This window comes from Eutrigla gurnardus (genome assembly GCF_963514095.1).
Source record: "Eutrigla gurnardus genome assembly, chromosome: 15".
NCBI lineage: Eukaryota > Metazoa > Chordata > Actinopteri > Perciformes > Triglidae > Eutrigla > Eutrigla gurnardus.
The window spans coordinates 5,987,620-6,057,941 of record NC_139938.1 but is presented as its reverse complement, the minus strand read 5'-3'; the positions used below and the strand labels follow the sequence as shown (position 1 = coordinate 6,057,941).

At 41.4% G+C, this 70,322-nt stretch overlaps 6 protein-coding genes across 11 annotated transcripts in view; all 6 read right to left on the bottom strand.

Annotated features, from left to right (window-relative positions):
- Positions 1–1,696, bottom strand: part of banf1 (barrier to autointegration nuclear assembly factor 1) — a 4,744-nt gene extending 3,048 nt beyond the window's left edge. Inside the window, exon 1 of the mRNA XM_084029112.1 lies at positions 1,567–1,696. The gene's annotated coding sequence lies outside the window, so the exon portion shown is untranslated. The remainder of the gene's footprint in view (positions 1–1,566) is intronic.
- A 549-nt stretch (positions 1,697–2,245) lies between these two features.
- Positions 2,246–5,363, bottom strand: prdx5 (peroxiredoxin 5). Its single transcript, XM_084028397.1, has 6 exons — positions 5,107–5,363; positions 4,052–4,186; positions 3,825–3,956; positions 3,385–3,423; positions 3,240–3,304; positions 2,246–2,618 (listed from the first exon to the last, which is right to left on the bottom strand). The coding sequence occupies exons 1-6, from the start codon at positions 5,200–5,202 to the stop codon at positions 2,513–2,515; spliced, it is 573 nt and encodes a 190-aa protein (XP_083884523.1). The 5' UTR covers positions 5,203–5,363; the 3' UTR covers positions 2,246–2,512.
- Positions 5,364–6,502: 1,139 nt separating this feature from the next.
- esrra (estrogen-related receptor alpha) lies at positions 6,503–20,935 on the bottom strand. 2 transcript variants are annotated; one of them, XM_084029591.1, is made up of 8 exons: positions 20,694–20,935; positions 19,002–19,102; positions 14,007–14,390; positions 13,038–13,154; positions 12,825–12,938; positions 11,428–11,595; positions 10,823–11,092; positions 6,503–9,600 (listed from the first exon to the last, which is right to left on the bottom strand). In XM_084029591.1, the coding sequence occupies exons 3-8, from the start codon at positions 14,383–14,385 to the stop codon at positions 9,347–9,349; spliced, it is 1,302 nt and encodes a 433-aa protein (XP_083885717.1). In that variant the 5' UTR covers positions 14,386–14,390; positions 19,002–19,102; positions 20,694–20,935; the 3' UTR covers positions 6,503–9,346. The 2 variants fall into 2 exon arrangements, with proteins under 2 accessions (XP_083885717.1, XP_083885718.1); XM_084029592.1 differs by lacking the exons at positions 19,002–19,102; positions 20,694–20,935 and adding an exon at positions 17,999–18,129.
- A 3,925-nt stretch (positions 20,936–24,860) lies between these two features.
- On the bottom strand, positions 24,861–32,761 carry kcnk4b (potassium channel, subfamily K, member 4b). 3 transcript variants are annotated; one of them, XM_084028812.1, is made up of 8 exons: positions 32,706–32,761; positions 31,482–31,614; positions 30,967–31,243; positions 28,018–28,132; positions 27,748–27,908; positions 27,459–27,645; positions 26,268–26,410; positions 24,861–26,178 (listed from the first exon to the last, which is right to left on the bottom strand). In XM_084028812.1, the coding sequence occupies exons 3-8, from the start codon at positions 31,153–31,155 to the stop codon at positions 25,585–25,587; spliced, it is 1,389 nt and encodes a 462-aa protein (XP_083884938.1). In that variant the 5' UTR covers positions 31,156–31,243; positions 31,482–31,614; positions 32,706–32,761; the 3' UTR covers positions 24,861–25,584. The 3 variants fall into 3 exon arrangements, with proteins under 3 accessions (XP_083884938.1, XP_083884937.1, XP_083884939.1); XM_084028811.1 differs by lacking the exon at positions 32,706–32,761 and adding an exon at positions 32,492–32,680; XM_084028813.1 differs by lacking the exon at positions 32,706–32,761 and adding an exon at positions 31,913–31,961.
- A 5,472-nt stretch (positions 32,762–38,233) lies between these two features.
- On the bottom strand, positions 38,234–45,887 carry adssl (adenylosuccinate synthase, like). Its single transcript, XM_084029802.1, has 13 exons — positions 45,610–45,887; positions 44,899–45,001; positions 44,362–44,430; positions 44,185–44,235; positions 44,040–44,106; positions 43,786–43,893; positions 42,861–42,942; positions 42,453–42,579; positions 42,215–42,369; positions 41,069–41,193; positions 40,839–40,936; positions 39,228–39,377; positions 38,234–39,122 (listed from the first exon to the last, which is right to left on the bottom strand). Exons 1-13 carry the CDS (start codon positions 45,841–45,843, stop codon positions 39,070–39,072), a joined length of 1,422 nt encoding a protein of 473 aa, XP_083885928.1. The 5' UTR covers positions 45,844–45,887; the 3' UTR covers positions 38,234–39,069.
- An 8,910-nt stretch (positions 45,888–54,797) lies between these two features.
- kif4 (kinesin family member 4) lies at positions 54,798–68,415 on the bottom strand. 3 transcript variants are annotated; one of them, XM_084029272.1, is made up of 31 exons: positions 68,241–68,415; positions 67,009–67,140; positions 66,738–66,852; positions 66,289–66,479; positions 66,096–66,185; positions 65,251–65,417; positions 64,613–64,707; positions 64,332–64,451; positions 63,607–63,782; positions 63,416–63,477; positions 63,179–63,311; positions 62,905–62,963; positions 62,662–62,767; positions 62,067–62,168; positions 61,672–61,854; positions 61,314–61,417; positions 61,006–61,150; positions 60,605–60,715; positions 60,356–60,439; positions 60,022–60,123; positions 59,296–59,451; positions 59,106–59,203; positions 58,678–58,807; positions 58,391–58,561; positions 58,181–58,294; positions 57,991–58,068; positions 57,549–57,650; positions 57,061–57,234; positions 56,592–56,717; positions 55,994–56,110; positions 54,798–55,727 (listed from the first exon to the last, which is right to left on the bottom strand). In XM_084029272.1, exons 2-31 carry the CDS (start codon positions 67,129–67,131, stop codon positions 55,515–55,517), a joined length of 3,747 nt encoding a protein of 1,248 aa, XP_083885398.1. In that variant the 5' UTR covers positions 67,132–67,140; positions 68,241–68,415; the 3' UTR covers positions 54,798–55,514. The 3 variants fall into 3 exon arrangements, with proteins under 3 accessions (XP_083885398.1, XP_083885397.1, XP_083885399.1); XM_084029271.1 differs by having other exon boundaries at positions 67,009–67,149; positions 68,242–68,415; XM_084029273.1 differs by having other exon boundaries at positions 68,324–68,342.
- Positions 68,416–70,322: the final 1,907 nt, after the last annotated feature.

Genomic DNA, 70,322 nt, shown 5'->3' with positions numbered 1-70,322 from the left:
TTCTACAGGCATTTTCATTGACAACAACAGGAGCAGTGTGGTATTTAGAGCCACACAACCCACAGACATCAGCAGACACTTGATATCTTCCCCCGGGGATCGTCTAGAGGCCTGGACGACGAAGCAGGATTTGGTGTTAGCAGAGTAACTTGAGGTTTAACTCTAGTTTTCAGACCTATGTCCTATGGTGGTTCACTTCTTATCGGGGTAGATCACCGTGGTAACTGATGCTGCACAACCTGGAGCAGGTTGGGTAATAAAATAATATCACTGCTGCATCTAGAGCACCATATATGTGACTATATCCAGCTACATGTGTGTATTATATTAATTATATTTGTGTATGCGGTGGGTGGTAAGATATGGAAGGAAACATTCTTACCACTTTTAATTATGTTTTTATATTCATGCCATTTTTGCCAAGTATGTTTCATGGAGCTGGATTTGCAGCTGAAAGTATGTATCTAAAATTGTCCTACATGAAATATTTTCCCAAAATGGAACGATTAACGTATTTTCTATTCTATAAAAACATATCTAAGCACCACATACATAATACACAAATGTAATCACCAGCCTATTCATTTATAACACACAGACAGTGATTTATTACCAGCTGACATTTACTGCATTTGGTAGTTTAAACTGTGGTGCTTTGAGTCCGGATGATGTATGTATGAAATAACAGAAATAACAAATAACAAAGCACACTGGTGCTCACCCGATACGCGTTCTGGATTTGAATGCATTTCTGAGTGACTTCTGTGGAAAAGGGCGTGTTGAGTTTCGTTTAAAGTTTACTTTACTCTAACGGCCAGTTTCATTTGAACCCCAGCGTGCCAATAACACACAACGAAACATATGTCACGGTTCCTGCCTGGACTACACTGTAACGTTGCTGCAAACACCATGTGCACTGACTTGAGAAGCTAAACTGGAGTTTAATATTACATAACGAGTTATTAGACCACTGATAGGCAGAAAAAGTAGCATAGCCGCGTTGTTTAGACAAAAGAACCTAACGACCTAATCTGGAAACGGCTTCATACAACACATTAACATTTAAATAATGTAATTATAATAATGTTCGCATAGAATTCAAACAGTTCCACACATTTTACCACGCCGGATAAACATGTATGCTAATGCTCATTGATGTAGCAACAGTTCAGGGTAACGTTACTACCCCCAGTGTTGAATTGCGCGCGCAATACATTCCAGTGCTAACAGCTTTAGCACTAAGCTAACACCCAGTAGATCCGGACTGCGTCTCCGTTTATTTCCCTACGAGTCACCGCTGCTTGTAACCAGGGGGTGTCCGCTTTTTAAAAAAAGATATGATGTGATCCGTAAATAATCCCCGTCGTACCGTTGTCTGCGAAGTTAGCGCTAGAGGGCTCAGAATTTAGGCGCCTTCACGTTAACTTCACGCTAAAGTTGCTTCAGTAACCCGAGACATTGAGTAGACTTAACTCAACAGCTTGTCATCGTCCGTTACTTTTTTCTTCGCCGCATATTTTAGCTAATGACGGCCGCTCGTATCATCGCTCAGTGTTATTAACTCACCTTTTATAGACGTGTCCTGGCTGAATATTAGCGTAGTTCGCCAGAGAGCTGTATGCTTTCGGTTTCCACTAGGCACCGGCGACCACAATGCAATGCGCCCGCTTCTTGCGTCCTTACGTCACGGAGTGGCGTTGAGCGTCCCCCCCCCCCCCCCGTTACAGGACAAGGCAGCCTTGGGTTGAACAGTTACTTCTCAACAAGGCAGCAACTTCTGATTAAACTGATCATTACCATCGATCCTGCCTTATATCATGATGAATGATACCTGCAATACAGACAACACTTATACTGAGTGATTAGTGGCTATCAAACACCGACTAACTTTATCCATTTTAGGAGGTTCAATGTTTAAAACATGGTATCATTACATACTACAATTTTGCGAAAATTGAAAATTTAACACAAGTGCAAACATTCATATCCATTACCTATATCCAATATATATGTAGATCCGTCACATTCAGAAAAAAACAATAATCTAAATCAGGTTTAAACTTACAACATACATTATATCCTAGCCCTTGTTCTGTGGTGACAGTTACCTCTTTTTTTAAATCGATAATTATATCAACATGCTTCATCAACATAATCTCACCATCCATCATAAAATGATCACTGTTGTGGTATATTTTCATTAAAACTGAATAACTTGCTCAATAAACAATAAAGGGAAAAAAGGTGTTATTGCTTTCAGGGTGGACTTTATTTGCTCACAGGGATCAGTATACAGAGGATGATGCCAGTTCCATTGGATTGCCATTCACGTTATATTTGTGCGCGTTAATTACCTTCCAGCTCTGTTTTCGACATGAGGATCCATGTGACTTTTGCATCCATCTTTAGGAAAAGGAGGGAGCTTGAACAGAGTGCTAACTTGGCTTTACTAGTGCAACTTTTACAGTAACTCTGCATTTGGTGTTTTGCTTAATTAGCTCTAAAGTAAAGCCTACAGCTCAGACAGAATATTAGAAGCCAGGCTGCAGGTCAGTCCGGTACCATCTGGCTCCACATTGATCTTCTTCACAACCCCATCTTCCACCAACATGGCATATCTGAAACATAGGGCAAAGTACGTCATGATTTATAGCAATGGACTTCAAACACACCAGTAAAAACAGGACGCCGATGAACTACGATGAACCCACTTAAAGATTAAATGAAGGAAAGATGAGGTATTCTTAGTATTAATGTAGAAATATTGTTGTAATGTCTTTGGCCTCTGCACCAAGAATAGAGTCCAGTTCAAGAACTCTCTCATTTACATGAATCTGCCTCAAGCGCTTCCATGTCTGTGTATGAAATCACTCCCATATACACTCATTCACTCTTGCCTATAAACAGAAACTCAATAAGTAAATGCTAGAGTGAGCCGTGAATAAATATCTGTGGAGCACACATTTAAACGTCAAACAACTTTAATGTTTGCATCCATTTCAGACATTTTTGAGGGCTCTATATGTACATTTCCAAATTCAGTCAAATAAAATTGTGGATATTTAATACCATTATTATAGTAACATTATTATAGTAAATAGGGAGTGATCACTGACACATCCTGAGTTTAAACTGGCTTTCATTGATTAAAAAAAGAAAGAAAGAAAAGACAGAAGCACAAAGAAAAAAATGCGATCAATCTGTTATTTCAAAACTGATATCGGCAAAAGGATCATTACCTCTTGGATCGCTTGTTGCCAAGAGCTTGCACAATCTGATCACTGTCAAGTAGCAGGTCGACTGCCTGAGAGGCAAAAAGAAAAAGACACATGAGTGCACAGTCACGTGAAATAGAACTTAAATACACCAGACAATCAGTTTTACCTTCGTGAAAGCTCCAGTTGGATCAGCCAACATTCGAACCTGCAGAAGAAATATCAAAGAGGTTTATGATCGAAATGCTGAATGGTAACTGCTGTGACATCAACCTTTATTCATAAGCAAGGTGACTAAGAAGCTGCGGCTGTGTGTAGTTAGTTATGGTTTCTAAAACGGCGTATCGTGCACACAGCCCAGTGCACTTTGTATATTTTTAAGCAGATTACTGGGGTTGCCGACTGGTCAAATCCACCACATATTGGACTTCATGCGTTGCTTTACTCTTTAATAATTGCTGACAGGTATCCACGGCTCGTCAACATCTAAGTTATGTAAATATCATTATCCTCCGAGTGATTTCGACATGTGGTCAGCTTTAATCACACTTTGACTTGATGCCGGTGGTAACAGAATTTGCTCATCACACATAAATTGAGAGTCCATACCTTGCCATCAGTTCCATGCTCCTTTCCCCAGGCAGCCATGACAAACGCATCATTGACAGAGATGCAAGCGACCTCCTGCATACCTTTACTCCTCAAGTCCTCGGCCTGCTGCACAAAACCTGGGAGGTGAGTCTGAAAGCCAACAAAGACAAATACAACGTCAGATGTCGCAAAGATGATTGTGCACAACAAGACACGGCAAAACAAGAGCTGTTTGGGCTTTCAACCTTGGAACATCCAGGGGTAAACGCTCCAGGTACGGCAAAGAGGACCCCCTTCTTCCCCTTGAAGAGCTGATCCATAGACACCTTATTTCCTGGCTCCCCCTCCTGGACCTCCACTGCAGGGAGTTTTTCTCCAACCTGCCGAAAATTGAGAAGACAACAACACAAGAAAGTAGACCCAATGTTCTCAAATCCTCATCAAATGTCAAATAAACCAGTCTCCAGTTAAGCTATAAGTAATGCTTGCTTACATTAGAGCCTGGTGGTTTAGAAAAGAAGAAGAGAAGACAATCTAAAAAGGACAGACATTTTAATTTAAATAGGCGCACACTAGCGCATGTGGGCTTGTGGCCACTGGAGGGCGGCAGATCCCCACATACAGATATACGAGTTGTGTAAAATACCGAAGGCCTCGACCATATTTAAGACCTAACGTTGACGTAGTAATAAGCGACATTTTATCACACGGAGTGCGTTAAAGCTGTTGCAACATGTTCAAAATAATGTACATTACACTTTGAAAATGCCATTGTAGATATAAATATAGGTATATAAACAATATTCCAACGCGATTCGCAGCTGCGACGTTCAGGCACGCTGCGACAATATAGCCGTAAGTTAACTTATATATTTGCATTAACTGACGCTACATTAAACAAAGATATAAAACAGGGCGACCAGCGTTAATGTTAAACTGTTAAACCACGCTTTTATCGACCTCGTGTATAAAAAGACACTGGACGAGCCAGACGACAGCTGGACGTTAATCATTGACCGTTCGCATTATGCTACGTTCAAATCACCAGCAGGTGTTGAGGAAGCTGCTGATAAAAGTACCAGCCGTAATAAAAACAAACAAACAAATTATAGCACTGCTAGCTAATGATTGTCATGGCGACGGAGCTACAGGGGGACGTTAGCACGGTGGGCTACAGGGAGGAACCAGTAACCAGCCGTGTAGATCTGATAATTCTCGGTGAAATTTTTAAAAACGACACTTCCTCTGTCTATGCAGCTATACGTAGCGCTGACGTTAGCTAAACGTGCGCGAGTCTCACCTGAACGGGCATGTTGACTGCGGTAGAAGTTTGTAGTAGCCTCACGCGCTGGATGACACGGCTGCTTTTGGTGACGGCGCCTGTGATGGACAGCATTGCGGCCGGATATGTAACGAGGTCGCGGAGACGTCCCGTGGTAGGTTCGCAGCGGCGACTGTGGTGCGTCCCGTGCTGCGTCTCTGCTCTCCGACGCGCCTCGAAGTGTCTCTAAACGCACCACAACGTTACCTGCAGCAGTAGTGTCCCACTGTGAGTTTGCCTGTTGGGATTTAACCCAGCGTCCAGATTTGGGCCTGCTAAATCTTAATTTACTGCGCCATCTGCTAGCAGGAAGCCATGCACTATTCCTCAGACTTGACTGATAAGTGTGCAGTGGTGGAAGAAATACTTTGCTTAAATAAATAAAAAATAATTAATTCGAAGTAATTGTCCTGAGTAAGTTAAAGTACTATTACTGTCTCAGCAAAATACCAAAAGTATTCGTTATGTAGACTGGCTCCTTTCACAGTGTAATATTATGGTATGATAAGATTGTATTCTGGGTTTTTTTATCGCTAACATGCATAATACAATTTTAATGATGTAAGTTAATTTGAGATACTTTGTGTACAGCATCAAATGTAAGCATGGGCCTATAATGTTGATATAAAAAGTAACAATAAGTGTCTAATAAATGTAGTGGAGTACAGAATTACCCTTCTATTCTAATAGTCTTAATTGTAGTGGAGTAGAAGTATATAGTAACATACAATTCATGTAAAAAAAATGGAGCCTGAAGTTATATTACTATATATATATATATATATATATATATATATATATATATATATAGTATTACTATACTATATAGTATTACTATACTATCTTTTTAAATTACTTATTAATTTAAGAAATGTGAAGCAAAATATATATAGTCACAATAGCGTTTGTTAAACTAGTGCATGTTGCAAACCCTTGTTGAGTAATTCTGAGCCCATGCAATGCCTTTGCAATGCCTTTGCTCAAGCACACTGTATAGTGAAAGCATTCAGTGCTGTTTGTCAAGGCTGACACCTGCATTAAGAGGTGCAAAAATGAAAACACAAACACATGGAGGGAAATGATTTATAATGGCAGCTTGGTCAGGTATGCAATCGACTTCCACACCCATGGGCTGTTTTATTCTCTGATGCTCAGGAACTCTTATGTGGAGTCTGTCCAGCATGACAACATTTGAAGGACTGCCCCTCACCGTCAGTTAAGAGTGAGTCCAAATGTGATGTGTGCACGGCCTGGGCAAGAAATGGTTTAATCAGGAAGTTGACAGTTTCAACAGGAGTCATCATACTAGCCCTATTTAATACACACAAACACACACATACATAAATATACACAGGGAGAGATGAGACCAATGATATGTGGTGGTGGTGTGTCCATTTATTACACAACACAAAGCACCGACAATAGTCCACTCCCCGTTGCGTCAGACAGTGGAAGATCTCACTTTTTTCACAGTGAATTTTATGTGGACATGTTTAGACAAGGACATCAAACTGTTTTTATCTAAATGAAAAAAAAAAAAAAAATCTACACACAGAAATTCACAGCCAACATCACACGCAAAAATAAAGCAGTGTCAACAAACAACAGTAAATTGAGTAAAAAATAGAATTTAATCATTTAAATAGTCTTTCAAAATACAAACATTGATTTGAACTTCTAAATAATATAACATTTAGTAGCTATTCTTCATTATAACTGGCAATGTTAAATGTACACCGTGGCTATACAAGGAAATGTGTGAGGTTTGATAATTTATTGTATTGCTCATTTATATTAATGCGCACGTCTTTAATAAAATTACAAATGACTGTATAAGTTTAACAGTGACACTGCAAATGACCCTGCCTTCACCCGAACCCACCGTACCTAAATCATATATGAGTGAATGCTTATGAAAAACCATTGTGGAAATGTTAGTTAACATGAAGAGTCTTTAACAGCTCTAATTCCACCCTAAACATGTTTGTTAGATAACAGGAATATGTAAGCTGTAACTTATGAACACAAAACCAAAGCGGTGAATCAGTTCCTGTTACTATTATAACACCCGTTAGTGTTACGTTTTCAATTAACCGCCATAGAAGACCTCCAGTGTGTTGGAGCTGCACCGTGATTCCTGTGAAACCAGACCGACTGTTGGCTTTATATAAGAAATAAAGGATCTCGGTTGGGTTTTTTTTTTCACAACTGCAAAGACATTCAGTAAACCCAATGTTCAAATTTAGGTTGACAAATCAAAAGATCACAAGATCCACAGTTATTTGGCCATCTGGCTTTCTCTGCCTCCTGAGGTAGCCCTCTGTAGCCCCAACAAGCCGCGAAATCTAAAGAGCCGTGTAAATTGATCCCTAAAATGACAATCAGCTTCAGAAAACACACAACTGCTTACATATTAAAAAAAAAAAAAAAAGTCATGATATCTTAAATGGAAGGCTTCATTTCAATACCAAACCCACAACAGTGTCACAATGTAAATAAAATACCCCGAAATCCAAGAAAGGAAAAGGTATGAAAAAGCGAGTTTCAAGTCTTTACAAATTTCAGAACACTGTAAGCTGCACAAATATAATTGGTATGGGGAATTTGTATCACATTTGCTGGCTTTATCATCTTCCACTATAAATTGCATGTGTGTTTTATTTAAATGGAACTGTACATGGCTGAAAGACTAACGGCCTTTTGGCCACTAAGTATTTTCTCTGACTTTGACATCAGATACTGTAGCCTTGCATTGCATGTGAAGCTCACTATAACGACCGTTTCTAATGTTAAGTATACAAACCTGCTGAATAATGAGTGATGACTTTCAGGATGTTGTCAGACAAAAAGTTTCAACATCCAAAAAGAAGATGTTGCATAAGTTGCATTTCTCGTTGTCTGTAAAGTTCTACAAATGTACGAGATCTTTTTATGCAACTCTCTTCACGACTGTGGAAAATACAGCAAAAATCGCCCGTTAATCATATGGATTAGCGTTGTAGCCCGGCAAATCAAATAGGTTAAAGCGTTATTTTTGAACAGCGCAGCAGCTGAAGTGGATTGGAGCTAGTGGGGGGGAGAACAGTATAAAAAAGCAGATGAGGCATATGCATTTCTTTTCTGACCACTATTGTTGCCACGCTTTATTGTCAAAGACTTGCGTTCTTCCCTGATCTCATTGTAGCTCATTGGTTTGGACTGCACACGGACGCACACGCTTGCTTGAGTGGAAGCCAGTTTTTTTCCCCCGTGTGTGTGCCAATAGGAGTTACATACAACACCGACTATATTCCCTTCAAGTAGAGCCTCTTACGAGCACGCAGTCTTCGTTGTGCACTTCTCCTGGACTACAAATCGACCGCACAACCTTTTATAAAGAATCCTGCACCTACGTATGTACATCAGTGGTTCCCAACTCCAGTACATAACTCCAAAAGTGCTGCTGGTTTTCTCTCTTTACTATTAAATCTACTGGCCTGGCGTACCCGACCCAGAGCCATCTACTAGCTGCGAGAAACCAGCACTTGGGGTCCTGAGAGTGGAGAACTACGGATATACACTCACACACTCACACACACACACAACGAGATGTCTCACCCTTTTACCCACATTTAAAATGTGACAGACAACAATCGAGTCATTATATTGCTTTTTAACATATTGCAAGTAATTCCTATGAATTTGCCTACAACGGCACACTAAACTATAGTAAATACAAGCACCCCATGTGCATGTTAATCTGACCCTATACTGGACCCTCAAGTCTTTCGGCGGATATGTTACTATGGCTTTCATGAGCAGATGGTGCGTTATTTTCAAAAGTTCAAAAGCCGCGTGTTTCAGTCTGTTCTCGGGTACCTAAATGTTGTTCTTCGGTGGTTATGCAACTGCAGATCAATGCCGTGATGGAACACACCATGAGAATAGTTGAAACTGAGAAGTACTCAGGCATTCATGTTAAAAGTTTTCACTCTTGGATCTCGGAGCTTTTTACTGAAGTGTGGCGGTTACATCTTACGGTAAATAACCAATTCCCACGTAGGGCCATGAACACATGAACTTTTTTTATTTTCTCATATTCTTTTCCTTTCTTCATGTATAGTCCATGGAAAAAGGGGAAAAAAAGGTTCTCTAATAAAATCTTTCATTTCTCACAAACCCCTCATCCACTCTTGAAGACTAGATCTCTGCATCCTATTCACTGCTGCTGCTTCCGGCTCTAGGGAGAGTCCATCATGGCTTCCAGCATCTCCAGGAAGAGTTTGTGCATGGGTACGCCACCACGGGTCTTGATGCTGTAGAAGGTGGTAAGAGCACGACCAGCAGTCTGTCGGAGGAGGGGAAGTGTTAAAAGGAGGCGTCCTGCCCGCTGGGAGTCATCTGGGCGCCGCTGGCATTCCAGCTCCAGCAGGGCCTGGTGGAGGAGGTCCCGCAGCTTCTGCACAGCCTCCATGTCCTCGATGTAAACAGAGTCTGACGGAACAGCAGGGAGCACATGGTGAGGCAATGTTTAGGGCGTTTGCAGTTTCGCACCTTTTATCACAGAAAAGAAAGCACGTGTTGCCCAGTAACTTACCACAAATACAAACTAACGGCCATCTTTATTTACATAACAAACAGTGGATGTGTGGTGCAGGCAAGACATGCTCCATGGTCTGATGTTGACAGTAATCTTGACTGGCTCACTAAGGGAAGACGATATAAAGGTGACGGCTAATGACCTTGCAACAACTATTGCACTAATTTCTAGTTTCTGCAATAGCAGATCTGCCTGCTGGAGACTAAACGATCATCCTCCTTGCCTAAGACATAAAAAAAGTATTCACTGCACCGAACACTGGCGATGCAAGATCACGTTGTCATGGTTCTTTGGGTGCGGACATGCACATAATGTCATCAAGCTAAAAAGCTGGACAAAAGATATTGTCTTAGCCCCGTCCAGATAATCTAGCACTTCTGTTGCTACCAACACACACTTAGCATTTAAATGAGGACTCATCACATGGATAACACTAATAAAACAATTGTATTGCACCAGTCAAATAGTGGATTGTCGCCACTATGATTAAGACGGTACACCGAGCTAAACGAATGCTATCTAACCACTTTTTGTTTAAACTGTTTAGAGAGATGTTAATTGACCTTTTTGGTGGCCGTAGTTTGTGATACTACATTGTTGAGATTATATAAATGTTAATACTAAATATTAGAAACTTCTCACAGTAAAACACAATACAATTCAGTAGCAATTCAAATGGAACCCTCCAAAGTTATCAATAAACTTAATTAACACCTCACTGAAGCATTTTCAACAAAAATGAACATCATTACCTTCTGTAATTAGCTTTAGCTCTAAAGTGCCTAATAATGTACCTAATAAACTGAAAACTGAGTGTTGCATTTCAAATACGCTATGAATATTTCACTTAGTTATGTGCAAGCATTTCCTAGAAATGTGCTTTAAAATCCTAATATCAGATTTCATAAAAATGTAATCATTTCCTCTGACGCGAGTCACTCTCAATTTCGGGGAAGGTTACTCAACTATGAAAAGCGGCAGGAATCCCTGATAAGATCAACAATATCACTACAGAACACTATGACGCAGTTTCATCTTGGTCTCATCTTGAAACTAGTTCTTTGAAGTGCAAGCACATGTTGCTTTGAATGAAACCAACCGCACAAGTAGAAGTACCTGAGTTAGTGAGTGCGATGGCTTTTAGCATGACAAATTCCTCGCGGTCCACATTTAGTGCCCGAAAGCGGCGAGCGAGTTGACTGATTGCTGCATTCAGCTCCGTCAGTCCAGCAACACGTGACATCTCCTCATCAAGGACAAAATCCTCTGCGAACACCACCTCATCCTCGCAGCCGAGCGAGCGGTACGCTACGCCCAGCACCAGCACCTCCAGCCACACTGACTGCAGCACGGACATCTGGTCTGCTAGGGACAGCGACAGGAAGCCTGCAGAGGATTAGACAGACGGAGGGAGAGAGGGGGGGAATTTAAATGACTGTCTCTATAGCAGCCAAATAATGAGCTTCATATTGTAGGCGACTCTAGCTTCCAGTGCAGTTAAGCAGTCGATTCCGTTGAACCGTCAGCATTGATTTTTATGTACTTATCAATTAGTCTGTTCAGTCACCAGAATCAGGTTCACACAGGCTGTTTATAATGCAGTATATAATGTCCTGACCTGAGTGAAACATGAAGGATGTTTCATCCTGGGGAGACTTCATGTCTCCCACTATGCTATCACTGCCCCTACTCCCTTATGTTATGCTCCCTGCATGTCTTACCAGGAATGTGTTTGGCCCAGCCAATGATGACAACCAGCTCCCGGTCAGCAAGGTCACAGAGGGTGGTGAGCGTGCGCTGGGCCGTGTCGGGCTGCAGAGGGTCAGGCATGGCAAATAACTTCTCCGGCTCCGCCACTAGAAGGTGTGACACGATGATGTTGGAGGTACCTATGTCACAAATGTTAAACACAAAATGGTGGGTTAATATAATGCAATAACAATAAAACAACTGCAGTTGCTGCATGTTTCCATACCCCTATTTCATATTTAGGGTTTAGACCTGCCGACTGACTTCTTGTCAACAGACTTATTCCCATGAGTACAACTGACTTTTTGCTTTAAACTCCTCAACCAGATGTATGTGAATCAAGAGCTCCAAGTTAGATCACCTTTGTGCAACTTAGCACGGATAAAAGGAACTGAGCCATTTATTTTTTGGCAGTAGAGGGCACTGTTTTCTAATCAATACCAATGGGTTTGAAGTGTTTCATGTGTTACTCTTACGCTCTGGCCACCTCATGTTTCACCCACCGGGCATGTCTCACATTTTTCGGAGGAGCACTCTGAGCTCCTCAAGTTTAAAAGAAAACTAGAATGACTGTCTGGCGGTTGTATGCCTCCGCCAACCAGTATTTTAACCAGTAGGTTTCAATTTTCATCCATGTCCAAAATGTCATGAAATCATCATTTTCTCCTGTTGGACATTTGTTTAAAGACTGTCAAATAAGGAATATGAATTCTTGAGTTTTAAAAACATGCTTTGTGCCGTCAAAATCTAATCAGTTCATCCTTTAGTCTGAGTGGACGTTTGTGCTAAATTTGAAGAAATTCCCTCAAGAAATCCTGATATCACGCTCACACGAACGGTACAGATGGGAGGTCACAGTGACTTTGGCCTTTGTTCTGTGACCAGCAAAATCTAATCAGTTCATCCTTAAGTCTAAGTGGAAGTTTGTGCCAAATTTGCCCTCCAAGCGTTCCAGAGATATTGCATTCAGGGAGACGGGACAGCCAGACGGACAAACACTTAGAGCCTCTAGCCGCAGCTGTCCTAAAACCTAAAAAAGGTTCAACTCTTAACAGATAAACTTTTCTACTTCTGAATCAGAAGAGCACAGGAGGGGACATCCCCGCTGAAGTGTTGCAGACTTCCCCAAGCTTAAGTGATTACTGTTTTTAATTGCCTGGACATTGCTGCTGTTGGTGGTTACATGTAGTTTGCCAGCACACAGTCAATCGACAGTTGATAACTGCAGCTAGTACCTCTGATATGATAGTTAAACCAAAGAAATGCTGTATTATTGAACCGCTTTTCAATTAATTTGCACAAATGGATTATTGTAGTAGGAATTACACTATGTTGCTTGCTGCAGAACAAAAAGGAATATCACCAGCACCTTTTTCGCTCTCCTTTGTCAGTGGTAGAGGGGCACTCTGGTACGTTGCATTCTCCACTTCTGGGCGTCTTTTGTACTTCTGCCTTCCACCTCTGACCCTGTCAAGACGAACTCCTACATTGGGAAAACACAGAATAAATAGACACCATATTTAAAACATGTTTTAGACGTAACATTAGAGAGTGGCTATAGAGCTTGTGCACAAACACTCACCCTCTTTCAGCATGCCTACTTTGAGGCACTTGGTGAAGCGGCATGCTTGACAAGCCTTTCTGCGCCTCTTGGTGATCTCACACTCATTCGATGCCGGACAGCTGTATTCAATGTTACCTTCGTGGAAGAAACAGGAAATGATCAAAACCCAGAGGTGAAGATGAGTGAGAAGTAGAAATGCGAATGAGCATTTGATGTGAATGGAAACCACCTTGTTAAATCTTTCTGATCTCTTAGACACACAATCTTCCCACGGTGGAAAACACACATGCAGTACAATAACAGCCACGTGTTCATGGTTTTTGTTTAACAGAGCAGCATAAACCGAAGTGGGGGCTGTAGCGGAGACATGTTAAAGAATAACACCATTAATTTGTAATGTGGCTCCTTATTCTGCATTCCTCAGACTTTTTAACCACTATGCAGATCGCTTTGTTTATTTTAATGCCCTACACTCCTGCTAATAGGGTGTAATAAACACAATGTTTCTCTTCAATTAAATGCATTTAATGTATAGTCATTTTGTTTGTTTCTTTGCTGTTGTTTGCATGTTTATCTGTGTACTGTTATCTGTAGGGGAAAACTTGACAACACTGTGTCGAGATGTTAAAATAACAGTAAGGATAGGAATGTATCAATGATATGAATTGACACAATAACGGATTGTATGTAATGAGAGCAAAAGAGACCGGATATTTTGTACGTATGTGAGAAAATTCCAATTGACCGCTACAATGAATGGCTGTGGATGAGAGGAGGGGCCCTATAGAGAATATTATGCCAGGCCCCCGGGGCAGAGGTTAATAGCGGTCAGTTTCACACAAAACAAAATGATTTAAGTGCTCCACATATAAACCCTGTCAACTTGTAACATTACAGAAGGTGTCCGAGGAGAACATCAACTGTTTTAACAGCTTGTTCAACTGCGTGTTCTGCTATGCCACATTTAAACTTCACAACAACACACACCTTGGATGGTTCTCTTGAAGAATGCTTTGCAGGCCTCACATGACGCCACGCCGTAGTGGTAACCGGAGGCCACATCCCCACATACTAAACACAGCCTCTTCGGTAGCGTGCTCAGCGCGTACTTGCATCGCCCGGCTCCATTTCCAGTGGAGCCCTCCTCTGCTCCATCCCCTCCCTCGTCTTTGAAGTGGCAACGCAGGGCCGGCGTGTAGAGCGGCGGGGAGTAACGTTTAACTCCGTCTCCTCTGATTCCTCCTCCTCCACTCTGAGAGGAGTCTGAGGAGGCCCCTCCAGGACTGGTCCGACCTCCCCCGCCTCCCTCCGGACTGCTCGGTTCTGCCTTGATGTAGACGTCTGACCGACGATCCCTGGAAGACATGATGTCTAAAGGGGGGAAAAAATAAAGTAAATAAAAGCACACAACCTTTACCCTCATCATCTTTGTCCTTTAAATTAAATTCATGTCACCTGGTAAAAAAAATTGTTTTGCTAACACACAGGTCAGACTATGAACATTTAAACTGGCAAAAAGTACATATTTTCAAATTGCTTTTCTCTAAATTTAGATAAATCCCTTAGGAGTCAGATATCTTCTCATTAAAATAAATGTGTTTTTTTTATCTAAGCACAGATTGGAATTTTGATCATCACAACCCCCGCAAATCACTATAAATGTATTTTCTCTTTTGCCATCGTGGACTACAGGACTCGACCACAGCCTAAGATGTGATCTCTAAGTCTTTTTCCAACAACACCTTTATTTTATCCATATGGGATAGTTCGAGAGTGAACACAGGAATCGCAGGAAACAAGCAGCCAAAAAGCAAATTGTATACAAGCAGAAGTTTGAATTTGGACTGAAGATCTGTAGTGTAAAGGCTCCTTTAATCTAGTAGCAAAATAAATGCACCTGTGCATTTAGACGTACATGCAAGCTCAATTAAAGCCCAGCATATGCTAAACTGCCCCTAGTGACTATTAACCAAATAACCTGCGGTTATGTCACATTTAGATTATGGCTCATTTTCTTTATGGACTGTGAAAAAGCACCCAGATTTTTGCATCATCAGCATGTTAACATGACCAAAGGCCTGCTTGTTCCCTCTCTTGTTCTTCGGCAGCACTTCTTCTTTATTGTCAGTGACATCGTTTCCTCAGTTAGGATTTTTAAAACCTCAAAAACACTAGATTCACCAAACCAGAACCTTTCGCGTGTTCAATAAAAGTATAGTCCTCGACTCATCTCCGCAGTGTGAAGTCTTTGTCTGTGACATTTCTAGACATTAAAATAGCCAAGGTGACTGGATGAAGGTCGCTATGCTCATAAACAGTGACTGCTCTTCCCTATTCAGACACATAACTTATAAAGGCAGTTAAGAGTACTGCGGCAACCTGCTTGCCAGCCAAAGGCTGTCCACAGTTCTCACTGTAACTACACAATCAGGCACGGTAAAGACGCCTGGCTTGCAATTAAATAATACATTTTAGCAGATCCAATGAGTGCAAAATTATAGCTAAATATGTATTGAAAAAGATCTGAGGCATAATTTCACCACTGAAGGAGACAGACGAAGGTTTCAAACAGCCACTTTCCCATTACCAACATTTGTAATTAAACCTTTTACTAAACCATTGCAGTCTCAAGAGTGATGACAACAAACAGTATTGAAAATCATGAAAATCCTTTAACACACAAACACTCTCACACACTTCAGATTGCTCAGTTTCATCTGAGTGGCAACAGTCAAGACTGCAAATATGAAAATCAAATTCAAGCTTCATTATTGAATTGAATGGATTCAAACTGTTGCCCAAACGTATACTTTGGGAGAAGTAAGAATATTATGACGATTCAGCGAAGAGATTACATTTCTTAAGTGAGTGTACAGTTATGACCTTCTACAACCAAACGCAAAGCCCGAATGACCAGTCTGCACGGTTAGATAGCTTGCCAAGAGTCATTTTATTTAAAGCTTTTAAGCTGCAATTGAACTTCCAGTAAATTACTTCTAACGCCAAATGTCAGGGCTCTTAAAGTCAATCATACATTGCGTCTATTATAAATAAGATAATCAGCCTTAAAAAGTCTGACCTCTTTGACAGTATAATGTAGTGACATCAAATGGGCATCTGTGTCGGGTAGTTTTCTTGCATTTACGCAAATTAAATTTTAGAGTATTTGTGTGAGCAACGAGATCACCACTCTACCATGTCGAAATTATGGTAATTCACTCTTAATTCACACCTGCTATAAGAGGGACCCTGTCAGTTAATGTCTGCATCAACAGCATCAGGTATCAGAAACATGGGTGAAAGGGGAAAAGGAGACCGACAGTGGAGCATGAATTGCAGTGTGCCGCGTGTCTCTGGGCTTCAGCTCATCTCTGGACACATTAATGCAGAGCCTTACTCCAACGATTGTCCCCGTGTTCCAACTTAATAGATCACTGTGTGAGGACGATCTCTGCAGGCTAAATAGCTGTTAATCCTGTTGAGACCTGAAAGTGACTTGTGATGTTCTCATGTGTACACATTGGCAATACGCTACTATTACCAACCCATTTTTTGGTTGTTTATCAGGTCGGCTGATAATCCAGTTGCAGCCTGTATATTTGCAAAGTGTTGCAATATTTCAAATTCATTGCTTATCGGTTCAACGCCCAATCCCTCAACCTGCCTGCAATGACACATTACTATGTATGTTCTGTACACACTAGTGTGGGTTACTGACATGATTAAACATATGTAGATGTTTTGTAGAATTCATAAAAGGCTTTCGGTATTTACATTATGGTACATGAGGTAAAGACGACATAAGATTTGCTAAATGTACATGCAGTCTCTAACATGAATTATGAACCGGACTACAAACATATCAGTCAACAATCTGCATGTTTGTATGGCAAATAATCAATGAGCTTAGCCCTGACCTGTGTTTATCCATGCCAATCTGCAGGACCATGGATATATGTTATATATTACTGATTTACAGACATGTATAATGTACAGGCCCCTACTGACAGTCAGGTCCACTTTACTGGACATGATCTGTGTTTCATTACATAAACATACTATTAAGATAGTCTTTTAACATATACGTTGAATACGTTGCCTCTATCCTTCAGCATGTATGTGGAAGGCAAGGTTTTTCAATATCAGGCATATAAAATTGAGTTAAAGGCCCACAGAGGAGAGAAAAAAGATCAGGGAGGAGGCTCCCATTGGACTGATGCTATCATCCAGATCCTGGATGTCAACTTGCAACTTGTGTGTATGTGGATCACACACTAATAGTGTATATACAAGGAAGTCAGGCTGGAGATAAAGACATCCTGCGATGGAGACGCTGAGCCGGGAACGTATCACGTGCTCCTAATGTCACTTATTGCAAACCAAGTATGCGTTGATCATATTGCTCCCCCTGATAAGCCGGTCCTAGTAGCCGCCAGTAGACGCTGGAGTTTGCCCCCTCTGGACTGCGTTAGCGCTGTTTGGCAAGCGGTGAGGGGGTCACGGCGAGCCCGTTTAAAGTTTAGCTCGCTGACTGAGTTCACGGAGCTCAAAACTGGGACACGAGCCCCGATAACCGGGTATCGTTTCGCCCGAAGCAGAACAACTTGTACATCTGTACCATGTGCACAGCTGGTCAGTTGGGGATGTCTGTGTTAAAAGAGGAAACCTCGGTGTCAGTGCAGGGAAATGTTGAACAGCTACAGTTACTGGTCGATGTGTTGGAGCGGATTAAACAGTGATTTCCCCCCGTTTCACTCGCCACAGACGCGTGTCCTGTGTACTGTACACTAATGGACCAACGTGTTTTGGGAACAGCGTTAGCATTAGCTTCGACCACTTTGAACACGGCAGGTTAGCTAGCCCGAGCGTTAGCTAACCGAGCTAGCACCAGCTAGCGTTAATCCTGGCTGACCGGGCGCTCTCCTGCTGGGGCCGAGGTTTATTTCGGTCACTCTAACCCGGACTAGGCTGCGTCTTACCTGGTAGCGGCGACTAGTACAGGACTTAAGTCTCTCGGTGGTGTGATATCATGGCACGGGCTTGACAGAAAATCGGTTTGCCAGCGCCTGCTAGCTGGTGTTGTGGGTGTGTGTGCGTGTGCGTGTGCGTGTGAGTGTGTGTGTTGAGATGGGCCGGGCTACAATCTGCTTTCTCTAACAGCTGGTGGATGATAATGTTTGGATATACTGAGGCTAAGACACATTAGGTCAAGGAGCACTGTTATCCTACAAAGGCAGTTTCCATCATTGGTTGGCTTCCACGTTAACTACATGTTAGTAGACCTGTATTAAAAGAGGATAAGAGGTGTTTGGATAAATAGGCTCATCATAGTGTTAACTTTATATAGGCTGACTGGCAAGGTTGGGAATGTAATTACGGTGGCAATAAATCCAAAGGTTCAACTCACTTCACCTGACAGGAGAAAACAATGAGATTTCTAATAATAAATGGTTAATGTGGTGTTAAATTATTTTTGCAAATTCGGAAATTCCAGGCATTTGCCGTTATTTTGTGTTTTGTCCTCAATCGAAACTGCAGCAGGAAGCTTTTTTTTTATTTTCCACCCAAAAATTCCACAATAGTTTTGCTAAATTATGGAATCTCCTGGAGCTGATGCTGCGACTGCTCCTTTCTCCTCACACAGGATGTTGGATATTCTCACATCGATGCCTAGCTAGGAGCAATCCTCACCACCCACTATACACTACACACACCTTGTTTATCCTTTTTGTGTTTGTGAGGAAGTCACATTCAACATGACCTATGAATTGCTTGATTGCAACAGTTACGCACCATTTTGGATGCATCACCTTTAAAATAATTCTCTACATTTTTCGCTGCCGCCACTCGTTTCTTACGAGTGTCTTGTAAAGAAGGTGCTAATGTTGCCAGCTGAAAGACCACCACAGCCTCACTTTACAAATAAGACAAAATCCTAGTTGAAGCACAGCATAAATACTTGATAAAAGGTGAAAACATTACCTGTTTGCTGAGCTGGAGTTTGAAGCGTATATGTGTGACTCCCACTGGTACCTCAATGAAGTGCTGTTGTTTTGGGTTGAAGTCTGTACTTATCAGGACACCTGCAAAGTAAGCACAGAGTAAGCAAAGGTCTTTTTTTTAGTGCTGTCACAGAACTTCCCACCTGCCATTCGTCATTTTAATGGTCACAACGATACATACTGTCCAGCTAGTTGTACAGAGCAGATAATTAAAAGGATTTTAACATTTCAATCTTCAGACCCAGAGAAGACCTCTACGATGGCAAAAGTGTGATTTCCTCTATAATGAGTCATGTGTATGATCGTAACTCTGACTTTCCCTTCCTAAAATACATATTCCACTGTATCTATCCAGATTTCTACACGCTGCATTAGTACCCTCCCCCTTGCGCTGCGTGACACACTCCAAAGGTCACAGTCACAGGAATGCTTGAAGGACAGACAGAGTAAAGCCAACACCTTGTCTCTCACTCATACTAAGTCATACGCTGGAGTTTGGTGATAACTAGCTTGTAAATAATTAAAGAGACAAGTTTTAACTTTTTTTTAAAACATTGCATTAAACATGATTTTAGTTAGTCTTGCAAATGTCAACACTATTTAAAGATTAAACAACATTAAAAGCCACAGTTCTGTGAAGACTGACTTTCCCCCCCTTAAGATAATTTAAACTTGAGCAATTAGAATGAAATATGTGGAAACAAAAAGGATGCTTTTTTCGGATTCTGTTAAACTGATCAGAACTGATGGGTTTGTTTCTCAAAAGTGACACTTCAGAAAGTTATTAGCTTTTTACCTGCCATAAACTCACAGCACTGAATGTTATCTCTAAATAGCCTACACTTTCTATCCTCGTGAATGCAAAGTCAAACAGCGTATCAATCAGTCCTTCCTTCGTCCTTAGCGGTGTCAAAGCTTTCTTATCACGCTTTTGTTCGGGTGCATCGGTCTTTGTCACTGATAATGCATCACAGCGACAGTATAGCCTATAAAACTCAGTTTGAGGGTTTTAAATGCGGCGCGCTGTGGAGACTGCGAGAACAGCACCCAGGGGTGACCTTGTCTGCTGATCTCGGACCGGTGAAAGGTTAATTGCCATAGTGGATTATGCTTTAAGATCAGTGACCTCAATCCCGGTCCAGCAGGCTCGGTGTCTTGCATAGTTCAGTGTGTTAAACGAGAGGAGGGCAAAACTCAAGGGGGTTAAAATACAAACAATGAAAAAGCTCAAGTGTGCACAGTTGAATAAGTGTTCATGTTGCCAAGCAGGGCTCTCCCCCTTTTTAAGAGAGGGATCCGCGAGCCAAGACAATTATAAACTGCATCTCAATCAAGCATGACCCTGCATTCTTCCTTTACTCATAATACTGAGCGTGCATCACATTTATTGAGACGCCTTGTGGCGCTGATCATTACACCGTGTTATAGCGCGTGAATTACTTTATGAGGGGCATGCTCGTAGCCTACTGCACATATATTACACAACGTAGCCTACTAAATGTTTTCACTCGGCGGCTCCCCTACCCCCCACTAACGTGGCCACGCGAACTTCGCTCCGCCGGGCGGGTCGTGCGTGCACATCAGGCAACCGTTAAAAGAGCTGACGGAGATTAATAACAGCCACGACGTGCTGTCTCCGCAGCGCAGGGTAAGTAAAGGCTAGGCTACTTACTGGGAAACGTAAAAACATCGCGTTTTTTTCCTCTCCTAATCTGAAGTCAATCAAGTCTTTGCGGCTGGCGAGTCCACAGTCGGGTTGACCGGTTTGACGGCGGCGTCCAAGCCTCGCGTCGTTTCTCACATCGCATCACTACGTTACCGTGTAATAGGCGATAACAACAACCGGCGACAGTCTTATCCGCCTGTTCGGTTCCGTACACTGGTGCTGTTATAAATTCGCCGTCTTCGCCTGACACAGCTGAGCTGAGCTTGTATTTGGGCATCAAGACTTAAAGAAGGAACACAGAACATCCGGTTAAAAACAGAAAAGTTTCAGAATAAAACGACGTCGACTCGTATTACATTCTTAGTCTTCTCGAGCCAGACGGTTAACCGGGGGTAAAAACGAGATTTAATATGACCGAGTCGTCCTCTAGTACCCGAATGGGCAAAATTATCCCCAGAATAACCGACAGCGTTACTAAAATTGCTACAAATCACGGTTTAATTTGAACGAACTCAAGCCACGCGACTTCCGGTTTCTCCGTCTTCCTTGTAGCTTGACGCAGACCATGACGTAGCCTCCTATCCGCGTCGTTTTCTCCTCCCTCTGCCCAATTTGCGTCCTCTGTGTCTCCGTTACGTCCGTACGCACCTTCCACCAGCGTCATCAGCATTATAATAAGGGCCTGCAACTCGTGAAAAAAATATGACCCAGTCTACGTTAACCTTAATGTAATCCAGGTAGATTTGTCAAGAACCGCTATTTAAAGGGCGCTGATTTCAGATCAGCTGTCTGCAAATCAGTTGACCAGATCTGTTCTGGCAGCAGCGCACTTCCCCCCACGGAAAATTAATACATGACATTCCCACAGGGGATTAAATACAAATGTAAACCGTTAATAGCATTGTAAGCAACATCCTATTGACTGTATATTAACTACATTTTCTCCTCGTGTAGTAGCGTTGGATTTGTTTTCTCCCCTAAAATACAATACAATTAAGCTGACATACCATACATTTCAATATCTGAATGGACATTTCCATTTCAATTATACCACAGCCTCTGGGAGACTGTTGCAGCGGAAATAAAAAGAATGGGATACATGTCCCTTGCAGCACACCGCTATGGAAAATGTAGCCATGCTGTCGGTCTTGTGACACAGACCCGGCTCTCTCCACCACTATCTGGACAGGAGCCAGTGAAGAGGAGATCAGGAGATTACTGCAATGGGATGAGACGGGAAAATGATTAAGGGATAGTTGTTTGGGGGGAAATCAGTAGCCTGCAATACAGTTTGCCAGATGCATTATCCCAAAAAAAATGATAGGCTATAATCAAACATATCTCAGAGATCTCTTATGTATGATATTAAGGTTTAATGTAGCCGATAACAACGATTAGATGTTTTTTCTGTCTAACTTGGTGCCTGCTGCTTCTCGAAATAGGCTGCCTCGTGCGCTCTCCAGCATGCCTGGTAACAGCTGGCACGGAAGTTGTCACGGAAGAGACGACAACCTTGTCCACTAATTAGAAAGAGAACCAAGGCGCTGGGTAGAGAGGGAGATGTAGCAGCCCGCAGTGTAGCTATACTCCATGGAAGTAGTTCCCCCAAAAGAGCCGAGCATGATCTTGCCTAATTATAAACCAATAAACGTGAGACGAGTCTGTTGTAACCAATCAGCGCTGGAGTCACACTTGCATTTCCCCCGCCGTGTCAAGAGGTGCCGGACGGCGGTGTGTGTTGCGTTTTTGATGTGGTCACATGTAGGCTATGCAGCGGGCTCGAGGCTCGGGACAGGCTTTTCGTGGTGCGCGCACGAGAGGAAAAACTGACGGCAGTGTCACAGCGACCTTGAAGCAAGGTCATTGAGTCTCTGCTGCAGACACTGCACTTCTGCGGGGCTGCATCATACTGGTGCAGAGTCTGCATTATCATCCCGCTAAGAGGCGAAACAGATCATGCTTTATTTATTAGATTTTATATATATATATATATATATATATATATATATATATATATATATATATATATATATATATATATATATATATATATGGATTTTTCAGAATCAGTTTATGTTTTGAGAATCACTTTATTGTATCACTAGAGGTAGTGGTGCCTTGCTCGTGACGGCGAGTAGTCGATGAAGAGTGAAGAGTATAGGCTACAGTGAATGGCAGCTGGGGTCCCCAGGGTGCTCCTTACAGCAGGTCCTGACCCCAGACAGGTGTCAGCTGATAGGCTACATAAATACCAAGACGCCATTGTGCCTCATACACAAATAGCATTGGGCACTGCATCAGTGAGTCACGGATAACACGACCGATAGAGAGCCGTCTCCACCTAGTCCATGAACACATTGATCAGTGTAGCAGCCTAGTCTGAATACAGAGCGGGTTAAAGGCGTTTACTAGAAACAGATCTTGTTTCAGTTTGTCCCAGCAGAACAACCAGAAAGCTTCATGGCTGTGTTGTTACATTTACGTACATATATTCTTATTCACTGCTTTTATATTCAGATTTAAAGGGAAAACGTCCCAAAACGCAACGTCAATACTAATGTCAGTATCTACAATGATGAACAGATGTTTCACAAAATTGGAGAGCAGAGCATCATAGATTGATAAGCATCAGGTTACCCAGAATTTAAGGTCATTTAAATAGCTTATTCCACGAGTGCAACGGTGATATCTCATCCAATAAGTGACAATGTCCAGCCGAAGGAAATGCTCTCTGCAAACTCATGGGTGTGCAAAACTGTAGAAATAGCATGGATTCCAATGGAGGTTGGATTTTCCCTTTAAATCCAGGTCAGGAGTGTAGCCTACATCAGCACTACAAACACGACTCATAGTCCCCCCTCCCCCTAGCGGCAGCACAGTGCAACTGCAGCAGCGGTGCTGATGACGTTATAGCAGCTGAGCAGCGTGTGTCCTCCAGTAAAAGGTCACCCACAGCCACAGCACATCATCACCGCCTGCTGACTTCCTGATCACAATGCCAGAACGCTGCCTTTACCTTTACAAATCCTGCAGTAAAGCATCAGATTTCTAAAGGGCAAACAAACAGTTACTTGGTCCCTGCTCCTTTAAAACATTTTGCTTACTCACCATAACATTTTGCTTACTCACCAATGAAAGGCAAAGTACACTTCCTCTCATTTGAAATCATTCGGACAGCAGCAAACAACTGCAAGTCAACTTCAGTCAAAGACCTTGGATGTACTAAGTACGCTGTATTAATTAGTTGGACTGTCACAGGGAGGAGAATGTGTCAGTGTGCCATCTGCTGGTTGTGTTCAAAGAGAGAAAACTGCATTTGTTTGGGACGAGGATCAAATTAGAACTTGAAATTGTATGTGTCAGATGTCTCGTGTCACCAGCTTTTCTTTAAGAAATAAATCACAGACAACAACAAAAAACTGCAGACACAGTTTGCTGCAGCACCATGTTTGTCCTTGGTGCCATTTTACGATTGAAACGCCAAGGTAGAGTTTCCAGCAGAGTATCACTTACATGGATTAACTGAGGAGCGACAGCACATGCTAAAAGAGCCATATTGACAACTTGAAGGACATTTATATAGTACATCCATAATGCTGTACTGTATGTATGCTATTCAAATCCTGCAGCCCGCCTGACCTGTCTCCACCAACCTAAACCGGTCACATGAGTGTTTCTATCCTCCCAATCTGTGCACAAAATAAGGCCTGTATTCCAGTTTACTGACAAAACGCTGAGAACTTAATTTAGAAAACAATTGATATTGCCTGAAATCTGTTTAAAAGTTTGGTTGTTTGTGTCCAATCAATGGATTGCCATTAGGTTTATTATAGACCTTCATGATGGCGAGAGGATACATTTACATGTCTCTGATGTTCCTCTGACTTTTCATCAGGTCAAGCATGGCAGTTGACTCTTCCTCTTGTTACGCTTACATATGTGATTAGTTTTTGTCTGAACATATCAGCTATTAATACCTAAATTATTTTCCCAACAGCTCCCCAAATTAGAAAGTGATTCCTCTTCACCTTTTGCCAGTTGAGATGGTTTTTAAGACACTAAATATATAAAAAGGTTTTCATTGGCTGTGTGATTTGTGGTTGATCAGTTTACATCAACCATTGTGATTCCGCTCTCCCCGACCCCAGCTTTCTTTCAGGCGTGCTGACCTATTTTTTTCGTGTGTGATGCCACTCTTGGTGCACCAGGACACTTAACGCAACATGTGATGATAAAAATGATGTTTGCTCAACTGCTATTATCACGTTTCCCAGAGGAGCTAATGTGCCGGAGAGAATACACTTACTTGTAAGACACAGCGCTGATGTCATTTAAAAAAAATCTTTATTACATATATGCAGTACAGTAGGATGAATGCGTTTGACCATCAAAATGCATAATATTACGGTTGTACACAGTATTTAAAAAAATGTTCCATACCAAAAAATGTACAAGAGCATGTTTAGTACCTGTTAGCTTGTTGGCAGGATTCAAGAGTAACTGTCTCAGAACAACACGCCCTCTTTAACACGAGCACCACACTACTCTTTGGTTGCTCGGTCTTATTCCTTGCACGACTCTTTGGATTAGTAAAAGGTGGGAGCCCTTGTGTTGAGAGAGTGGTAGTGCATTTCTGACTTGGCCCACTAGAGAGCAGTAACTCCTCAGAGAGTAATTGGAATCACTTCATCATCTTGGAGTGAGGCATACATACTCGCATGCTAAGAGCATTAAATGCAGACCACAAGTGGCGAAGGCTTCGGCAACATGTTTTCATCTTAAGTGCCTGTAAATAAGCAGTACATATACACAGATAAATTGCTGCAACTCCTCTGTCAAACGCCTCTCAAGTCGATACTTGTGCTAGCAGTTAGGGTTTCTGTATTTAGCTTCAATTTTAAGGCTTTACTGGTAGACCTGGAACTGGTTTGGGGTTCCCATTGGGCTCCTTCTTGTTTCGGTTTGAGCAATTGATTTTGGGGCTTCTCAGTGGAACAGGTCTTCTTTGGCGTCTCCTCTTGTGTGGACGAGAGCGATTACAATTGGATTGTGATGTATTCAGTAGAGGATCCAAATGTAGCTTAGCACTCTGGGCATCTTCAGACTCGTCGATAAAGGCAAGGTTCTCCCCAAAGTAGTCCAGAGGCTGAGACAGGTGGGGATCTGGAGGGGTCTTCTTTTCAATCTCTGCAGGTTTTTCTTCAGGCACTCGCTCCGTCTGAGTGGCCTGAGAGTCTGTCTCTGATCCAGAACCTGATTCATTAGAGGAGTAGGAGGACGAGGAGTAAGACCCAGACCCTGTCTGACTCTCATGCTGCTCTTCTTTTCCCTCAGGGGCCCCATTAGCGGACACGCTGTGGCGAGGGCCGTGGCGGCGCTTTCGCCGGCGCCTCTTGAAGGGGTCATCCATTTTTCCTGCAATGCGAAAATCCACCGACATATTCTGGATGTTTTGAGTCCAGTCAGTGGCGTGGGCTCGAAGCTCCTCCATCTAAGAGAAGAGGATAAAACCAGAGATGATGGACAGGAAGTGGCAGAGACCAGACATGATGAAAACAGACATGAGAGGACGGGAAGCACCTCAGCTCTGGTCTTCTTAGACAGAACTCGAAGCCAGTTACCAATCATTGTCAGGATAGATGCAAAGTAGGCAAGACCCAGCAAGATCCAGAACCACACCAAAGGCTTGTACCAGTGGTCGCTCCCCGCATTCCCAGAATCCCCTTCGAGAAGATACAAAGCCACAGTGTACAGTAGCAGTGGGTCAAGTCAACACATTCATTCATCTTTAAATAAACATTTCAGAGAGGAGATACTACGTGGCATATTAGATGATCAATAATTCATCCCTTGCAAGAAAAGAATCCCAAATAATGTATGAGGTAAATGAAAATTCTCTGTGCTAAGTGAACTTAATGCATTACAACTGACAGTTATATTTATGGATGGCTAATTAAGTTATACTGATACTCATCTACGGATCAATACATTTAACAAAAAAGCAATAATACCCAAAAGATAGCACAGGTCAGATTAGAGATTAGACTGTAACAGAAGTTATGTTTTCACTTCAGCTGCACAAAAAGGGAAACGTCTTGAGTACATTTTTATTGATCTGTGCATATGTGTGTGTAGAGTATGTCCAGTGTTGACAAGATATCAGCAGTGTGAAAGGTGTTTTTTCTTTTCTTTTTAAAGGCTTTTTAATGTGAATGTACTGATTAGACGTTTGTCCTCTGAGGTACCCCCCCTGATTGGCTCAAGTTCTGCTCTTACATGAACTCCAGGCAAAAATACACCCTACTCTCTTCTCTGCATGCAGGACAAGGCCAGGATTTACAATGTCATACTTTCTATTCTATACATTTGCCAGCTTAAGTTGCTTACAGGTTATTCTAATTTTTACCATGATGTCATGTTCTAGATGGGTATGAGGGGATATGAAGGGAAACATTCCCTATGTGGATATTACGTATGCTAAATGCTACACACTGGCCCTTTAAATACTCTTTTCTCAACCTCTTTCTTTCCCTTTTCTTGAATGCAGATTTAATTTCTTGTATTTCCACAGAGACAGTGATAAAATGCAAGTTTTTGGATGGTGTATAAACATTGTGTTATGATGGCAACATAGCTTAAATGTTTTGTATGTAAACATGCTGACCTTTCCCAAGGTAGGTACTCTTCCTCCTTTTCCTTTAGAGAGTCTGTTGACATCACAACAAGCTAGGTAAAATAAAACTCTTGGTCGACAGATAAAGTGTCGTATACCTGCAACATAGTCTCCAAACCCCACTGTTGTCAGGGTGATAACTACAAAGTAGGCCGATTCCAGAAGAGTCCACCGCTCCACCTCTTGGAAAACCAGGATGGGCACTGCGACGAAGAGCAGGCAACCCAGCAGGATGGACAGGACGGCTGAGATCACCCTTACAATGGTTGGACTAACTCTCCATTTCTGTCAGCAGGGTGAAACGATATAGCAGGATGAGACAAATAAAGGCGAGTACCTGTGCAGTGCAAGCAAAAAAGATAGTGAAAGGTCTGTTGGGGGTCTGACCCGGAAGAGAGTCTCTATTTTGGCAACAGTTTTCCTCAGCCCGGTACCCAGATGGTCTCCAACTCCAGCGAGCAGGATACCAAACAGTGGGATTCCCACCAGAGCGTAGAAAATGCAGAACAGCTGCCCTCCTTCCGTCTTGGGGGAGATGTTTCCAAACCCTGAACGTGTGGGGTGAGAGGTGGAAGAGCAGCCGATTTAAAGGCGCCAAAATGCTCAGAAAGAGAACAGATTCCACTCACAGTTCAATCAATGTATGTTGGCACACACCGATGGTTGTGATGATAGTCCCTGAGAAAAAAAAGGCACTGGCCAGATCCCACTGGCTGACGAAGGTGATGTTGCTGCTTGGATCCACACCTGCACCGACGGCCTCCACTACTTCCTGCAATGGGATGCATCTCAGTGGTTAGTTCATGAAACAGTTCAGATGTCGATGTTAACATGTTACACATGATTCATATCTGACGTGTTGATAGTTTCAAAGGCACACACATGAGCGTGAATGTCTTTGTTATCCAACTAAGTAGTCCAGTAATGTTGGTTTTCTGTAGAAAATGCATTGTCATGGCATCAGCAGGCTGTCAGGGACAAAGAAGGGACCGGTGATTTACAACCGTGAAGGCTCCATTCTGTCCCGAACTCCACTGCCAGCACACACAATCTAATTCCTGATCTAATTATCTGTTTTGTGTCGATACAAACTTGAAGACACGCGTCTGAATTTAGAGCTGAGTACGATGAAGCTGTGATTGAATGATTGCGATTCATTAGTTTACACTCACAGCGGTAGGGTTGTGTCTCGGTGATGCCGTCTAATGGACTGACGCCGCTGCATATGTGTCCCAACTCTTTTCTATTCGTTTACGATTCCAGTTGAACATTCACTTGAATTACTGAAGCACTGAAGCTCTTAATTAGTGGAAGCCCGGCCAATAGTTTGCCAAACTTACAGCACATTTTGAGATGTAAAATTAGCCGTGCTTTACTAAGCCTGACCTCACATTACCCAAGATGTGAACAGATTGCAGTATAAGGATCTGTTGAAACATCGGCATTGGTTTAGTGAAACCTGACCCACAATGCTGCTTGTTGAGCTCGACAACATCTGAAGAATGACTTAAACAGCTGCCTGATTCACTCCTGAACGAGATGACTTCTGTTTGTTTTATTTCAGGCAGCAACGAAGAGTCGATCATATGTTTATTATATGTGTGTGTATTTCTATTACTATGATTGTGGAGAAAAATTGTAGAGGAAACCTTTTTTCTTCATCAAGAAAGCCACCAGATGCTTTGAATTTATTTATTTTTCTTAAAAGATGAATAAGAGAATTTTTTTAAATTAAATTTAATCATTCACTCTTTTATCCTTGGTTTGTTCAATATTAAATAAATAAGTCATTAAAATAAATGAATACATTGTGTAATTATAATAAGTCATTATAATTTAGGGCATTTAAAATAACAATGCTTATAATGTAATAAAAAGGAACTATAAGATTCAGTTATTATGAAACTAAAGATAACAATGATGTCTTCAGTTTCTTCACATATTGTTGTTTGTTTATTTGTTTTTTTAACAGTGTTTTTATTTGTTTAATATTGAACACTTTGAGGTTCCATATTAATCATCCATCTAATTTGAATATCATGAACCATGATACATGTCTCCATTATCCTTCCAGTTTTGATTTAATCAGTAAACAGGATGCATTAAAGATATTTTTTACTGTTCCTTTAAACAATCAAAAACAACATGTGACCACTTATGTCATGTTCTTCAGTCCCTGTAACCTCTTTGCAAATGTCACTGGCTAAAACCATAATTTACCACTTTCATTCTGGAGCAAGGACAAACAGCACGGTTGCCAAGCCGGCTTGTCACGCTCGGCTTTCATGCACTTACACACAAACATACTAGAGCTGTTATCTGGCACACACTCGCACTGTACTGTACCGCTCCAAAGGTCCCAGACAGCTTCACTGGCCGGCTGCAAACAATATACAGAGCTGAAGGGTCGCCCTGGGGACCCACAAAACGGATTCAGTATGATAAGTTGCATTGTCAGAGTAAGACATGAAGCAGTCGGGCCAAAATTTATATTTAGCGACAAGCGGTGTTCAGTTTTTAAATTTCAGACTCTGTTGTGGGTCAGACAGATTTAGATGACCAATAGCAAGGGGGAAATCACACTAAATGTTAACTCACTAAAATAATAAACAATAAAGAAAGTATTCCATTAAATGATCAGCTTCAATATATTTTCAAATAGTCATTTCATGGCATCTCAGCGGTTGTTACCACAAAGTTGCTTTTTATGTTGCAAAGTCATTTAGCAATCAAACTGCTGAAATATGCATGACTATAAAAGGAAGAAAATACTGCAGTAATAAAGTCTTTCACAAGTTATGTTTATAATATTTTTCAGTGGCTACCAACCTGGGGATCAAGACCCCCAAAGAGCTCCATGAACTGAGGGGAAGATAGATTGTATACAATATAAGAAGAGGACATAGTCATCGTCACCCATTGTTTTGTGGACGACAGATTTGAAGCCTCGAGTTTGGCATTTTGGCTGTTGCCATCTTGGAATTGGTGCTACCAGGGAAGGAAGTGACCATATTTGGACTGTGGAGGAGCACAAGAACAATTGGATCTGACTAACACAAGCAGCAGCAGTAACCATACTGGATCTGGCTTCTGGTGTGAAACTATTAAAAAAGTTAGCTTTACAATTCAAGGTAAAATTTACAGTTTACAGTTTAAGTAATCTTTGATAATAAGATAATTGCATCGGTAGCGAGGCTGTGGTACAACCTGTCAATCACATGGTAGCCACGCCCTAAAAGCTTCCCCTGCTTTATGGCCTGTTTGACTCTAAATGGACCATGATTTACTAAATGAACATCATGCTGTATTGTAGACTTGAAATTAGAGAATGAGACCATAACATCATGTTACATTGTACAATGTTTACTGAGACAATCAATCAAATGAGAAGTAGGGTCATTTTCTTATATAACTTCCATGCGATCGGATTTCTTTTGGCCAACCAGAAGAGTCGCCCCCTGATGGCCAGCAGAGAGAATGCAAGTTTAAGGCACTTCAGCGTTGGCTTCACTTTTCAGACTCGGAGGTTGCTCCCTGGTTAAACCCTTGGAAACACTCCCAAATTAACACTAAATAATGAGGCTCTTATGAGAAGACATGCTGTACCTCTATGAGGGTCTGTAGGTCGTCTGGACCCATGCAGGTAAAGTTCAACAAGAAGTCCCTGCGCGTGTCCTGCAGATGCATGTGCTTGCCCTCCTCTCGCGGAGTCTCCAACGAGCGGAACACCACAGCTCCCAGCACCAAGTAGAGAAGCACCCCGGTGAGGATGCCGAGCAGGGTGGAGCAGCGCATGGCCGCACCTCTACTCAGCTCGAACGCAGGCTGCTCTTTCCCTCTGCCAGCCTCGGCGCTGGTCTGGCTCGGATCCCAGCTGCTGCAGCTGAAACATCAGCGACCACATGAACACAAGGATACTGACCACAGCACCTGACAGCAACCATGAGCTGCAGCAGACAACCTATTAGCTGCACATGAGGCACTAAATGGACTGCTGACACACAAGAAGTGAAACATCCCCGATAAAACGCCATCCTTCTGACCTGCCCGACGCTTCTAACAGATGTCAGATGTCATGAATACACACATACAGTAGATGCACCCTTTATATTTAAGTTTACCTGTCAATCCGCCTTAGTTTGTCACGTCTTTGTCTCTTCCAGTCCCTCTTCGCATCCGGCTTGAGGATGGCGTCCCTGGATCCGTAGCTGCTGGGGAGTCCAGCACTCACCTCGCACTCTGAAGTAGGGGACACTGGACAGAAGCAGAGGCACATAGTGTATTTTCACATGCTGTTCAGCATTCTCCGCATTTACATCAATGATTAGAAATAAGAGAAGAAGAACAGTGAGTTGACTTTCTCGAATCCAGAGAAGCTGTCAGTAGTAATCCTCAATGACAGGCAACAGCAATGTGGACCTCAGGCGTGGCAGAGTCACACACATAGCTGATCATGATGCTGATAAACGTGAACCTGGTTCAGTGTGTTGAACCAAGAAGGCATGCTCATTTAAACCTGAAAATGAAGCTCTACACGCCGATACATCTTTACCTTGTTTAAGCAACGGAGCTGAGAAACTGATGAACGTGCCCGAAACTCCTTTTGTCCCAAAATTTCAGCAGTGATTTAAGAGGGAAAGCTTTTTATCAGTTGGACCAGTAGGCCTGCCATTTCCAATTCACTCTGCATCCCTGGACTGCACGCCAGAATTAAGAGAAGAAGAAAAAAAACAAGCTCCCATCTTCTTAAGTTTGTGACAGCAGCTCTTTAGTCAGCAGAACCGAAATTAAAGCAATAAACTGTCACGGTGACAGCGAAATATACACTTCTGTCCTCAGAGTTTTACAGCTGCTGGGAATACACAAAGACAATACTCACTTACCAAATTGAACACCTCATAGCTGGAAGTAAACAGTGGATGTAGAACTCATATTAGTAAGATTGATTTAAATGCCTGGCTCATATACAGGTCTATACAAGACTAATACAAAAGCACACAAGTGACAATTAACTAGAAGCTTTTAAATTCCTTAAAGAAGACAATGATCCACATTTTTGTTCAACACACACTGTTGAAGCATATTCTGGCTCAACTACACAGTTAAAAACAGCAGTTTATCAGATGCTTACCTACCTCAGACTGCAACACAAGCCAGACAGATTAGACACCGCTAGACAAAAGGAAATTATTTCATGGCTCGCATCAAGTGCCAGCAGTGCTGCTGCCGCTGCAACCGAGCCATAGCCGTAGTGATCCCGTCTTATTACCACTTAGGGTCCCTCGGGCTCCGTGAAATGTATGGCACTGATCAACGCGCCAGACAGTCCAGCCATGTGCGCTTACCTCAAAACCAAGGATCATAGCATCTGGAGTACCAGTCGTCTCATGCGGACTGTTTCATGAGTTGCCGCGTGCAGGGAGGAGTGTGAGTGTGAGTGTGTGTGTGTGTGTGTGGGTGGGGAAGGATGCTGCTGCTGCTGAGCACTCAAGAGAGAAAAATATACCTAAATCAAACTGACTTTACAGGGAGTGTGAGAGAGTGAATTCAAGAGAGAGCAGCACAGATGATGATGATGATGATCAAGAAGCTGGAGCCAAGTTTTTGGATCTATTCAGACTCCAGTTGGATCAGTTTCTTTTTTCGAGTGTGAATATATATATATACTGACATGAAGACATAATGCAGCGTCATTTGCTCCAGGCTGTAGAATTTTTCATACTCCATAGTTTTCTTCTGTGAATTCGAGTGTCCAATGCGGTGGTGGCTGTGGTCACATCAGTGCATCTAGGAGTTTTAGATTCCCTGAGATCTGATTGGTGTTTCACTGCCGACTCTGCAGCGTGAAGCCAAGGGAGACGCTCTGCTGTCAATATCCATCTTCAACACAAGCTGCTGGACAGAACAACTGGTTTTCTTTTCTTTCTCTTTCTCTGCAAAGGTTCCCCTCGTGTTCCTGGTTTCAAATGTTAATAGTATTAATGATGAATTACATCACTATATCATTACAGTGAATATCCACCTAACAACATCAGGAAAGGTCTGTCCATGACAACTAGCCTTCACCTAACTTGGGTACGTTTGTTTGAATGTTGATGTACATTGTCCCTTTTCTATTAAATGTAATAGTCAGCCAAATCAAAGTCGTATAGTTTTAACAATTAAATAAAATGTTTGAACTACGGCTGGTTCAGCCCACAATACTTTGCAATACTGTTATTTTACTGTAGCTTCACTGAACTGGAATCAAGAAACTAAAAGGCATTTTAAAAAAAGAGACAAATGTGAGCCACAGACAGAAAACTAAGATTATGAACACCTGAGATTTTGTTGTTGCTCAGTCAGGGCCGAGCATGACTGTGTGTGGAGATTGAATACAGGGCGAAACATCTTCATGGGAAAAACGAATGGGAACTTGAACTTGAGTAGCTCGCCACGTTGGCTTAATCAAACGTAAAAATAAGTCGTTCTGAACTTTAATGGCTGATTTTGCTTATGACGCGTTAGCCTCCTGACCGAATCAATGTTGTTGCTTCTAATTACAAAGGAAGCGAGGAGTCTTTTATTTATAGCAGCTGGGTGGGGAGTTGGGACGACAGTGATCAATCAATAATCAGCCAAACAATCCTAGACGACTCCACTCAATCAAATTCATCTAATCAGGAGCGGAAAGTAACTATATATAGTTATTACTCACAGACTGGCTGCTTGTTTGGACATGGTTACTGTCTGGAGGCCAGTTTATGTCCAAGTCCTTCTCTGAACAATAACTGTATCCATCTGATATATTATCACCACTGAAAGTAACCAAACAGAAATTATTATATTCTTATATAGTTGTGAGGGAGAGCTGAGGGAAGCAAACGTGCGTTAGCTGATCGACATTAACACGTCCTGGTGAGGAAAATTTTTTTTAAAAAGTGGTTTGGCTGCATTTTGTGCCGGTGGTCCGTATCGTAGGTGTCGTAGGTGTCGTAATCCCTGAAGGAAGAGGTGGTGTTTATGGGAGAACACCACCATCATGACAGAAGAGCGGATTGCTGGAATTGAAGTCTCGGTTACTCCTCCCTTTTTGCACTTATGAATAATAACAGAAGTGGACAAAGTAATGGGGATGTCACCCGTTGATTTGTAGACTACGGCTTCGAAGCCTGGAGTTCGGCATTTCGGCCGTCACCATATCGGAGTTTTCACAACCAGTGAACAGAAGTGATCATATTTGGACTGCGGAGGAGCGACGGGTGGATCTGACGACCACAAGCGGCAGAGCAGCAACCTTACTGGATCCGGATCCATCTGGCATGAAGCTGTTAAAGTTCGCCTCATAATTCAAGTGTAGCATGGTAGCGATAGTAGCAAGACCATGGGAGAGGCCTGTCAATCACAAGGTAGCCCCGCCCTAAAGCATCCCCTGCTTTCTGGTCTATTTGACTCTAAATGGACCATAAATATCAAGCTGGATTGAAGAAGACTTAAAACTAGAGATTGAGATCATAAACTCATGTTGACAATGTTTACTGAGATGATAAAGTAGACTTCATAGACTTCCATGTAATCTGACTTCTTTTTACAACCAGAGGAGTCGCCCCCTGGTGGCCAGCAGAGAGAATGCAAGTTTAAAGTACTTCAGCGTAGGCTACACTTTTCAGAACCGGAGGTTGCCGCCTGATTAAAACCAAAAATCTTCTGGAAATAACGGCCAGTTGCACACCATCGCATTATGTTGCTCTATTGATCAGCTGATCAGCACATCTGCAGGTCCATCACATCTGATTGACGTTTGACACACCCTCTTGAGCAAGATGCATTGTTGATGCTTCTTTTACTCTTTACAGAGACCAACATGGATTAGATTTCATATGATGTAAAACATATGGATCAATGCAGCTTTTTCCTATTATAAAAATAGGATTTAAAAAAAATATTGAGTAAAGTAAATATGGATATACTGCACAATCTACTATTTGTATTTCTACTTCCAGCATTTGAAATACAGAATTAACAATATTTGACATATTTTTAGTGCACACTGATGCGTTTACTAGATTAGCGTCACATGGTAACAAGGTTAGGGCTAAAAATAATGAACAGATTATCACTAATTAGTAAATGAGCAAGCACATTATTAAGTTAAGATATGATGTAATAAGTAGCAAATGCCAAGCAGACATGTATATATCATAGTATTACAGCAACACATTAGATAAGCACATTATGTCACAATGATGCATCTGTCAAATGATTATGTAATTCATAACAAGGTCAAATTTGACAGATCTTTCCTGCACATACGTTGCACTTGGTCTCCTGCTGAGTATTAGAATTGGATTTATTTTTATGCACTCAGCGAATAAACTGTTAAACACATTTAGCTCCTTCAATTGAATCTGTGTGAGAGCTGCTGTTCTGTCGAAACAGGTGTCTTATTGCTGTGGCTGCATACATCATGACACCATGCAGTCTGAGGAACAAATAAAGGAAGGATTATTTATTAATGCAGTGATCAATGTTAATCAGAAACCTCGGTGGAATATGCTGGGTGAAAATACGGCAGGCAAAGCAAAATCTTGGTAGTTTTTGCAGAGCTCGCACAAAATATTTCCCTTCTGCTGCATAAATCATAGTCAGGAATCTACCGACTCTTCATCATCATAAGTACTTCAAATATTTAAAAAACATGTATAAAAATGTACATAACTGCATCTCTGCAATACGGTCAGAGGAAGTTTCTTCTGATTACATCACAACATATGAAAGAAATCCATCAAGTCACATATTCAAAGAAATGAGAGAAAAAAGTTATAAATCCTTACTTCTCGTAGGTCAATGGCTTCTATTCCAGGTCTCCCTTTAGTTTTATGTATGGTTTAGAGAAACAAGCTAACATCCAGCCAGTGGGAGTAAAAACCGGACTGATAATGGAAAGAGATCTGAAGAGGGATGATGATCTGAGATGTAGCTACACTTGAGTAAAAAGCTCAAATTGATTGCCCTGATGATAAATGTGCTCACAATTATAAGTAAAGGAAGGTGGTGATAAACTAAAGGAAAGGAGGAGGGGACCAACAGAAAGGGGGAGGAGGACTACACCGCTATTATGAGCACTTTATTTTCAATTAAGCCTTCTCGCATCTACTGTAAGCTCACTTTCTGCCATTTTTGATGATGGAGGAACTTCTTAGACTGGAAATTGATTGGTTAGCAAACGTCTGCAACTTTGCTCATTTAATGGAAGATGCACTTCCAATGTACAGTTGAAGAAATAAAAAAAACATCAGAAAAATATATTTTCTATTCTAAGGCAGCAACACAAAAACAAGTCTTCCTATTAATTCAATTAAATTTGCCAAATTATTTGCAGGTTATGTTTAGAGGGTAAAAGTACTTCCCTTTGCTGCTCTATTAGTAATACTTGCCTGTTTACTTGTATATTAATAACATTTATATTATTAATCCAAAAGCACCATCGAGCAGGTTATGAAGAGAATGCAGGACACGATGATGTGTGGAGCCACAAAATATCAATATTTAGTTATATTTTCTTATTAACAGCTTTATTGGAGTACATTTATATCACATTATGGGATTGTTTAGTTTAAAATAGTAATTGTTTTCATTTCATGATGCCACTTTTCATTGAGTGCAGTTTTCAGCAGAGCCCGCCCCTTTAACTTTCGGCCAATCACGTGCCCCCAGCCCTCCAGCAACAACAGTCACTGCAAGTCCCTTTTTTATCAAGTTATTTCTTATTTTACTCTTAACTTAACATTAATTTAATATCGTCATATCTATTAAACATTGTGTGGGACTTCATGGTAGTCTCTATATATAGAATTTGCTGGAACAGTTTGAAACAAACTTTTTTTTTTACTTTGGGAATTGATCAGGCTACTACTTGTTCAGCTTTCATCATTTTCATCTGTTGCAGACTTTAATTACGTAATTTCCGGGGATATCTCTGCCCAACGCTAACCTTATCAGCCTGAAAAGCTAAAAACACCTGTGTGGGTGTGCATGGCCGTCAACGCATTAGACTGTAATATCAGAGAAGCTCCAGGACTCTGTTACACCTCCAATCGATTTGCCAAGGCATCCACTTTACACTTTAATCGAATACCTCCCGGTCCTGAAAAGCTTTTAAACCGTGAGAGGAAGTCAACTTACTAAGGAGGGTGTAAAATAAGGAAGGGTGAAAGAAAAGGATGAAAGGTGCATGAAGAGTGCAGACAGCTGCTCACGAAGGCCTTGAGTCTTCGATGGAGCAAATGCATCAGCAAATAGATGGTTATTACACATTCAGCAGCAGATACACAGCAACATTATCATTGGTGTCTCTGGTCACCTGAGGCTTTTGGTTTCAACAGACTCCTGAGGGAAATGTGTGCTGTGTCTGTCAGCCATGTGGTGGAGTGAGTTTATCAGGGCTTTTCTGCATCTGAAGACGCTGATGTGGCAAGAATGACCCAAAGCACCTCAGATCTGAGGCAAAGTGCAGCCGGGTAATAATCCTCTTTGGACTCTTCACGTCATCTCTCATATTATACATATTCTTGTGATCCAACGATATAAAAGCTTGAAAATTGCTTACGTTTTCTGGTGGAGTCATTCAGAGACTTCTGGTGCCGATTTCAAACGGGCCAACCTACACAGCCAGTAAACGACAATAATGTGTGCATAATGAGTAACATGGCGGCGACCAGAAATGTGGCGAGGACTTTGGTTAACATATTTTTCTTCTAAACCCCTACAAGGAATCAATATGAACAATATTTTTACATTTTATAAATCCCATTAACACTAGTGAACAACCAGGTTTATGTAGGTTTTTACACAGAGCTGAATGAAACTGACAAAATAAAAGACACAATAAACGTTTCTTTCTTTTTATTGTTAAGAGCAAGCCGAGTAAGAGTTGTTTATATCATTAATAATGAATGAAATGTTGTAGGAAACATATTGAGATATACAACTGGTACATTACTGCCCATTTTTATTACTTTCTTACGTTTACACACAATTCTCAAAGAACAACCAATGTGGAATTTTCGACTTACTTTTCCTCAATTATGAAGAAAACATCGTTCAAAGTCAAGTCGTTGAGTGTTGACTTTTGAGAAATTTTGAGGAGGATTTAAAAAGCACTATGTTCATTCCAACAGTCATCATGAAAATACCGTTACAAACTTAACTGAGATGCATTCATGTGTTGTCGTTTTAAAATTGTTCTATAGAAAAATTCACTATGGGACTGATCGCTCAATGGCTTTCAATCAGTTTTCCATCTCATTACAAAGCCTGAAAATGACCTCTTGCTTTATTTTGTTGTGCCCTTGAATACAAAGGCTTCTACATCTGTTCATCAACGGCTCTTGACATATATGTTAAACAAAAAATAAGATGAAGAACAGATATTAATTATGGTTAATTAGGTTCAAATGCCAAAAAACCAACTGTGCTTTACTGTGGAATGGAAAAAAGAATGAACGATCCATTTGTTTTCAAGTTTTAAAAATTATCTGCCAAATAAATATAGCAAACATTATGTGGAATGCACAAATTATATCCCAAAGGAATTATTGTAAATGGACAAGCAGCCTTGCTGGTGAAGTATTTCCTTTAGGAGAGTTTTCATTTTAACCTCCTCTGGTAATCCTATCAAAACCTGAAATTATTATCCGAGCTGCTGTTGACGAGGACTCCATATCGGCATCAGAACAGTTTGACCATGCTCTCTCTGGACTTGCCGACTCCAACCCACTTCACTGAAATGAGGGAGAAAAAAGACGAGATGTGACGGGCAGATTTGGCAAAGCGTTGAACAATCTGGCTGCGCTCTATCCGTTAATGTAATGTGCCTCTTTACAAACCTGGCACTTGCAGGAACTCCTCGATGAACCGAATGTAATCTTGAGCCTTTGGCGGCAGCTCCTCGAAGCTCCGAGCCGACTCGGTGCTGCAGCACCAGCCGGGCAACGTCTCGTAATCCACCGACACCCGCGTCAAAACGTCCATGTTTGCTGCAACAGAAGAAAGGCAACAAAACTGAGTGAAAGGTGAAACCTTTTGGTTCTGGTTTACATTTGCTGATTCATCACAAGACTGTGGTCAAAACAACACACTGGACATCTGCCCATAACTGGAATTTCTGGTCCGAATGCAAGAACAGGTTTTATTATCCGATAATCTGATAAGCTTTTCTTTGCACCGCTAAAATGACTTCACCGCAATTGTGAGTTGTATTTCTAAAGCAGCCAGTTCAAGGCGGTACTATTATTCCACCATGCTGTTCTGGGTAAATATATATATGTATATATTTTAAAAGGGAACAGACTAGGGAGGGCTTTGCTCCTCTGCCTCAAAGCAGACACTGGAAGTAGTCCAGCACAGTGGCTTATGATACCTAACATTCAATGTTAAAAATAGTTCAAGAAATAATACAACAGGATAAACAGAAGGCTTCAAAGAGACCCCGTCATTGGTGAACAGCTTCCAGTGATTGGTGATCAAAGATCTGATCTGAGCACCCTTAAAAAAAAGACTCCGGCACAACCAGAAAACACAAATATGGATCAAGATAAGAACCACTTCATCAAACATCCAGCATCATAAGGGATGACAAACATAAAAGAGGGCAATCAGTGGTAGCATGCTGGCCGAGGGCAAATGCAGTGTCACAGCAAGAGAGACGTTGTTTCATCATCCGCTGGTTCATTAGCTGAACAATTCAATTTGCTCCATTTGGCAGTGCAAGCGGAGAGATACGGAAGATAAATGCAGCCTCAAATCTGCTGCAAAATAGATTTTTAAAAACCCAAGATGTTGCATTTCCTGCCAGTAAAAGCTGACCTGCGTAAAACAAACCCTTAGGGAGAATAAAAGCTACTTAGTAGTAAGCTCTGAAAATAATAGTCCATTTGAGTTTACAGGTCCTCTCCTGCGTTTACAGTAATTTGGTTTCTGGCATCAAAACGTTTGAGGATCGATGGGTAGTTTTAAACATGAATATGATCAATCAAAGGTCAGAACATTAAAATAATGTGACCAAACATTAACAGCTTGCATTGTTGTCATGTAAGGAAGACGTAAAATAAAATCGACAATTTTAATAATTGATACATGACAAGCATTTACCAGTTGCAGCTTTGTGAATGTATGTATGAAAATTTGCCGTTTTATCATTATCGTTTTATATCATTGTATATCTTTTGGTTTTTGGACACAAAAAGCAATTTGGCGATGGTGCATTTTTCACCAATTCATGTCTTTCAGTCAAATTTGTGAAAAAAAGAATTGACAGATAAGAAAAATAATCAGTTGCAGCCCTTCCCTTCAAACTCTGCCCCTACTTTACGGCCACACTAAAACCAAATTTGAAGATAATAACTAATACTTGCTGTTGTCTGATAAATCCAGTACTATTTTCTGTAACGACCAGACAAAGAGCAGATCTATAAACCACTGAAATGGTAATGACCTACCGGGGAAACTTGGTAGAGGTTTTCCATCAACCTTATAGGCCACGCCCACTTTGATCTCTGAAATGGTGTCCAAAATGTCCAGCTTCGTCAGGGCAATTCTGAGAGGAGAGAAGTCAGTCTGTTCAACTCTGATGCCAATGGGCAGTCGGAATGCATCATGAAGCTGAAACTTCAGTCATCACATCATCAGGTGGGGATAATACTTTGAAAATGGTGAGGTAGTTCCTTACGCTGAGAAGCCGTTGACCATGTGGGCGTATCTGACCAGAATCAGGTCCAGCCAACCACAACGCCTCTTCCTGCCCGTCGTCACACCAAACTCTCTCCCTCTGGACTGTAACAGTGTTCCAGTCTCCTAAAATACAACAAACAAGAAAAACCCACTCAAACTGTGGAAGACAAATGGAAAACTGTGAAAAAATATTTATATTGACGGTCAAAATCCATCAGATAACTCAGCAGTTTGTGTGATATTGTGTTGTGGAGTCTTTATCTGTGTAGGGACAGTCGGCTGGACATGCTCTCTTCCAGTAACAACCTGCTGCAGTTTCACTCACATGAACAACCTCACTCCTCTACAGTCAAAACCCTGAGCAGCTGGGGGTGAGGGGTCTTGTTAAAGAGCACAGCGCTGGCACACTTCTTTTCCACCTTCCCACAAAACGTTTTCCCTGCAATCTCACAGATTAAAACTAACCCCCGTTTTACCACAAGTCCACCTCTGTAACCTCAAGGCTGACGCTGACCTTTGAACCTAAAAAACTGATGACATAACCGATGAGGTGAGGTCTGTCTGAATCACAGGGGAATCTGCATTACTGGAACTTCTCAAGCCTAAATGTGGGATGTCATGTCTCTCTAACGACTCTCCTCTTTTGTCGAATCAAGCTTCCTCTGCATTTTCTGAAAAATACTCATGGTCTCACGAACAGCTTCAGCTGGGTACTGACTGACTGGGACTGTAATACTGACACTAGGGCAGTGAGCTTCAATTTAACAGTAACAAGCACTGGTCAGATGATTTACTTCTCTCTGCAGAACCACACCACGTGTCCTTGTTCAGTAATACAAATAATCTTTTAAATAAAAAAACAGCAAGTTAAATTCTGTCCTTTATTAATAGAACAGCCATAAAGATTTTTCCCTGAATCTTGTTTCAACAATTGCAATAATTCCATCTTAAAACTAAACGTGCTTTGCTGTTGTGAGGATGGTAACTTGACATGAACAACATTTACCTCCTTCAAACCGTTGGGAGTATGTTGGCCGTTTTACAAAAAGCTGAGTGCCTGAGAAGTCATGTGTGACATCATCATCTTCTCAGCTTGATAGTATCTCTAATCAGCAGGACCCTTTTCATCAACTTTTGTACTCACATTATCCTGCTCTGTTGGGAAAGCTCCAACGCCCACCCGGGTGGTGTACGCTTTGACGACACCGTATACTCGGCCAACGTATGATGGCGGCACGCCGAGACCGGTGCACACTCCTCCCACGGTGCAGTTAGAAGACGTCACGAAAGGATACGTGCCTGAACAGAGAAACACCTGTTAATCAGGAGGCAAAACATCCATCCATCTTCAGGGTTAATTGTACAAACCCTGGGGTGCTCACCAAAGTCAATATCCAGCAGAGCAGCATTGGCTCCCTCCACCAGGATTTTCTTAGTGGGACCAGTAAGAGCCTTGTGCATGAAGTACACTCCATCAGTCACCAGAGGACGCAGTCTCTCTGCATAGCCCTGAAAAACAGTCACACACAAGTGCTTAGACCATCTCTAGATCAGGTTTAAAAATCAAGAACTTATGAGAGGAAAAGGCCGTTAACTGAAATTATAAACACTGAACACTATTATGCATAAGATACCGATTCTAATTCTCACCGTCAACCTCAGGGGAAAGGCACTAGGCACCCTTATCATATGAGCCAGTAAACACAATACTAGCCATCATTCTATTGTCAAAATATCAAAGCCACACAACGCTGAGTATTTCCTGTCTGAAACATGATAACCGGTCTCACCTTCAGCTGCTCCAGTTCACCATCAACGTCCAAGTTAAGGTTCGGATACATCGTCAGGAAATGTTCTGCCAACATACGAAACCTGCGATGGTGACAGAGATTAAAAGTCTGCTGACACACGTTCATTAAAGTTTATGTGCATCCCTCTGTATGGAGATACTACTACACAATATAACTGCACAACATCATATACAGGACAGACAGGTTAGCGTAACACTTCTGCCAACAGTCTTCACATGTGCCATGGCCAGGTGTTACTACCGGGCAACAGAAGATACACACAATCACTGAAGCATAGTGAAAAATTAACCTGCTCTTCATGATTAACTATGGACACCTTCATGTCTTTAAAGTATTTGCATTTCATTTAAATGCTCAAAAATAAACACTTAAAAGTTAAAAACTGAAGTTATTTTAACACATTTAGGGTTGGAAACAACTCTCCGACTCGTCACAGAATTGCAATGAAATCACAGAATAGACTTCTAGAAGTCTTTAAAGAGTAACTGCACACTTAAACTTTTTTTTTTTTTTTTAACTTGTAACTGTAATTTGTTGAAACACATGAATACTGGTGTTAATATTAGCATTTCCTGATTGAAAATGGCTCAAATTGCCATCTATCGTTTTAAATCGGCCCTAATCACGCACTAGTGATCCTTGAGAGAAAGTCGACCGTTTGGGACATATCTACTCCACCCACTCGTCTCTCCCCACTGTGTCTATATTTTTTTATTTTTCCGTACCCACTGCGTAGCATTACAATCACAGAACAAGCCTCTTAGTTGACATAAAGTCAACGCTGTTTCAAGGCTGTAGCATTTCCTTAATTTTCCTATCCTTGACATTTCATCTCATTTTAGATCACTGATGCAACAGACAATGAAAATATGAACGGAATTAGAAGAAAACCCGGAGAACTCACTTCCCCTTAAAAACACTGAAATCCGAGACAAGATCACAGACTCGCAGGCCGTTCCGGGCAGCTTTGGAGGAGTAGGCGGGACCGATACCCTTCTTAGTGGTTCCCAAGCTGGACGACAAACAAAAACACAACATTAATGACTATAATAACCTACTTCTCCAATGGAATATAATCACTCCAACTTGAGAACAGCACACATTGTAATACACACGTCCACAAAATATGAGTATTTCAACTAATTAGAGCAGATTTACTTTTTCCCTTCTTGTTGCTGCCGCTGCTGCTCCTGGATTCCATCAACGGCTTGATGGAAGTTGAACACTAGAGGTGGATAGAGTGGACTGTCACTAAGAGGACATTTCTAATTCAAAACATGTGAATGAGGAAAAGGTTACCGACCAAGGTGGGCACGATCAGAAATCTTTAATCTCTCCTCCCATCCTTGTAATCCTGCACACAATACAACAAATCCCATGTTACATGTTTGCCCGGCACACATCTACATACCTCATGTATTTAGCAGGCATTGCTACATGCTATGGATTTAACTGCCGGTTTCCATTTAGAAAACTTTACCTTTGCCTTTCTGCAGGTTCTTTTCAGCCTCCTCAAACAGACCTGGTAGGTGTATCACCACTCCATTGCCTGTAAAACAAAAAAGGACAATGCAACAAACCTCACAACTGCATAAGACATTTGTTATGAGTAACAAACTGCACGTTTTCCCTGAAGTTGTATTTATATATATATAACACAGACTTGTTACCAGTCAGTTCAACAAGAAGTCTTACATGTTTCCTCTTTTCACACATTCTAAAAAGAGAGGAAATAAACACTTAAGATTTAAATGCTGATTGTGATACCACAGACATGTCTGTGTCTCCTTGGTTTAGCATTTGACCTTTAGTTTAATCATTAGTTACCTTTGTGTAACTATAGTCCCCACAAATGTTTTTTTTTCTATATGTGCAGGTGTACAACAAAAACACTTCCCCAGCTATAAAACACATAACAAGTGATAAGGCTGCGGTCTGCTGATGTTATTTTATTAGGGTCTTTATCTCCCCACCTACTTCAAGCCCTTCAAAATAAAACACAAGTATCATCTCCTACCAATGAAGGACACCGCATTCTTGTTGAGCACTCCACTGGGCAGCAGGTGGAAGTCGTACTCCACCTTCTCCACAACCACCGTGTGCCCTGCATTGTTGCCTCCCTGCAAACAGTACAAACGTGATTCAGCTTGCTATAAGGCATGTTTGATGTTGCTCTGTTTCCTCCCCTAAGCTGGAGGCAAGTAAACAACATAAACCGTCAACCCTGTGCTTCGTTGAGGCCAGGGTCACATTATTCCGCCCTCTGCCGTGACATCTAGCTGGCAGTGGCTCCAAGATAAAAACTGAAAAATACATTTCTGCTAAATGTGACCGTGTTGGCTACGAAGAGGAACAGCTGGGAAACAACGGGCGGCCAGTGAGTTACATAACGTACATTCACAGGATGCGGTTATCGGTATGCAGAGGGCATGCGCTGGATTCAGTACACGTTTAGCTAGCACGGCAGTAGCGTTTAAAAACGATGAACAGACACGTAGCTCGTACTAGCATTAACGTAGCATTATTAACTTAGCACTTCCACATCCGGGAGGTCGGACAAGGTTGTTGACGTCGCAACATGGTCACGGATTTTTAACGGCTGCCCAACGGCCACGACGTTCAACCCCGTGTTACAATTAGCAGACGCTTATTAAACGACAACACGGTTGTATGAAGCAGTCGGCTTGAGTGTCAATGGTGAAGTTGTGTCGACAGTGCAGCTCGGTACCTGGCACCTGCATACAATATCCGCATCCATTGCGAGCAAGTCCACAACTTTGCCTTTGCCCTCGTCGCCCCATTGCGCCCCGAGCACAACGGTCACTTTGTTCTGGGGCTCCTTCGGGACCCGGAGAAGACACTCCTGCGAGACACTCTCCCGTGGCCGCTTAACGACCGGTTCCCCATTCAGGGAAACGGTCTCTCGCCCGTTAACGTTGGCCATGGTGCTGTCGGATGCCATGCGGCTGCCCTCCTTCTACAAACCGGAATATCGTTTTACCGCGTTTCTCTGCGTCACGGGAAGTGCTCGTCCGTTGCCTGGCCGGTAGATGGCAGTGTTTCCTCTCATATCCTCGGTCCTGAATATCAAAATACTGTACACCCATTTAGGCATAGTTACCATTATTTATTGTCCCTATATCTATTTGACTGACTATAACCAATGAAGCGGACACACATGTCCTATTTAACCGAGCGGCTTTGCTTGTTTGGGTGGCCATTCAATTACAGACATCACGATTCACGAAGACTACACGAATATAAAATGGTTCACTCCTCTCCACTTCCGCCTTCGCTTTGAGTCCCGGACAGACTGTTTGGTGCCTGACCGTAATATTTGACCAATCCTTTTCAACAGGTCAATGTCAATATTTAATCCGGACCAGACAAAGGAAGCAGCTGCCTTTGTTCAACGTGTGTCGACTGGTTTGTTGTTATTTGACGAATTTGTTTGATAATTAGCACACACTTCATTAGCATAGCTTCACAGCAATAATATGTCCTTTGAAGAGGCCCTGCGTCAAAATGAAGTCTTAAAGAGTAACTCCACACTGACTTCAGAGACCATAAGGCCTTGAACGTTTTAGGTCTGGTGTCTTCATGGAAAAAAAACACCCACCACTGGTTCAATACAGCAATGTGTCCATCAAGCTGCCAGGTGGCAGCAAAGGCACCTGTTTCACCTTGAGTGTGTACTCCTGGTGCATTTTCAGTAAAACATTTGCATTTAACCAAACACAGTCAACAAAGTGGTCCAGAGTGTACCTGTGGCCATGTTCCAGGACACGGCTGCCGGTTTGTTTTCTGGACCACAACTCTCTTCCTACAGGTGTATTTTTGTAGTCTCATTTCTGTGTAAACTATGTCATTTTTTTGTAGTAATTTGAAGTCTCATCATATGTAAACCATGTCATTTGTATTTTTTTTGTCATTTTGCATTCACCTAACTCATACAGATGGGTTGCCAATCCATTGGACTTCTCTGTCCTTCAGTACTGCCACGTGGTGACATTTAAATTAAAGGTATTTACAGAGGTATAATATTAAAGGGATAGTTCACAATTTTGGACATAAGACCTATTTTCCAAGTGAGCCGGTGTGTTCGAGACGTCTGGAGACGTTTTCAAGAAATTTCATTCAGTTCTTCTAGTTGCCGAGTTCGCTTATGCTATGGCTAGCGCAAGTCAATGGTTCTTAGCTAGACAGGCATTAAAAACAGTCTTGCCCACTCCACAGTGCACCCGAGGCAAATCAATTAAAACACTAGACTGTCGATGTACATATCTGTGTTGATAGAATAATAATTGAAATAAAACTAACCTCGCATCGCATGAATCATCCATTTTTTGAGGAACTAGTTTCTCAGCAGCAGCGGAACTTTACTTTGCTCCGTCGGACTCAAAACTCTAAGACGCGCCGCCCGAAATACTGCCCGTAAATAGGCAATCGAACCGTGCCAAACTGTCGGTACTTATGACCCCAAGGCTGTCTGAAAAGCCCTCGGAGCTCACTCAAAAACCGGGCAGCCCACGGCCACGCAAAGCCACAATTATGCACCGCGAACCCGGACCACTGCTCCGTCCGGAAAACCGTAAACCCTCTGAGGCGTTGCGGGGATTCCCTCCGGTAAATAGACACATGAACACCGACGAATAGTCAGGCCTTGTGCCCTCAGAGCTGGGTGAAAAGCCCTTGGTCCTCACTCAAACACCGGGCAGCCCACGGCCACGCGAATCCACACATGCGGACTCCCCGTCGGACTTTAAACTCTAAGACGTGCCGCTCGCAATCCAGCCGGTAAACATGCGGCTCAACACCGCCGAACTCTCGGCACTTGTGCCCCTAAGGCTGTCTGAAAAGCCCTTGGAGCTCACTCAAACACCGGGCAGCTCACGGCCGCGCGAAGCCACAATTACTCACCGCGAAGACGGACCTCTGCTCCGTCCATAGACCCGTAAACCCTTGGACGCGTTGCGGGGGATTCCCTCCTGGCACCACCAGTCTCCGTTTGTTCGGCCCCGGTTCTCAGCTCCAGCGGGGGCTATCTCGGTCTCCACAGACGCTCGTTCACGTTCTGCCCTTTGAGCATCCCTCTCGCACAATTCTTCCTCTGTATATTCCGGCTCGTACAGGTACGGTTGGGTTTGGGTGGAAAAAACTCCTCATCAGAGTCTTCAAAAGTTTTAGTATATTCTCCAAAAGTGTCCATTTCTGTGAGATTGAAGAAACTAGCACTGCAGGATACTCTGCGTCTGTAGCAATGACAGCAGGTAAACCGGTAACTTCCCTCCGCCGCTGCCATAGCCTACTAGGAAGTATGACACGCTGCTGCTGCTGCTGAGACATAAATCCTTAAAAATGCAAGGTTGGTTTTATTTCAAACATTCTATCAACACATATGTACATCGACAGTCTAGTTTTTTAATGGATTTGTCATGGGTGCACTGTGGAGTGGGCAAGACTGTTTTTAATGCCTGTCTAGCTAAGAACCGTTGACTTGCGCTAGCCATAGCACAAGCGAACTCGGCAACTAGAAGAACTGAATGAAATTTCTTGAAAACGTCTCCAGACGTCTCGAACACATCTTATGTCCAAAATTCTGAACTATCCCTTTAAAGCACGCCTAGAGTAAAGCACAGTGCGAAAGGTGCAGTGTGAGATATGGATTAGAGGTTTTAAATGGGGAATTATTAATAGAAAAGAATGCAAAGTGGCATTTTGGGACAGCAGTCACAACTGGAACCATGGCCGATGGTGTCGGAGTGGAAGCTTTTAGCGGCCGCCCTCCGGTTCTCCCTCAGGTTATCCCTGCCAGCTCTGTCAGCACTGTTGCCATTGTTTGCACTGTTATCATATTCTAGCTGCCGGCTCAACCGTCGCCATGATGAGAGCTGTGTAGAGGCACTAGATAGAATCAGAATTTCATATTGAGCACCTTTAAGTTGATTTTTGGAGTTTGGGATTTTAATTAATGGCACTCTAGATATTAAGTCAATTTCAATGTTGATTGAAATTGAATTTGTTGTTTATGTCTGTATATGATCAGTTTAATTGTGTATGTAAAACTTATTGTGAGTTTGGACCCTCCAAAATGTCAAGTCGACTTGTTTCCAACTATGAGCACATCATAATTATGTTTGCTTAACGTCTTAAGCAAACATCTATCTTAAGCCCTTTATAAGGATTTTGAGTTGTTTAAATAAAAAGTGACTTACCTTGGCTACACAAACTAATCAGACCAACAGAGAATAAACGACAGACTTCTCCACGCATATATTAACACATTCAGACTTTATTCATTGTAAAAGTTGCTTAACAAACGACTGTGATTCACATAAAAGCCACAAAAGTCACAATTGGTTCGTTGATGCGCCGACTCTGGACTCCATGAAACCAAAACCTTCTTTTTTGTATTCAGAGGGACAAACACAGCAGTGGCCTACAGAACTGACAGGCAGATGTTACAACCACTGGCTGTCAATTCATAGGTCATCACCTTGTGTCCCATCGTTCTTCAGCTACTTCAAAATAAAAATGGCTTTTCCAGAGCTGTCGGGAAGAGCGCTGCGTTGTGTTCGGTAGCTCTCTGGAGGTAACGGCACCTCCACTGGAACAGACCCAGCTTCCACATGGAGTTGCTGTTACATCCAGCAAGCACCAGAAGGCTCAACGCCGACGGCAAACCGCAGCTTCTCCAGCCGATCTCCAAGTCAGTCGTGTCACGGGTGGATGGACCCGGCACGGGTTCACACTTCCAGCGTTGGATGCCGATGTGGAAATACCTGAGACGAAGAGAGAGAGAGAGGTGAAGAGGTAGCAGGAGAAGGTTAACTCAGGATCTCGACTTGGAGGCAGCTGCTTTAGTACGAGAGGAGTCTCCTGTTGCAAGTGACTTTGACCCAGCAATTTCCTCCTCCCAGTTTTATTGCCTCTAGATGGAATCATTGGTCACACTCTTCCAACAGCACGGCCAAAGGGCCAAGGCCTGTATAGATAACAGATTTTATGGTTGTTGTCAACATGAGGGCGCTTTTCAATATGTGAATATATGGGTGTGTCTGACCTATGTACCTGCAGGCTCTGCATTTCCTGCTTACACTGACGTTTGTCCTCATAATTACTTAAAGATTGGCTTCGTCGTTTGCCGATATTCAATCGGTTTGAGCATAAAGTTATTTTTCAAATCCTGCAATACATTTTGTTCTTTGTTCAACCAGCCTGGTTGAGCTTAAAGAGAACTATCTCGGTAGACTTTGCCTCGTAGTAAAACCCTGCACGGGTAAAAAACAGAGCAATAAAGCAATTAAATCATTAGCAGCTCTGTTACACCATCCATGCTAGCACTTGGATGCTTTTTACTCTGTTGGATAGACCAATGCATCCATCGCCTCTTCCAAGACAGAAATATGAATTTGAAAATGATGACCTATTACACCTAGCTTGTTTGACTTTTGTGTCTGCATTTTCAAATATTAGAAAAGAGCAAAACACAGAATCACTTAAGCTTAAAGCATATTTAAGTATTTAGACTTTATAAGTTTAAGACAGACTTTGGCTTATGATACATATCCTCAAACAATGTAGTAACTTCAAAAATATGCTGAAAATATATATTTTTTCCCAGTTTAACACCTGCTTTTGTCTGGCATTCTTTTGATTAAAAAATATTGTTTTAATCCTGTACATTTCACATAGGATTCAGTTTTGGGTGAGACCTGTACTCACCTTTAGATGCATGGCCCGCCCGGTGGCTTTCCCAGGACGAGGCCAAAGGTTTTCGAGACCAGCAGGGTGTTGTGACACGGGGGAGCCGGGCCGGAGCGGCGGAGGGGAAATGCAGAAAGAGAAGAAACAGAACAGACAAGACAGGTGAAGACACAGAGGGTGAGACTGACAAGCGAGCAGAGAGAGACACATTCCGATGTAAATGTCAGCAAAGACGACGAAGCAATGGCAGCGAGGCAGAGCCGCCAGTTTAAGAGATCAGGAGTTGGTGGAAGGTTAATTATTACACTTGCAGTCAATATTTAACAGGCCCGGCGCCCTGCCCCTCAGTCCAACATCCTGATTCCACACTGACTGACACGGAGGGTAGGGCCAGCGTCAAGCACATCTCTTTTGTCCCTGCACAAAATATGTATTCAACAGCTCACATGGCCCGCAGGACAAAACCCACTGTAAAATGGGCTTTTTTTCTGAGTCTTACTGATGATTTGAAACCCTTGAACTCTGTGTGATCTACCACATCATCATCCACATCCACAAGACCTTCATCACATGAATTGAGATTTAGGACAAAAAAAGAAACTCCCTGTTTTTTGTGCTTTGCTTGTAAAAGCAGCGTGACACGAGCCGCAGCATAATGATCCTTAGTATCAGCACGTGCAGCCAAATCTATGCTTACCACTGCCCTTCTGGAATATACATACACACAAACACACACACACCTACACACACACACACACACACACACACACACACACACACACACACACACCTTCACACAATTACTGGAACAAGCAGATATGAAAGTCAGGGCTGTGAAGCAATATCACAGGAGGAAGAATGACAGCGTGGACTGTAGTCACGGAGGGAACGACAGCACAATAAAAGGCTGTTAAAGATTGGGGGAGAGGAGGAGGGTTCACCTTCGGATGCATTAAAAACATAAATAATGTAGCAAACAATCACAGTAAGTACAGAGAGCAAAAAAAAAAACCACCCAACTTTATATCATTTAATCGAGAAGGAAATCTGAAGTGATGGTAAGTGATAAACTCCACCAGATGTGTAATTCTTTAACTTTAGAGCCCTGAAATGTCTCATGTGACACAAACTACAGGTAGTAAACTGTTTAACACATAACATTTGGACTGGCTTAAATAATCGCTTACCATCAGTGTTATACGTCACTCTAGATTTTTATGTTTAAATGGATATTATATTATCTATCCTCTCTGATTTATTAAAGGAGTGCCTGGAAGATAAAAGGGACGTTATCTATTGAACTTCCACTGACGGAAGTTAAAGGAAGAGATTCATAATGAAACAGAATGTATATCAGCAGCAAAGGTTGTTGTCCTAATGTTATTTCCTCACAAGAAATCACTGTGTGCGGCTGAATCACAAACTCTTTAAATGTGGTTAAAAATATATATAATGGTAGTGATTTATAGACATTTTCCTTTTAAGTAATAGCATTTCTTACATGTTCTGCCCCCTATTTTATTCGTATACTTGGGCTATCTTATCTCAGAAGTTCAAGGGGTCGGTATCCCTGAGTGCAGAGTCCAGTGTCTCCAAGAGAGAGAATATGTGCACAGCATTAATCCGTCACACAGATAAAGTCCTTTGTTGCTCCTTTGAATCCACTGTGCCTAAGGTCATAATCATTTCTGCTGCAATTTAGATCAGATAACAACATCAATCTGCTGAGCATGAAATTATCTTGTGCACAAGGTCACGTGCACTGCTCAAATCTCACCGCTCGATATTCTCATTTCAAGAAGGGATTGGCTCTATTGTGTTCTTTTAATGGACTTTTCTGAGATCATTTTTGCTGATTTTACGTCAAAACAATCTCAAGCTTCAGTCTCCTTTCTTACATTTTACTTTGTGCCGACGAAATGATGTCTAATACGTGCCGAGTTTTGATGGTCACTCACATGCTGCGAGCCCCTATTTCCCTCTGTGACACGTTTCTTACTTTACTTTTTGCTCTTTGTATATTTCTCTCATCGTTTCATGAGCTCATTTACATTTTTCAACTCATTATTTCCATGTAGCGTTGAGGCGCCAACGCCTAACAAACACAAAGCCCTGTCAGATACTTAGCAGCCTCATCATCTACAAGCTCATACAAAAAAGCAGAAATACACTTCCGCATTCAAACATCCACGCCCACTAATGGTGACCAGAATGCATTGCAACCAAGCAGCAGGCCTCCGGCTCCTTATCGGCTCCTGAGCAGTCAGAAACATTTTCATATGCGAAAGAAACTGTAGCCGAGAGCAGAGGTCCACCACAACAAATAATACTGTAATCTGTTGCGTATAGTCTTGGAAACAAAATCCTGCACGCTGCTAAAAGTACATTATTTACTGGACCTTCATCAGGAGAGCGAGCTGTAACAACGTGAAGTCATCTGAAGTAGGGAGTGGCTGCAAATATGTAACCAATCAACACATTTCATGACTTGTGTACATTGATTTTCTCCTTGGCAATCATCATTATCAGATAATGAGCTAAAAAGGTAGATTCTTATATTATTGGCTATATAGGCTAAAATGCATTGACATTAAGAATCATTCCCAAATACTGCAGGTTACACGTTTATATTGTAGAGATTCATGGCAAATGAAAGATCTGATGTGATGGATTTTCCACTATAGACAGATAGAGGATTAGAGGATATAGGATTTTGTCTGATGTATTTTTTAAATCAGGCTCTGTTTTTGTATTTCTCTGAGGTGATACTTCACCCCCACCCACCCACCACTCTCCCCCCCTAAACCTGTCACGTATCCAGCATGTGAAGGACCCTGATTTTGCAGCGTTGCCTCTCTTCTCCTCAAACTTTTTCTAAAATCCCAAACAAAGTTGCCGCCTCCTCATAGAATCATCCTCTCATTTCTCTTTTATCCCAACATCAGAGATGTGATGAATATTATTTCTATTCATGAAGGGAGTCTTCATAACTTATTTCCCAGAAGCCCGATGGAATCTCTCCACTCAATCTGATGGTTTCTGTGCTGGTTCATCCTGGGAGTTTGTTTTCTTGCTCAAATCTGTATGTGTTGCTTGTCTAAATCTCTGCCTCCATGTCCCTTCTTTGGTGAAATACATTTGTTTTTGTTCACGTCGGGATGTACTTTGTATACTTTACTTTGTATCAGAAAAAAAAAACAATTGTCTGGTTAAACAATGCTGCATTGTCTTGCTTTGTGTTTGGCTTGGGAAGCAGCCGTCAGCCAAAGACGTCCCCATGCTGGGAGCACCGGGCTCTGCTGGTGATCAGGTGAAAATGTTGGGAGACTGCAGAAGAACTGGCAGCGATTTGAAACGCCATCAGGTGGAGAGCGTCTGTTCCTACATAAAGTGCAGGCTGGGTAACGAGAGCTGAAATGTTAACGATTGGATTCATCAAAAACTCCATCGACCCCCAACACACACACACACACACACACACACACAGGTTTATTATGATCTACTTGTGCTGTGAGGCAGTAACGGTCGTACTAACTGCCAATAATAGTTTATTCAGGAGGATATGGAGGTGTTAATAATGTTAAGGTTTGTTTGTTTTTGTAATTTACAAGCGACCAAACCGTTTTCCGCAGCATAAACTCATGTATGTACTGGTAATTTACAGCGTAGCCTATAACATGACACAAATACTGACCGACAAGCTTATTACCAGTACATATCTTGGTCATAATTCTTTAATAGTTTCCCATCAGAAATGTCCAAAATACCAAAGGTGTTAAATTAGGGAATCATAACAGAAGCAAATCTTTAAATAGTGGAAACGCTGGAAGCATTATATTTTGGACAGTTTTGCTTGATAAAAAGAAGCTGTGCTCTCTAACAGTCAACACTTTTTAACTCATCTGATTCCTAACCATAGTCTGCTGGCCAGAACGCCGTGGACTGCTGACCATGTGTCAGGAAATACTTCAGTCCTCTGCTCATAATTCAGCCTGAAGGAAATCTCCCAAAAATCCTTTGAAACAAACTGAGGCTTTTGTTATAGACACAAAACATATGTGACAGTAGAACGTCGTAACAGAGGAGCTAATTAGATCCAGCAAACTGACTTTGTTCTCGGGACCTAAATAAATTCTAATTCTCGACAAGCCTCAGGTTTTCCAGCCCTTGTGGTCAAAATAATCCGCAAAACAAAAGCACCAAAGACAATGTGATTTTGCTATTCAGCTTTTATTTTGTTCCTATGAGCTTTTGGGGGATTTGAAGGAAAGAAATGTGTGTATGAAGATCTAAAACCAAGTTAAAATGAACCCTTGACAACACTACACATTTAGATTAGTACAATATGAATGCAATGCATCAGTTTAGATTTTTTCAAATTCAATGTCAATAATTTAAAGCGTTAATCATAACAGACTTTGAATTTAATAAATGATTTTCCATCAATTTATGACACTGAGATTAAACACTGATACACATTGAGAGAAAATGTTGGTTAAAAACCAGATTTGACTGTAAGACTTTATTCAGGTGATAGTAAAAGCAGGGTGAAAACCGAAAACACTGCTCCCAAAGACGCTGTGTGATGATGTGTTCAAGTGATGGACGATTGATTTTTCAAATTAGCAAAGTGTAATCTTAATCCATAGGAAATATAATCTAACAAGTTAAACTAAAATAGTATGTACATGTTTCGACCATCTCATTGTGAATTCCAGTAAACGATGTAATGCTATTCACAGTCCTTGTGTTCCCCTCTACAGAAATCAGAGTGTCATAAAATCACCAGCTACTTTCATGTTACAGTACAGGACAGTAAAGTCACGTAGAAAAAGAGGAGACTGAAAACACAAAACATTTAACCACAGACACACACACACAAATATGGACACCTAAGGTAACAAGGCCGACCCTGCTCTGTCCTCATTAAGATTCCTCTCTGATTGGAGTGCATCCAGAGAAAAAACTGTTCTGGAAACTGGTCAGGATTCTTTTCTTCTTCTTGAGGAAGCTGACCGTCGTTCTGTCCTTGTCATCATCCTCTTCCTCCTCCTCCTCGTCTTCCTCTGTAAAGCTGGGCTTCCTGACCAACTTCAGGTCTACAGTGGCATGTCCCATGTCTCCAATTTCTTTTAGGACCTGAATAGTGCGCATGAGTACATAATTAGTATGTCCTGCGTTACATCCTTTAAAGATCCTGTGGCAACAACAAGCATTGCAGGTAAGATACTATGTAAAACATATTTACAAATCATAACATTTTTAGACATCACTGTATTTGATGTTGTGGATTTGCAGCAATTGCCTAAATGAACAGGTACTAAAGTGGTGACAGATCAATAACGAAGAGAAATGTATGGACATTATTCCTTGTATTGCCAAATCTTCAGAAGGAGCCGGCTTACCTTCTTGGTCGGTGTACAAGACGGGGGCTTGAAGAACGTGGAGTTGTCGGGGCTGACGGAGACGGGGTCTTCAAGAGTCGCAGAGTCTCTGGAAACACTTTCTGCCTGACTGGCATCCTGAAAAGATTTAAAAGTCCAAGACTGAGAACGTTGCTTATTTCAGGTTCCCACTCATTCCCATAGGAATAGCAGGGATACGCTAATATGATCTTGTGAAAGTCTGATTTAAGAACATGCAATCTATGGATATAACTTGATTTATGAAATCGTCTCGTACATGCTTAGAAATTCTGACAAATTGATCACAGAATAATGTAAACATGCACCTGCAGATGCACAGAACTTCACTTTATTCTGAAGCTATCATGGAAAAAAAACAGAATCTTGTTCATTTTACTCCAACAATGGGGTAGTATTTGAAGAGATGTAAACATTTAAAAAATATATAAAATAAAATACCGTTGGCCAGAATTATTGTCTGGAAGCAAAGTCATTGATAGGTAAACAGTCACTTCTGTAATTTGTGATTTGTAAAATGCTATTTTTTCAAGATATTCCTGCACCACACCAATAGCGTGGAAATTGTGAAATACCTTACCTGAGCAAGCACCTGGTTATCCATATTTCGACATTTCTCATGATCACACTGGCAGTTCTCCCCGCATGTCAGCTTTCCTTTGCGGCACCTGCATTGCTTGTTGCTGCAGCGACCTTTACACGCACACTAAAAAGACAAATCACAACATTCGTTTACTTCACGAGCAACAACACGATCCTGATCCTAAAAAACATCTCAACAATGTCCAAAAGAGACGGAGCAAATGTGTACTTTTAAACTCTTGTATACAGACTTAGTAGGCAGATTAATTACCAGCCTCTATCTTTCAAGATAGATACAACAAGATGAAATCAAACTCAACAGAGCAAAAGGCTGACTTTGAGCGGCCGTACACGTCACTAATCTAGTAGTTAGTTGAGCACTGTGGGCAGTCAACATGTATGATCTTGATGGTTTAATACACAAATTACTAGATTGAAGACGACCCAAACCCCAATCCCAGGTTTACCCCATTCGATTTTGTTTTCTTTGAGGTTCGGCGTCCCCTCTCAGGTTTCTCCGGACGCCACTCGTCCGCCTCAACCCCGTCCTCGTCCTCGTCCTCACTGGGAGACATCAGCTCTTCGACGCTGATTGCCATATTGTGCGAGGCTTTAGCTGTGGTGAAGCGCTTCGCTTTAGGCTGGTTTGTAGAAAATAAACAAAGAAAAATCAACAACACACTTGCATTTTTGAATGAATATCCCTCAAGTTCTCAGTTAGAGAATTTTACATCTCCGTCTCAGCTCATCAAAGATCCCGCTCACAGAATCATTCACTCTTTGTGCAATGCTTTGTTCTCTGAGTGAACTTAAACATTGGTCCTGTCTAAAACATGTAAATGCCTATGGGGAAATAACCTACATTAACCAACTTGCATTGAAACCTGTAGTAACCTTGGATTAAAAAAAAAAAAAAAACACAAAGCATGGAGGTAGAATATCTGAAACAACTTACCTTTGGAGGAACATACTCAAACGAGTCATCCTGGTTCTTTTCATTGTTTCTTGCGGGCGCCAGGATTTTCTTTCCACTTGTCAAGTGGAGCACTGAGAGTTTCTGTGGAAGAATAAAAACATGATTGGGTTTGAGCCAAATCACACACACTGATTAGTAGAGATAAATGTAGCACTTCACATGGTTACACATTTGTGCTGTTCCATGGTAAGTGTTTCTTGCCTGCAGTCATACTCGATGTAATTTAGTTTACGACAAATGATTTGTCATCGGATCATTATAGTTTACTGCAAGTCCCTGCTCTCATCAGTGTGGTATACACTAGTGGGAGGCATTCATAATAATTATGAAAGATGAATACCACATCTGTAAATGCAACTTTACGTAATAATAATGAAAACAGATGGAAGCCAATAATGTTGGACTTGATGATAAAGCTTACCTCTTTATATTGCTCATTCTGCTCCAACAGTGTCTGGTTCTGCTCGCTTAATTTTCGTAGCTTTTCAAGCTCTTCTTCCTAAAATTATGTTACAAATAACGACATGATTAACGTTCAGTTTCTCCAAAAAACAAGGAGAAATGCAGATTCAATAGGCTCCTTAAACATTATTTAGCTGGTGAAGACAAACCTGAACTTTAAGGCGCTGGAGAAGTTCCTTCTCCTTTGAACTCTCCTCATCTTTCTGCTTGGTCTGCTCCTCAAATATGTGTTTGTTCTTTAGCTCATTAAGGAGGTAATGGACCTGTAAAGAGGGGAGAAAGAGAAAATACATGCTTCATAAGTATGATTATCTTGGGAAAGTGGTTCTAATAAGTATTGTGGTAAAAGCTATAAGCACCTTCTCTTGATGCCTCTGCTCTAGTTCCAGCAACTGCTGCTGGTGCTCCATGTCCATGGTGGACATGACGTTTCTCTCATCAGCCATCATCTTCCTTAAATCTTGTGCATTCCCTGTCTCCTGTTTGAGCTCGCTCTCCAGTTTGCCACTGGCTGTTTTCGCAGACACCAGCTTAAAAAAGGGAAATATTGATTGTTTTTGGAAACACGAGCAGCAACAAATAAATGTACTATTACTAATTTAACACACAGGTGTGGACACAAAATGATGTATTAGCATTTGCTCACCTCAGCCATGAGGAGCTTAAGAGCAGACTTGGCATCGACGATGCTTGTGATGCCGTCCAGGCGCTGTTTGGAACGCCCCTCGTTGTCAGCGACAATGACTTTCTGCTGAAGGTCAGCGATCTGGGCATTCCTGTTAGGATAAGAGCAAATCCACAAATCTCAACAATTCCTGCAATAACGTACAAAATGAATTCAATGTTTCCTGTAGATATTTTTGGGTGGTTTTATAGTGGTTTGAAAGAGTCACAAAATCTTTACATCGATGATATGATATACAAGCACATATAGCTGTTAAAAAAATCTGTGAGCACAATACATGTTGTGTGAAGGAGCAGCACAGTGGCTTAGCAATTTAAATGAAGGTTATTCTGCCTATTAGAATGCAGAGACAGTTTGATAAAGTGTCTGTGTTGCTTTGCCAGACTCACCTGAGAGCCATCTCTGTCTCCAGGTTCTCCACCTGTTTGGTCAGAGGCGTTTCCAGCGCCCCCTGGGTCTCCAGCTCAGAGATGATCAGTGTCCGACGCTGTACGGAAGGACAACACAAAGCAAATCATTGCTGGTGCACTGCTTGTCTCACTTATTCTCAATTTTGTGCACAACGGGAGAAAATCCTACCCTGATTTTGGCAGCAGGTCGGCCCCCTGCATCGAGCTGCTGTTTGAGGTGGTTGATCTCCTGAGCCAAGACCTTTCTGTCCTCCAGCAGATCATTGAGGTGACGTCGGGCCTCCTCTGTGCTTGCCATCACCTCCACTTCATTGAGAAGCCATGTCTGATCACATAAATACATAACAGAGTTAAGAAACATTCTCTTTGTCCAATGTGGATCCGTTTGGGATATACATGATATTTAGACTAATTAATGCCAGATCATAGTTCCTTATTGGCTTATAAGCAAATATGCTACAAAAACATCATAACCTCACATACTCTGACTAATTAATGCTTACATAAATTCCTTGAAGTCTACTGTTTATAACCAGTTGAATGAACAGCCCTGCGTGGTACCATTCATCCTCTCTGCTGCATGATGATGATGAAGGGACTTTCTGCTGGTCAAGCGTCTACAGAAATCAACTAATTTGATTCGTCACCAATTAGGTTCAAGCATTCAATAACTGACATTGTTTTTAACTAGTTCACAAGAATTTCCTATTCACATAACGAGATCTGTATGGTTACGTAAAACACACTAGCGGGAGATTAAGATATTGCATTTCTTCAAGTTTATGTTATGTTGCACAAGCTTATGTTCTGCTTTTGCACTTAGATGATTCTAGTGGACCAAATGGAAAATAGGTCTTTGTGACTACAGAGAAGCCATAGAACAAAGTTGTGCTACCTTAAGTCTTGCAGCAGCTCCCTCCACTCCTCTGTTGCGTTTGTCTGCAACCTCACTCCTCTTCTGTAGAGCATCTTTTAACCGCTTGTTTGCAGCTGCAGCCTGTAGGGGGAAGACAAGCAATCAGCTGCTTCAATAATGTCCAGCTATACTAAACTCTAACAGCCTGACACTTGTTTAATATTCAGACTGACTTGCTTGCAGAAATTGAGAAACAGGGGGAGTGACTCAGAGGTTTGCAACCAGGTAAATAGTACTTGCTAAATATATGAGTAAATATTAAATACAACATATTTGCTTGTAGATCTGAATGAAATTGCAGACAACACCTCACCTCCTCAGTTTTACGGCGCAGAACATTGGCTTGTTTCTGGAAATCCCTCTCAAGTTTAAGCAACTCATACTGGCGTTTACGATCCTGTAAAACAGATAAGAAGCCAATGAGAAGTCATGAAACCCAGTAACCTAAATCAATAAGTAGAAAATGAAAAATAATAATTTAGCAGCAACATTGAATGGTTTTACGTATAAAATGTTGACTAAACAAAGCATCCTGCAGGGGGGGAACTGGAGCGCCTCATACCTTCTCCTTTAGCTGCAGCACCTCCCTGTCCTTCTTGCTCTTCCAGTTTCTGAATTTCTCAGAGTCCTCCCTCATCTGCCTCATCAGCTGTGTACGCTGGTTCTTCATAGCCTGAGAGAACACAGCATTACTGTGCATGGATTTGGCATCTGTGCCTTACACATGTTAAAAGCCATCTTAAAAATCAGTAACGGTCCAGGCTAACTCAGTGCACATGATAGGACTTTCACAGTGTATGGCATCAGATCAAATCTTCTACATTGCAGTTGTTAACATTACAATATCTTTGGTATGAACAGCGATACAGATATTAGGAAAAAAAACATGCACATTTACACTTAACCTGCACAATGCACCGCTCACCATCAAAGAAAGTATAAGTAAAGAAAATCCTTAGTTACCTGTATCTCGTGCATGAGATTGCCAACTTTCTTAACAGAGGACTCTTTGAGTTTCAGCAGTTTGGATTGCTCCAGCAGCTTCTTCTTCATGTCACCCAGTTGGCCTTCAAGTTCCTGCAGTCTCTTCCTCCGCTGCTCACTGAGCCTAGACGAAAGCAGTGTATGTCAGAGAAAACAGGAGGTAGAAAGTAATGGCCTATGAAGATACCTTACTTTTATGTCAAAACACAATAGTAATATGTTTTCTAAATTATGAAGCTACAGGCACAATCTAACCTAACCCGAGCCAAAAATGTAAGAGTTCATACTTAGCCTGGTTGGTGTCTTTCTTTGCAGACTGAAGTGCCAAAACAAGATCCTCTTTCTCCTTCTGCAGAGAATCCACTGCAATCTGTAGAGTCTGTACATTTTCCTGTCAAGAAGATTAAAACTTCTCTATTATTTCTCAACAAATGGCTCACTTAATTAATATAATCACACGCAAACTATGCTTTTTTTGGGGAGCTAGTACCCCCCCCCCCCCCCCCCCCCCCCCCATAAACACAACAATTTAGAATTGATACTGATCAACAAAAAATAATGACACAAACTTAAGTGAATTGTATTCAGTCCAACAACTGAAATTAATTAATTTGCGGTCAAAATTGATTTTTAAAATCCTCTTACCTGGTGCTGTGATTGCATTGGCTCCAACTGGGTGTCATTCTGGCACATTCTCTTCACAAAAGCTTCCTTCAAGCTCAACACTTTGTTCAGCTCAATCAGTTCCTTGGAGAGCTGGGCCTGCCGCAGTGCATGATGGGTTGTAAAGCCCTCTGGGGAGTCCTTACCATCAATGCCAGTGACATCCTGTTTAATGTGGTAGAGGTGGGGAACATCTTTTACATTTGTTTCAGTCAGAGGAGACTGGTGTGATGTGTTACTACAGAGCATATACATTAAACAAATACTGAATTTCATTATCAGTACTGAGCACATTTAGTGTCATGGCAGAATTGGCAGAAACACTGCAGAATTTTTCATCCTCTCATGTGAAGATCAGAGAACAAGTGTCAACATACTGAGGGGCATTCATCATTTTTACTGCCATTCCCGGACGTCTCTGGTCCATCCTCTCCTGCAGCCATAGCATCGATGGAGGCGGAGATGCCTGCACTTTCATTCTTAGAAACACAAAAACAAATGGGAAACCATGAAAGTCAATATTATGCACATCCAACTGTTGGATTTCATGGCTTTCTACTTGCTACTTAAAAGGACCATACCAGTGTTACTACATGTCATTGTCCATCAACAACATCGGCCAGCTTACATAAACCATGTTTGTTTTAGTTTTATCCATATTCAATAAAAGTTACAGAATGTACCTGATTTTTTTTTTTTTTTTTTAGTAATATAGGCAGGGGTCGAGAGGAAAAAATAGATAATGGTAGAATCGTTGATCTTGCTTTTGACATTGAAGGTCGAAATTAAAAGCTCAATGTAATTAATTTTCTATTTAGAACAAAGATAGTGATACCCTTTTATTTATATTTAAATTATATTCATATTAAATAATTAATAAATCTATAAAAGTCTATATAATGTCCAATGAAAAAGGACATAACTACATACTGCAGAGTTTTGGTGGGTTATAATATAACATGACATGTGTACCTTGAGCTCCAAGATGATTTCTTGCAGATTCCTCATCACCTCAACGTTCTCCTTCAACTCCTGGTCCTCCAGTGTCTCCAACACTTTCTCAAGATCCACTGCACATCTGAAATAAAGGTAAATAAAGAGTGTGGCTCAATATGATCATTGTGGCACTGGTTATTAAAAAAAAAAGTATTCTGTGTTCTCTTTAAGCTCCGTTAGACCTGAAGCTCTCCTGGCTTCATGCCTTTGTAAACTCACGCTGCATGGTCCCGCAGTTGCTCCAATCTGCTTTGTAGTTTCTCATTTGACTGTTCCGTCTATAAAATAAAGCAAAGACCACGTGATAAACATGATGGATGTCAGGGAAACAACATCTAAAAACATGAACTAAATTAAGTTTTATTTCAATGTCAGTTTTCTTGACTTTGTTCTACCAATAGGTAAAAACAAATACGTCATCACAGTTTTCCCATCAGCTTTCAACAATGACTCTGGATGACGGATTAGTGGATGTTGGTACGGTCTGACTCACCATAATGATCTTCTCAAACATGAAGGCAGTCTGTCCGGCTGCCTCACTCAGCTCCCGGCTTAGTTTGTTGTTCTCATCCTGCAGAGCGCGATTCCTGTCCAGCAGCTTAGTCACCTTCTCCGTTGACTCTGGCCTGTAACAGAGGGGCCGAGTGTTGGTATGGGAAATACTCAGACTGGGGGCATTTAACCGACATCCTGGTGGGACATTGGTTTATTGGGAAATGTTATATCTCACCCAGAAAGCACGGGAGCGACTCCTCCTCGGGCATGAAGCAGCATCACCTGCAGCTCTTGAACCTAAACAAGTGTATAAATCAAGACAGTTGGGACCTCTATAGGTGTGTATCATAAACATATCAATCTTCAAATATTTCCAACAAGTAACTGAGGTCACATAGACATGAGATATCCCCAAACTTTCTTTACCTGTTGTTTTAAACGGTTCATTTCAGCAGCTCTGGGGTCAACATTGACGATGGGTTTGTTTTTAATCTTGCGAGCCCTGTCAGCATATCTCAGCGTGTTGATGGTCTCCTCCATGTTTGAGTCTGCAGGACTGACGCACGCAATCATCAGAGTGTGGCTGTTGCCTCCCAAAGAATCTGAGGACAAACAACAAAACAATTCACAAAAGTGGTTAGTCAAATCATACTGCAGTCATTTAATATGTTGCATTGTTGGTGCTTTGAACACCGTTCTGTTTTGTAGTGTATTAACCAGAAATCGTGCCATTTTTGCATTAAATTAACAAAAAGCAAAGCTATACGCAGATCCTTAAGCATGTACCAACATTATAAAAAAAAGAGAAAATATCAGGTGCTCTGGGTTGTGAAGTAGACCTAGTAAACACCACGTTCTCTTGAAGTCAAACTAACGTCGGACACACTCGAACCAGCCAACAATGTCGTTAAAGAGCCTTTAATTATAATTGAATAAAGAGTAAAGCTACACAGATCCTGTTCAGCAATTTCCAGCATTACATGTTGCTATTCAACAAAGCAAATCAATAAAGCAGAATGAAAAACTTTCTGTTCGATAACAACAGAAGCAGCCGAGGTTTGCTCATGTTTGAATGTCCTCAAAGTGGTGATTGTATCAGAGATTAATGAGCACCAAGTAACTTTTGAACATCATCGTAAATCAAAGCTTACCTTGCAGAAGGCGGGTGAGTTTGGAGTCTCTGTAAGGAACAAAGCTGGTTTTCTTGCTCTCATCCCCCAAGGCACTGATCACATTACCCAAAGACAGAAGGCCACGATTGATGCTGATGCCTAAAGATGAAAATGAACAGCATCAAAACGAAAATGCTATTATTAAAAGGCACTTTCACAATGAGAGAGACAACACAGAAACACTATACTACAGTGCATTATATATCACTGGGAGAATCATGAAAAATAAGAATGTAATAATAAATATATTTTTAGTTTACCTTCCTTTAAACGGTCTCCCTCTGCCTTGGTTTTCTTTTGCCTTTCTGAACCAGCCAGATCCACAAGGTGCAATTTTGAAACAACCGAGTCAGCTCTGCAACACAAGATTACATAAATATTCAACCAATCTTTCCCACCATTCCAGTTTAGGTGAATGTCTTTGTACTTCACCCTATAAACAACACACAGGCCTTCCTTTGAGCTTCATCTTCTAATGAGGATTACAGGAGTACAGAATAGATAATAATTCAAAACCCAAATCTGATTATTTACTAAAACACTTTGTAAAGAATGAATATTACAGTAAAATGATTAGGTCAAGCGTAAGGCATAAAATCAGGCATCTTGTTTTCAGAGTGCACTTTTAGGTCCCTAAACAAGATCCAGCTGTCCTTTCCTCATGTATCATACATTAAACATATGTGAATCAAAAGTGATTAACCTGAAGCATAGCAGGTTTAATAAAAATGTATTTGATCGTTTACTCAAATACAATACACAAAGCCGTCAACGTGCATTTTGTGTGCATGTCAATGTTAAAGCTTCACTTTGTGTTAACTTAAAATGATGGATATTAACGTTAAAAGGGGCAAATACTAGCCAAAGTGATTGTGCGAGAAAACACCACCAAACTGACTTGTCTGTCCCTCTGCGCTGCTCCAGTGTGATGGTGAAGATAGCATGCGAGCGCGAGGAAGCGGCGTTCATCGCTGTGGAACCCACGGTGCGAGCAGAATTTCCAACCTCCAGACACCCCACCATCTCTTGGGCAGAGAACACCTGCCTCTCAGTTAAACCCACGATCTGGAATAAAACGATAGTTCCAATTAAACAAAAGCAGACACACTTATTACATTTTAACATGTACTGTAGTAGTGTAAAGATTCATGCGATGCATCGATGGTCAGTCCTACCAATTCAACTAAATCAATCTGCTAAAAATAAATAAATAGAATGAATCGCTTTGGCTTCACCAATAATCAATATAAATGCCTTAAATCTTATGAATCGCGATTCTTAATTATGATTGTTTTAAGACACTCTCTCCCCTGCCAGCATGTAGCCTGTTGGAAAATGTTCAAAATAACTGAGCAATGTTAAATTACATTTTTGCAAAATATTACACAGGACTCCTTTTTTATAGAATAAATATGTTTAATAAGTAATTCTGCTGTCTGTTTATTTTTTCACCTTTCAGCCTAATAGTCTCACTCACATTATTGCATGTTTATTTCATGGATATAGAATTTCAGTTGAAAGTTACAGAATCGAATCGTTCCAACAAAAAAAAAAAAGTCCTTAAATGGAAAACTTCCTAATCGTTAATCGAAACGAAGTGATGCCAAATATTCTCACCCCTAATCTACTGATTTAAATGGTGTCGCCGAAGTATAGAATGAGGTTTGTTTTTCTACCTACTCAAAGCTTCAAAGAAATGCAACAATGTGGATGTTCATTCTTGTAAGCCTGTCAATCACTCACCTTAATGCCTTCTTTAGGGTCTTCCCTAATGCTGAGGCCAGGTTTATCTTTAGATGTACACAGCAAGTCCAATATGTCTTCATTATAGATCTACAATCAAAAATGGAAAAGTTTAAGTAAGTTATTTAAGAAAAGTAACAAACTACATTTCTAAATTACATAAAAACACAGTGTAAACAGCATGACCACTAACCTCCAGGTATGATACTGCAAGACAGAACTCACAGTTGGTCCTCTTCTCCCTTTCCTCAAAGATCCTTCTGATAACTCGTGGAATAACTCCGACTGAAGGATCATTTTCTTGAGCTGATGTGTACGTTCCTCCCATGGAGAAGGTCTTTCCCGATCCCGTCTGTCCGTATGCAAGAACTGTGGCATGGTAGCCTACAAAAAGGACAATTCAGTCAGGATGCAAAATTATTCAAAACACAAGAAGAGCGAAAACATATCTTAACAATTATTTAACTTTGTGGCAAATTGAATTATATTTTTCATTTTCACGTGTGCAGTCAAGTCTCCACTTAATTGTCTTTGCGAAAACCATGAATTTGTTGCACAACCTGCATTGTTACAGGGTAAAAGCAGGGAGACAATTTTTCTTGCAGAATTCAATAAATCATCACTTTAACAATATATAACTACCTTTGAAAAGCCCACTCAATAAGGGGGAAACAGTCGTATTAAAGACCTCTTCTTGTTCAGCAGTCGGATCGAACACATAATCATAGGTGAAAGCCTTCTCTGTACCAACGATTACCTAAAAAGAAACCGCAATTTAGCCATTGTTTCACATAGTGTAGTTGCATGGCCATAAATAAACAAAAAACAAACAAACACATTATACACACATGGATTTAATGGGTGTGTTACAAAATATTACTGTGAAACAGGACAACTGTTGTTAAGCACAGACCTGTGGCACTCCAGACACATAAGTGAGACAGCACTGGCATCCCTCGTTGATTTCTTTAGGTACCAGCGGGCGGCATCGCAAGGCAACCCGCACTGGGATGACCTTAGCATCCTCATGTGTCATGATGCAAAACTATACACCCGGGAATAAAAGAAACAGACTAGGATGAATATAGAGAATAATAATGAAGACCAGTTATAGCTCCTGTCATGTGACAGAATGGATATGAATGGAAAAAAACATCAGATACCAGTCACATTGAACAATCTGTTCACTGACTGCAATGACAAATATTATTAAACAACATAAAAGGTATTTTACTTCAGTTTCTTAATGAATGATGAAACATCATTCATACAGAGTAAGCATAAAATACTGGAGGATTTAGTGAGGAATTAATGTAAAATACAATAATTTCACCAGACAAATGTGCACAGAGAACACACAGGAATATAAATGACATGAATATCTTGTGTTTCAGTGGGTCCATATAGTAAAGAAAATCGAAACTGACTAATTACAAGAGCGGACAGTATTATAGCCTTGAAATTAAAGTGAAATATGTCTTTAAAAAGGAATTTACAATGTGCTCGTCCAATTATTTTGAAGCATAACGTCAGGATAACACGGGTTATTGTTAATTCACTATTACTGAACACTGGGTGTTTTGTTGGAGACGTTATATTCAAGTATGTTTTAATTGGGAGGAACGTTCTGCCTTCCGGTGGTGAATGTGTGCCATGTCACGGTTAATCCACCGTTGCGGTTGTCATGGTGTCCAATGAGTTGGTCCATTATTCACCATCTATGGAGCACGACTGTCTGAGGATGACATCATAACCTGAAGTCCATCCTTCGTTCAGACCGATCAAAACCGGGCTGTGTGACAACCAACCGCTCTTATGAAAATGTGCTTTCATTCTATCGATCTCTTTTTATGATACACAAGCAAGTTAGCTATAAGGTTAACACACTCACTGTTACCGTTGAAGCAAAGCAGCTAAGCTACCAACCGTATAGTTATCGGACGTTGTCGTGCTTCTTTTTTCATAAATACATTAAAAACAATGCTGGTGGGCAAACGAAGTCTTCAACCCATTTGACGGACATTTAGTTAACGTTAAAACTGGCGTCACTTTACCGTTAATGTCAACTAACGTTACCGTGTGCTAGCAAACTAGCTGGCGTTAGTTATTAGCAAGACATTGACTTCAACTTTAACTTAACATTACCTTCAAGTTTCCTCCAGTTCAAACTTTAAATATCACAGAACTGCATTCGGCGGTTCTCATCAGCACTAATATTAAACACTCACAAAATTTCCACTTTTGAATGTTATTGATTTAGTGTTGTCCTTAGTCCGTGTATCCAGTATCTTTGGGATGAATGTTGTTACCGCCCGCCACTTTCAAACACGCAGCTCCTCCTCCTTCTTCTTCTACTTGTAGTTTTACGGCAACTCGGCGGCGTCACTTCCCCCTACCGGATAAAAGAAATAACACTGCAATACTGCAACATATAAAGCAAAGGTACACATGAAACACACGTGTAGCTTCCAATTCATTATTTATAACTAAGTTTCCCTCAATCTTTGCAGTTATTGAACCCATGTCTTCTTCATACTGATTTCAATTCCTGATTAAGTGTTTTGGTGCATTCAGGAAACTGGATATATTTGAAGAAGCAGTTGTAAATAAATTCTCGGTAGGGTTGTTAATTCTGACTGTAGAAACAAATCGTCTACTTAAATGATTCAGCCTTACCATGCTTTTCCCAGTAAGCTGAGTACATATACGTTAATGTGAATTATTTTGGTCAGCATGACTTGTAAGATAGACTGCCAGATGTAAATAAACCTAAAGCACATAGAAACTGCGAGGCCCGTTCCCTGCTCTGTCCCTGACCGCTACTCCATGGAAGCTGCAAGGAATCCCTCTGGAGCGAGTGACGCGGGGAAGGAAGGTAGGGCCACCTAAATCCCTCCCTTTCATATCTTCTAAAGGAAATGACTGCAGTCCCTAATAAACAGCCCCCCTCCTAGTGTCTGGTTTCTGTTTTTTCTTTATTATGGGATCAAGCCTACAATGGGCCAGTCCCATCTATAAGGGTCTGGAGGCGACCCATTACTGGACCAGTCAGTCAGTCAAAAATAAAAAAAATCACCTTTGTTGAAAGGGAAAAGAAAGAGGAAAAAGGGTGAAAATCAGCTGCGAGATGTATGATGAGCAAGGGGTGTGGGGTGGCCTTGCAGATTGACCCTGCTGAGCCCTGTTGTGCTTGGCTGCCAGAGGTTAGGGCCGTGCCCCCCTGAATCTACTATTTTGTAGATTTTGGTAATGTTTTGGTAGAATTATTGATGCTGGCAAAGGTAGTTTTAGTAATCATGTATATTAAAATGTTAGTACTATTGTCTTTATTATTATATCCCCCCTTGATGAGATGAGGTTTCATTCTTATATGATGGAAAATAGGAAGCGACTCTGTTCTGGCTGGAAGAGAAAGGTCATTACGATAGAAGCCAGAGGGGGGAAAACATCCGTCCAGATAAAGTGATGAGGTTTCTGCAAGGGAGAGAGAGTTAAGCGGGCAATATATCGCCTCAAGTGAGAGCACGGCTTTGTGTTGCATTTAAGTGCTCCTGATGAGCTGCATTAACATCTATAAATTCCACCAAAAGATAATTTTCACAATGCTGCGTCACCAAAATGGTTCTTCACACATCAGAGAAGTTATTAAATGTACGGGATGAGCAAGCATCTGTTGTTGTAATTAGGTCCCATGCAATGCATGACCTTTAACAACCTTGTGACCACTGGGAACTGCAACAACATTGATAGAGCTTATCCTCTCCAACACAGATGTCTGACTCAGCCTCCACCCCTCCCGTGACAGATACTGTTGACCCTGCACACAAACGATGACGTCACACTCTCACAGCATGAATGGATGTGATATGGTGACATGTCTTGCCTCATGTTGCAAAAATACTGTCAAAATCCATCATATGGATTATTATGAGCCATTACTGAGCAGCTGAACCCATAGATGTAATAATAATGCATTAGGAATTCAGAGTGCCTTGAAACTCCGGTGGGTGGAGAGATTTCTGTGCCAAAACCAACAGTAATTGATTGTTTTGATATCCAGGAATATTAGCAGGAAGCTTGAAAGTAGTAATTTGCTCCTTAATATTGAATATAGCAGCCTTTATATTCCACAGGGAAATAGAAATAGTGATTACATTCCCCTTAGACCCATTTTCTGACTGTTTGAATCACCATGAATCACTCTCTCTCTCTTCAGTCAACTACAGT

Bases quoted from the DNA above. Each gene is read 5' to 3' on its own strand.
- prdx5 (XM_084028397.1), bottom strand. From the start codon at position 5,202: ATGCTGTCCATCACAGGCGCCGTCACCAAAAGCAGCCGTGTCATCCAG. The intron at 3,957-4,051 runs GTTGAAAGCCCA...GTTGGCTTTCAG, and splicing joins TTACCCCTGGATGTTCCAAG to ACTCACCTCCCAGGTTTTGT. The intron at 2,619-3,239 runs GTAATGATCCTT...CCTATGTTTCAG, and splicing joins GGCAACAAGCGATCCAAGAG to ATATGCCATGTTGGTGGAAG.
- esrra (XM_084029591.1), bottom strand. From the start codon at position 14,385: ATGTCTTCCAGGGATCGTCGGTCAGACGTCTACATCAAGGCAGAACCG. The intron at 11,596-12,824 runs GTGCTGGTGATA...TTTGTGACATAG, and splicing joins GACAAAGGAGAGCGAAAAAG to GTACCTCCAACATCATCGTG. The intron at 11,093-11,427 runs GTAAGACATGCA...AATCCTCTGCAG, and splicing joins CTGGGCCAAACACATTCCTG to GCTTCCTGTCGCTGTCCCTA.
- kcnk4b (XM_084028812.1), bottom strand. From the start codon at position 31,155: ATGCGCTGCTCCACCCTGCTCGGCATCCTCACCGGGGTGCTTCTCTAC. The intron at 28,133-30,966 runs GTACAGCATGTC...ATCCCATTGCAG, and splicing joins ACCTACAGACCCTCATAGAG to GAAGTAGTGGAGGCCGTCGG. The intron at 27,646-27,747 runs GTCAGACCCCCA...CCCTGCTGACAG, and splicing joins AAATAGAGACTCTCTTCCGG to AAATGGAGAGTTAGTCCAAC.
- adssl (XM_084029802.1), bottom strand. From the start codon at position 45,843: ATGGCATCCGACAGCACCATGGCCAACGTTAACGGGCGAGAGACCGTT. The intron at 41,194-42,214 runs GTGAGTACAAAA...GTTGTATTTTAG, and splicing joins TCCCAACAGAGCAGGATAAT to GAGACTGGAACACTGTTACA. The intron at 39,123-39,227 runs GTTTGTAAAGAG...CCCTCATTTCAG, and splicing joins GGAGTTCCTGCAAGTGCCAG to TGAAGTGGGTTGGAGTCGGC.
- kif4 (XM_084029272.1), bottom strand. From the start codon at position 67,131: ATGACACATGAGGATGCTAAGGTCATCCCAGTGCGGGTTGCCTTGCGA. The intron at 63,783-64,331 runs GTAAGCTTTGAT...GTTTGTCCTCAG, and splicing joins ACTCACCCGCCTTCTGCAAG to ATTCTTTGGGAGGCAACAGC. The intron at 62,964-63,178 runs GTGAGTCAGACC...TTTATTTTATAG, and splicing joins TGTTTGAGAAGATCATTATG to ACGGAACAGTCAAATGAGAA.